We start from the raw sequence: 50,908 nt of genomic DNA on the forward strand, positions 1-50,908 counted from the left end.
GGACGAGATGGAAAGAGAAAATTTAGGGGCGCCTGGGTGGCTCAGTCAGTTAAGCAGCTGCCTTTGGCTCAGATCATTATCTCAGGGTCCTGGGATCGAGCCCCACGTCAGGCTCCCTGCTCAGGGGGAATCTGCTTCTCCCTCTCCCTCTGCCTTCCCTCCAGCTTGTGCTCTTTCACTCAAATAAATAAAATCTTTTTTTTTTTTAAAGAAAATTTAAAGTTTCTTCTAAAAGTTGTATTTATTTTTCTGGGTATCTTGAATGGTGTGGAAACTGCAACCTGACTTTTCACAGGCCCTAGGCCATCTCCTTCTGTGAATTTAATCACTAGATCTTACTTCTCAAAATTAAAACATTGGGTTTGGAGGAAAATATAGATTAGACCCCTTGGCTTTTTTTTTTTAATGTAGCTAAAAGGTTGCTTGTGTATCCAACCTGATTTATAATGCCCAGATTATTCTGTAATGCATTTAAACCCATCTATTGAGCTTTCTTAAAGCAGGGCACACCTGTATTAGTAAAGTTACTGAAAGCACAGAGTCTAGTGATGATGTACCACTAATTCCTCCTTCATTTGTTAAGCATATTGTGTTCCTTTTCGTGCCGGCTGACTTGGAATGATGAATTCAAAGAAGGTCTGAGTGGTTGTGTGAAGAGCATTGTGTTTGTAGAAGTTTAGCTTTTTTTGGCATACAAAGAAATTCAGAAATGTTTGCCAACCCCCCTACAAAGGAGTCCCCCAAAATTTAATTAAAAAATAATAATTCTAGTATCATCGAGAATAAAATATTTAAAGGATAATGGGAAAATTACTTGTTTGGAAAGTATGAAATGATGGTATATATCTGGGGTCTCTACCATAATTTTTTAAAAAAAGAAATCCACCTCTGGGGCTCTGGGCTGGCTCAGTTGGAGAAGTGTGAGACTTGATCTTGGGGTCATGAGTTCGAGCCCCACATTGGGTGTGGAGATTACTTAAATAACGACCCCCACATTGGGTGTGGAGATTACTTAAATACATTTTTAAAAAAAGATAGATCCAACTTTATTCGTATGGCACCTGTATACTATAATATTCCTTGTATAAATTGATTATCTATGAGCTCAACACTAGGCCTGGTATTTTGTGGAAAGCAAAAGGAGCCCAAACTCACATAATTTATACAGGGAGTCAGACAATCACTTCGTGTAAGCTCTGCATGAGCAATAAAACAAGCTATAGTTTATTATTAGAATATGGTGGTCCTTTTGCCTTTAAAGTCCTCAATTTGATAAATGCTACATATTTTAACCCACATAATTCTCATTTCCTTGGTGGTTTTCACTGATTCCATGCAAGAACAGCCACATTTGATTACGCTATTGCTTTGGCAATTTGGCAAAAGCCTTAACAGGAAGAGCAGGACCTAAAAATAAGACTCGGATTTTCATTGGATGCATGGGTGGATGAGAGTGATGGAATAAGGATGTCCTTAATGGAATGGGCTTGCATTTTTTTAAAAATGGAATGTTTTGATCTAGTGAGTGACTAAGAGACATCCACATTAAGTACTCGAAGTGTTGAATAAACGGGGATGTTCTAATAGTCAAAACACCAGCCCCATATGATCTGAGGGGAAAAGGGAAAGGCTGGTCCTAGCTTGATGGAAGAGTGAATACTGGCACTGGGAATCTTCTTTTCCATATTTACCACTCTAAGGCACTCACCACTAGAGGGAAGATCCAGGGACTACTGCCCATTCTCCACTCCAGCGCCATCCAATAGAAATAGGTGAGCCTCATGTGTTATTTTAAATTTTCTAGGAGCCATCTTAAAAAAGTAAAGACACAGATGCAATTACTTTAAGTATTTTATTTTACCCAGTATATCCAAAGTATTGTCAGTTCAACATGTAATCAGCAGAAAAAAATGTGATAGTTTACATTACTTTTTTATTTACGTCTTTGAAATCCAGTATGTGTTTTAGAGTTACAGCACAGGTCTAACCAATTCCAGAAGTGTAAGATGCCCACCCCCCACCCCAAGGCTAATATGTGAAATGGGAGAAAACCTGAAGTTCCTTCTGAAAGTCCTATTTATTATTCTGGTTGTCTTGAATGCTATGTAAATTGCAACCTGACTTTTAGCAGGCCCCAGGCTATCTCCCTGCATGAGTTTCATCACTGGACCTTCCTTCTGAAAATTAAATCACTGGATCTGGAGCAATACATAGATTAGACCCGTCAGCTTTTCTCCTTAGATTATAACTGAACCAAACTGCTCCTGTCATTAATTTTAATATTCACTACTCCTTTCCCCCATTTATCTTTTGGATATATTGACAGTCACAAAGCAGCGGCTAGCCCTGCCCTTGCACATTATACCCCATAATCTCCCCCACTTAACTAACCCTCCCCCCTTATATCCTTTTCTAAATGGCATATTAGCCAAGGCTTCTAAATGGCATAACCTTTAAATGGTCACAAGTCACCTGGCTTGAAGACTAATAGAAAAGTTCAGACCTCTGGACTGAGTCCAATTTCAAAAGATTCTCTCCATGTACCCCACTGATGAAGAGGGAAATGAAAACATTCCCCCAGAAGCACACATACGACCCTGTGCAAGCAGCCCATTCTTACCTCATTCAAATCCTACTCCTATTTTCCCACTGTGGAACAGAGGCCTGGCCAACTTAGACTCCTCTCCAATAACGCATAAATAAAGATGGTGATACGACTGTGGGCTGAGGTTATTTTTTGAAGTATGAAGGGGATACTTTCTGCAAAACAGGGTTTGCAGTCAGGCAGACCTAGGTTCAAATCCCAATTCTGCCATTTATCAGTTAGGTATCTTCAGGAAAGTTACTTAACCCCTCAGGTGCCTTAGTTTCCTCATTTGCAAAAATGAGAATTAAAATTTACCTCATGGAATCATACTAAAGATGAAGCAAGATACTGGAAGCAGAGCTTGTGCATACAGTAGGAGCTCAGGGAATGTTGTTTCCCTTTCCTTCTCAGCCACATGAGCAAGTTTAACTAACACTTTACACAGCTAAAAACGTATCAATCCTTTTTATTAAATACCTAGATGGTAAAATATTAAAATGTTGATGTGAATAACAGCTGGTATTGAATATTCAAATTCATAAGGGAACTCCTTAAGTTTTAAGATAACATCTGTACATTTACTCTGTGCCATGCAATAAAACAGCTCTTCCTCAAACAGCTTTTTTATAAAGTAAATATTTCCTTAGGAGAAGTTCAGAAGTTGCTTTTAAGAACATTAACTTAGAGCAAGTTCCCCTTTCACAGCAAATTAGACACTGTTGAGCCCAAACTGCCCAAATCGGTATGGTTTCTATCTCCTCACACTTTAATCAAGACGTTTCTCTTTACACAGGCAAAAACCACTGCTTAACTGAGCCTCCTGCATCCCCAGTAAAGGTATCTGGGCATTTGGTAGTTCCGAGAGAACTGGGTTTGACAACACCCAGAAACTCATGAGGCCATGTGCCTTCTCTCAGACTTCCACGTTTGGGAGCAAGAAAGGGGAATTACTTTGTAGACTTCTTTCAAAATATTTTATAACATATAAAATTTGTACCTTGTAAATCACAATATAAAATAAGTATAGTATGTGTCCAAGTTTTTACTAGACTTTAGCCCCTACTATTTTTAAAACAGAAGAAAGCATTGCCAGTGAAAAGTATTTTCTAGTCCTGCACTTTTTGAAAACATTTAGGAGACATATTAACTTGATGGGCTAGAGATAGCAGTTATCCCACTAAATGAAACTTTCTACCCTATATTCACATACACTTCAGGTTGAACTTTGTGCAATCTAAAATGCTTACACACGCAACTTTTAGAAATACCTTAGTCAGGCAAAAGCGTACTTCTTCCTAATCCTGGATAAGTCAACTCTCCAAGAAACCTTCCAGAGCCTACAGGGCAGAAAAGGACTCTCCACCCATCCTCCTCATCCTGCCCAATCTCGTCCAGATGTTTAAGTGAACAGTGAATTTTGGCTTTACGAAATGAGTTCACCAGCACTGGACCTGATGAAAACAGAATCCAGACCAAGAAGTGCATACAAAATCTTTCAGATCATGAGAGACGAAAAATTATTGTTAAGACATCTGTATGCAGAAACAGACATTTCAAGCCCTGCTGATAGGGAAGCAAAACTAGAAGAAAGTGCATGGCTCCTTTTAAAAGTTGTCTCAAATTTAAGCTCATTCACGGGCAATATCAATCCAACATGCAGTTTCATCACAAAATCATCTCATTAGTTTGCAAGTTTCCAAGCCTCAGGGTTTCATCATGCATCAGCATAGAAGGACAACCCCAGCATATGATGACAAAGACAGAGAGTGTCCCCTTTTGAATAGAAAGTGGGAAGAATAAAAACAGATTGCCCGACCTCAAAAGTGTCCCCTATACGGCTTTCCCCAAGGCAAAAAGGGAACTGAATTTGATTTGTTTTCAAGGCCTGTGTTTGGAGAAATGGCACTTCCTCCAAGCAAGTGCTTACATGATTTATTGCTTATTAAAACAGTCTTTTGCTCACATGCTTGTGAAAATCAATAGAAATTACTTATTTCGCCACAGAAGATTAAATGAAAGTTCACAGTTATCTTTCACAATCATGTCCTGTGATAAAAAATTAAAATTAGAAGAAAAGAAAACTAATCTTGGCATCTTTTAAATTTAGAGTTATTTCCCCCTACTGTAGAGTTCTGGGAACATTTACAATGAACCTGAAGGGAGTGAATGATTATGCCCCAAAAGTCCCCTCTATTCACATATTGGCTGAAATTAAAGTACTTTATTTTTTTTTTTTAAGATTTTATTTATTCGACAGAGATAGAGACAGCCAGCGAGAGAGGGAACACAAGCAGGGGGAGTGGGAGAGGAAGAAGCAGGCTCATAGCAGAGGAGCCTGATGTGGGGCTCGATCCCGTAACGCCGGGATCACGCCCTGAACCGAAGGCAGACGCTTTAACCGCTGTGCCACCCAGGCGCCCCTGTTTTACTTTTAAAATGAGATTTTAAAATGTGTAAGATAAGCCATTTAATTAGAACTGAACAATAGTGAAGCATGTCATTCTCTGTAACAATTAGGGTTTTAATTAGAAATTATTTCACTAATTGATCTTTTATTTCTCAAAGTGTTCAAGGATAAAATTTGGTGTCCTTTCATTTTTCACTCCAAGATGCAAATATTAATAGTACTAAGTAGTCTGGATCAACAGGATATTACTAGGATAATTCCAGTGAATCATCTCCTGTATGTTTTCCCATACATAAATTATATTATCCAAGAGGCCAGCCTCTTAAGCAAACCAACCAATCAACCAACCAACCTGCCTGCCTAATAGTCTCAACACAGATTAAAAACTGGTTCTCAATCACATTCATTCACTCCTGTTCTGATGGAGCTGTCGTCCTTTACAAGTGCTTAATTAGTTTTAATACAATATTAAACAAATTAGTGTTATAGTTCATTATATGTAGTCGTTCTTTTACCTGTTATAAAAAGTATAATAAAGCATACATATAAAATATAAAAACATATAATACAAAGTATACATTTACATGCATCAGCCTCCATGTTGACAGGCATGATTTCTTTAGGAACTATTGCTGAGAGGCTGGGATATTAAGAACAATTATATTTCATCTAATTTTTACTCCCTTAATACAACTAGTAACATTCTAAATGTAAGTGTTGTGAGGGGCTTTCCAAATATACTTTAATGGCCTAAGTCTTACAGGTTATAACTTGAGTAAGTTTCTGATTGCTTGAGACCTCAGAAGTGATGGTTATATTGACATAAGATGCATACATTTTCATTTTTTTCCTTTCATTATAAATCAGTTCTAGTGGATACTCCTTTAGAAATTGGAACATTTTGAGTTTCGTGAAGAGCCTTGACAGAGATATTCTCAAAATTAAGGAACCTAGATGAACAGAGTTAAAATATTTACCACATTTTGTTTAGGCATACATTCATTTCATATTCCCATTAACATATAACTGCTACATTATTAGTATGCTCATGAACAACAAAAAAGTAAAATATTTATTGTAATGAAATACCTGTGCAAACTGAGTCATTTGCCATTCTTACATTTTTTTAAGTACTATGCTTAGAAATACTGTATCCTCAGTAGCTGATTTGTATCCAAAGGAGGAACTTGGCTGGATATAATCATTATTTGACAAATGCCATATGACCTTCTGTTTGGGGACTATCAAATCCCTTGAATTGGAAATGTTCATGACTACCCCTGGGATAAATCCAGCTGTCTGTTTTGGGTCCAGAACATTAAAAAAAAAGAAAAAGAAAAAAGAAAAGGAAAAATGCAGCTGCCAACAGAACACCACCAAACCACTGTAATAGTCTGCTAGAAGAGGACTGATCAGGCCTTCCTATTACTGCACAATGGGACAACCATCTGAGTTGAAATGCCGAATAATTGCAACTCCAAGACATCTGGATGTTTTTAACCTTCTCACATTGGATACAATCTAAAGAATTTTTTTATATTTAGCTCATGTGTAATTTGCAAATTTTGGTGACCAAAATTGGAAAAGTATTAGTAACTTCCCAGTGGCTTTATAACTCGGTATTGGGCTGTCACCACTACCCACATTTTTAAAAATGTAAATTTACTCACTAGCCTGGAAGCTCCTTAAGGGCAAGGGCCACTTGTGTATTATTCATCTTTGTGCCACATCACCTAGAACCTAGTAGGTATTCAATAAATGTTCACTGAGGGGCGCCTGGGTGGCTCAGTCAGTTAAGCGTCTGCCTTTGGTTTAGGTCGTGATCCCGGGGTCCTGGGATCGAGCCCCACATTGGCTGCTCAGCGGCCTCCCTGCTTCTCCCTCTCCCTCTGCCTGCTGCTCCCCCTGCTTGTGCTCTCTGTCAAATAAATAATATCTTTTAAAAAAATAAATGTTCATTGAGCTGAACTGACCTTGGCTGAGTATGTCCGATACATAGAAATGGCTAGATTGTAGGCTGGCTTGACACAAAGTTAATTTTGAAACTAAAAATGAACTGAAAACACATTGCCTGAGAGAAAACAGACTCTCCCTGTGTTCCTACTCTCAGGAATGTGGGTAGACTAGGTTTCCTTGAAGCATAAGACCTCAGGAGGCTGAGATGCTAGTTTAACCTCTTTGAATTGGCTTTCCTGCATGACCTAATGTTGAGAAACTGACCAGGCTCCCAGTGTAGAGTGACACCCCCGACTAACACCATGACCTGAGGGGAAGGAGGCCTCAGACCCAGAGGAAGGAGAAAACATACATATTTAGTTCACATCACCAAGGCAACAGAGTCACTATACCTCAGCATAGTAGGAAAAACAAGCACAGATGATGATGTTAAATATTTTTAAAGTGTTCCCTACACCCACTGTTAACAGTGGTTAGAAATAAGGATAAATTCTTTCAGAAACCAGGCAATTAAAGATTTTAACTTCTCTAATATATGTGTGCTTTGTTTTTCATTGCTAACACTCCAGAGGCAATCTTGGTCAATTAACATTAACTTAATACCAAAAATAGAGGTTCAGAGTTTGGTTTTGACATCAATGACTCAGATATTCTCTTTTTAAGAATGTAAGGTGCTACAGGCCTCAAATAGGGTGCCTCATCCCTCAAATGGAGAGACATCTGAATTTGAAACCAGTAAGTCTGCATTAAATGAGACTGTTGAAGAAACCTACCCTGAAAGATGATTTATAAATGGGTCACTGATGAGACTATTTATACTTTCATCCATCAGGAATCAATAGTCAAATATAACAATATACTAAGTTATAGGATATGACTGTCACAACAAAGGCAAATATGCTACATAGAACTTAAAAATGATATAGGAAGTAAAATATCAGGGTTCCTCTACAGGCTGGGAAAGAAAGATCGTGGCAGACATAGCATTCTAATTAACAGTGACGTAGGAAAAATTCTCTAAGCCTTATGCCAGCCCAGATGAAATATTCCCCCAAATTTCAACCTTCCTTTACTCTTATCCACGTTCACCAAGAAACTTCCTGTTTACTGTGTACCCTAAGCAGACTTATCACTATAAATTAACACATTTACATTCTAATGTGGGACTCCTCAAGTCTTACAAGTTTCATTAGTGGGAAATAGTTCCTCAGTCTGAGGGTCAGACCCCAGATCAATAACCTTCACCTATGTTATATCTTGGGGGCCCACCTGCAACAGCCAGCCAAATGATCTCTTTTTACCCTCACCTTTCTCACCAACTTCTAACTGTAACACGGGTCACCACAAACTTGTAAATGTCTGTATCCATCTGAAAAATAAAATCACATGTCATATATTTGTAAACAACCAAATGAAAATGACTGAGACACTAGAACAGCAAGGTTATTAAGAAGAAATACCCACTGTCACTATATAAATTCCTGTTTAATTCTCGTTTAATTCCGAAAACAGCTTACTGTTCTTACTGAAATAGGTCCATGGCCTTCATGTGCCACTTATGATAGGAGATACACATTCTTTGGGGAATATAGTGGGGACCCAAATCTGAAAGTTCTGAGCATCTGTGAGTTTACCCAGCTTTGGGACAGGGCACTTAATAAATTCAACCTGAATCTCATCAAGCCTGTCTGTTTATGGGTTACACAGGGGACATAAAAACAAGTTAAATTACTTTACAGTGATACTACTGACAAAATCCAGAATGTGGGAAAAAATTGTATGACAAAACAACCAGATTTCTTCAATCATTAATTTAAAGGGGAAAAGACAAAAGGAGAACTTCTAACTTAACAGACTTAAACAAATAACCACCAAATGCCATATATGGACCTTGTCTGGGACCAATTTCAAGCAAACCAATGGTTAAAAAAAATTAAAAAGAGGGGGTGCCTGGGTGGCTCAGTCGTTAAGCGTCTGCCTTCGGCTCAGGGCGTGATCCTGGCGTTCTGGGATCGAGCCCCGCATCAGGCTCCTCCACTGGGAGCCTGCTTCTTCCTCTCCCACTCCCCCTGCTTGTGTTCCCTCCCACTGGCTGTCTCTCTCTGTCAAATAAATAAATAAAATCTTTAAAAAAAAATTAAAAAGAGGCAATCAAGTTCACTTGTCACATATTTGAACTAGATATTTGATCATATTAAGAAACAGTTAAATTTTTTAGGTGTGATAATGATATTTTAGGTGTGGTGATAGTTTTTTTTTTAAAAAAACACATCTTTTAAAGATACATATTAAAGTATGGATAAAATGATATATCTGGGATTTGCTTCAAAATAATTGGGGAGTGGGGTGAGAAGGAGTAAATGAGGGGCGCCTGAGTGGCACAGCGGTTAAGCATCTGCCTTCGGCTCAGGGCGTGATCCCGGCGTTATGGGATCGAGCCCCACATCAGGCTCCTCCGCTATGAGCCTGCTTCTTCCTCTCCCACTCCCCCTGCTTGTGTTCCCTCTCTCGCTGGCTGTCTCTATCTCTGTCAAATAAATAAATAAAATCTTAAAAAAAAAAAAGAAGGAGTAAATGAAATACAGATGAAGTAAGATTTGCCATGAATTGAAGCTGGGTGATGGACACAGAAAAGGTCCACTATACTATTCCCCACATACTTTCATATGTTTGGAATTTTCCATAATGAAAAGTTTAAAAACAACCTCAAGCAAAGAAACAAAAAACATACACAAAAGAGAAGGGGCATTTCCAGGGGGTAATGGGAGAAAATTCCCAGTCTAGCTTCCAGCCCCATTAACTAGTCAGATTCTCTGGGGGTCAGCCATATACTATCAAGTTCATTTACCAAGTCCTGCCCTTCATTTTACATCATTAGCCTAAGAAAGGACATCAAGTTGTCTGAGTTTGATTACTTACCAGACACCTCTTAATGTCCAAGTTTGCTACCCAATTTTAACTTGACTTAAGAAAAATTAAAATAATTTTTGAAGCTAACAGAATTTTAGCATCTGTTGAATTTATTCAGCATAACCACAGAGGTATTGTCTTCATGCTGTCACACACAGACACAAACACAGATACAGCACAATATCCATATTTAGCCAAATGCATTCCTTCCGAGGCTCATTTATATGTCTTCATATGCCACAGCCCATCATTTAAATAATGGATATTTTCAATGCCAATTCCTTTGTTGACTTTCTCACTGTAGAAGGAAAAAAGCATATAAACATATTGTTATGAATTTTTATAGGCTTACTTATGGTAAATATAATTCAAAGTGCATTGCTATTTTGCAATTATTGAGCCACATGTAGGGAATTTATTTATATTACATTAACATTATTGACTACATTAAACTACATTACTCTGCTGCAGTTCCTGTCTTAAAGTGATTCTAGTGATCTAACTAGTTGGTCTATAGAAACAAAGTAATGATGTCACCATACCAGGAGAACATCAAAGCGTTACACTTAACTGTGAAACAAAATTAACAGGAATAATTTGGTCATCAAAGAGTTCCAAAGTTTTTCAGTATACTGACTATATTTTGGTAATGTATCTTTAATATTTCCTTAATATTCTATACCACCAGGCCAAAACAGAAGATAAACACTGCGTGGTACTGAACTATGTCACTGTTTTAAAAACTAACAGTGGAGTGCCTGGGTGGCTCAGTCGGTTAAGAGGCTGACTCTTTTTTTTTTTTTTTTTAAGATTTTATTTATTTATGTGACAGAGAGACAGCCAGCGAGAGAGGAACACAGCAGGGGGAGTGGGAGAGGAAGAAGCAGGCTCCCAGTGGAGGAGCCCGATGTGGGACTCGATCCCGGAACACCAGGATCACGCCCTGAGCCGAAGGCAGCCGCCTAACAACTGCGCCACCCAGGTGCCCCCAAGAGGCTGACTCTTGATTTTGGCTCAGGTCATGATCCCACGGTCCTGGGACTGAGCCCGGCATATGGCTCCGTGCTCAGTGGGAAGTCTGCTCAAGGATTCTCTCTCTCCCTCTCTCTCTGTCCCTCCCCTTGCTTTCTTTCTCTAAAAAAATAAATAAATCTTTTTAAAAAAATTAAAAAATAAAAACAACTAACAGCAAAACATCTTTCCTCCCACCCAATTTAAATCACACTAAATAAGAAGTTCCCAAAATACCACATACATACATATAAAACAGCTGTGATGGCACACAGTCCTTTTCAGAGTGCTTACGAAAGAATGCAATCCCGGAGACAAAATAGGTTTCAATGGCTTCCCAAGTGTTAGGAAAAAATCAGAAATGAGGCTTCTGTGTTTAAATATTTGTAAGATGTGGTATGAATGAGAGCAAATTTCACCTGTAATTCTGACGCTTCCTGAGTAGGTTACTCATATCTCAAAAGCTAAGGGGGACTAACATGAGACTTACATATCTTCTGCAGACATCTTCATGACTCCAACACACAGAGCATGCTGTTTTCCTTCTGCCATGATTGCCTGAAAACACACAGCTAAGAAAACTATCTATCAAAATGCCTTAGAAAGGGGGTGTCAAACAATGATCACATTAATAGTAAAGCCACTTTGAACACATCTTGTATCCTCACCCAGACCACCAACACTCCTTGAGAACAGGGACCTAGCAGAGTCTGTAGGCACACTGTATATATTCAATAAATGCTAAATGAATGAATCTAATTATTACTCTTGGTTTTTAAGTTAAATACTAGTACTATAACCCAATGCCAACAAAACCAAAATAAGTCATGCAAAAAAGGAGATGAAATTTCTTGCATGTAAGTATTGAAAACTGTGAAATAGGGGCACCTGGGTGGCTCAGTCATTGGATGTCTGCCTTCGGCTCAGGTCGTGATCCCAGGGTCCTGGGATCAAGCCCCGCATCGGGCTCCCTGCTCAGCGAGAAGCCTGCTTCTCCCTCTCTGACTCCCTGCTTGTATTCTGGCAAATAAATAAAATCTTTTAAAAAAACTGTGAAAATAAATAAATATGAATTGTTCTAATGTTTTAGTCACTAAATGGTGGTTTTATGTAATAGACACATTAAAATAATAATTATATCCCCAATCTATCTTTAAGAACCCAGCGTAAGTTTCAACCTTTCTAGAACAACCAAAATGTTCTTGGTTATCATTTGAAGTGTTTAGAATGTTAAACACTGCAGGGCACCTGGGTGGTTCAATCTGTTAAGTGTCTGCCTTCAGCTCAGTTCATGATCCTGGGGTCCTGAGATCAAGCCCTGCATGGGGCTCTCTGCTCAGCATGGAATCTGCTTCTCCCTCTGCCTCTGCCTCTACCCTAGCTTGTGCTCTCTCACGTACACTCTCTCTCTCAAATAAATAAAATCTTTTTAAAAAATAGAATGTTAAACATTGCAGTACATATTTTACAAAGTAAAAGTTCAAGGGTACACAGTATCTCTCTGCACTAGTTTTGCAACTGTTTAAAGGTCTATAATTATTTCAAAATAAAAGTTAGTTAAAAAGCAAAGGCTAGGTACTAGGAAATTTTTCCATTTAAGGGAAACTCCAGAACTATTAACCTACGACACTTAGAAAAATCATAAACATAAAAAAAAAAACCTGTCCTCGCAGAATACTATTCTCCATTTTCTCCATCTCACTTTCACTTCACACATTCATTCGATGTTCCAAAAATATTTGAGCACCTATTATGTGACTAGTATCTATGTCAGTATAAGCTGTTCCTAAGATATAAACATACACTTTATAATACCCTTAAATGTAACTGCCACAACAGACGATACTGTCCTTTTGAGTACAGGACACACTCTTAAACCCACTCCAATGGCCTTCCCACTCCACAGCGATTTCCCTATTCCTATGAAGTATTTTCTCAACCTGAAGCAAATGGCCACTTTATCTATGACAAAAGAGAAGATAACCTCTCATCCAGATTGTTGACAAAAACCTAGTTCATCTAGAATACAGCTAACCACCACTGTAGAAATGAAAATAATGCACAAGTCCAAACACATCATGAGTTTTAAGGACTACCTGAAACTTAAACATTTCTCTTTGAGAAAATATGTTCTGAGGCCCCAACAGCCAACTTAAAAATGAACTTTAAAATGAAAGTTGGGAATTGTCCATATTTCCCACTACCCACTTCTAATAGTCGACCTGGTACCTAAGCTCTTTTTCATTTTGAGCATTTACTCCAGTGTATATGGGTAAGCCAACAGTAAAACTAGCAAGCTGATGTCCAAAGAAGTGATCCAATCATATCATACATATTCTCTCCATTAATAATCAAATTTTATTATTATTTTCTTTAAAGATTTTATTTATTTATTTGAGAGAGTGAGCAAGCAAGACAGAAAGCACAAGCGGGGTTGGGGGGCGCAGAGGGAGAAGCAGACTCCCCACTGAGCAGGGAGCCCGATAAGGGGCTTGATCCCGAGACCATGACCTGAGCCCAAGGCAGACGCTTAACTGACTGAGCCACCCAACGCCCCAATAATCAAGTTTTATACTGTGTCCTGAGTCTGATAACACTGGGCCATAACTAGGCTGAAATGCAGCTGGGACTCTTATTACTTGTTCCCATTTAACTTCTAAGATGGGACATAATTTAGTCTCATTTAGAAATGATGTTCTTTCCCACATCTTGAAATGTAACCAGAAAGGTATGAGGTAACAGTAACTTCCAAAAAAGTACATCTAATCTTCTCTTGGACGACAGATCTTTCAGTAATGACAAAAATACTGTGAATACATTTTCAGCAGTTACAGCCTGGGAAGGATACAACAATCGTATCTACTGCAGCAGGGTAAAGTTTAGCTCCAGGAGAAGTTAAGCCTGGACACATGATATTTGCTCCACTGAGTACAAATTTGATGGCTCCTTTATCAACCTGCTGATGTGGCAGGACAAAAGGATCTAGAAGAAAAGAAATGTTATATAAATTAATGAGACTAATGACTCAACAGAAAAAGGCAAAGGACATGAACAAATATTTCCCCAAATTACAGTATTCTGACAGATGCAAAATAAAACTAAAATGCCATCCTTCACTTATCAAATTGGTAAATATTGTTTTAAAAGATTTTGTTTATTTATTTGTCGGGGGGGGGGCTGAGCACAAGCAGGGGGAGTAGCAGGCAGAGGGAGAAGCAAGCTCCCTTCTGAGCAAGGAGCCCAATGCGGGACTTGAACCCAGGACCCTGGAATCATGACCTGAGCTGAAGGCAGATGCTTAACCAACTGAGCCACCCAGGAGTCCCCACATTTAAATATTTTTAACAAAAGTAATTTCCAGTGCTAGCAAGAGTGTAGAAAAACTGGCATTCTTATATACTGCTAGAAGGCTTATAACTGGGTTCAATCTTTCTTTAGGACTACTTGGCAACATGTATCAATAGCCTTGAAAAGGTTCAAACTCTTTGACTCAGTATTTCTATTTCTAGGACTTTATCTTAAGAAAAATTAGAGATATATATTTAGGTAGAAATATATTCATTGTAGTACTACTCTTTATAATAGAAATAAATTGGAATGAACCTAAATGTCCAACAATAAAGATATAAATGACTTAAGGTATGTATAGTATACATAAAATAGAACCATATTTTTGGAGACAATGTAATACCCTAGTAAATGTTCATAATATAATATTAAGAGAAAAAACAATTTAAAAAACTACCAAAGAGATCAGTGGGTGCTAGGGGTTGAGGGGAAGGAGAGGGGGAGGAGGTAAAGACAAAGAGGTGAAGCAGAGGATTTTTAAGGCAGTGAAACTATTTTATAATACTATGATAGCACATAGTGATACTGTAACAGTGGATATATAACATTATGCATTTGGCAAAACCCACAGAATGTACAATGCAAAGAATGAACCCTAATGTAAACTATGGACTTTGGTTAATAATAATGTATGAATGTTGGTTCATCAATCATAACAAATGCATTACATCAATATAAGATGTTAATAACAAGGGAAGGGGGATAGGCAGTATATGGGAACTCTGTACTTTCTGCTCCATTTTTCTGTAAACCTACAACTGTCCTAAAATAGAAACTCCATTAATTAAAAACTATTTAATGAAGAGACCAATTAAAAAAGGAAAAAATATATACATTTATACACACATACAACATAGAAAATAATTGGATGAAAATATGCCGATAGGGGCACCTGGGTGGCTCAGTCGGTTAAGGTTCTGCCTTCAGCTAGGTCATGATATCCAGGTTCTGGGATCCAGCCCTGCATAGGGTTCCCTGCTCAGCGGGGAGTCTGCTTCTCCCTCTGCCCCTCCCCCACTTGCCTCTCTCTCTCTCTCTCTCTCTAATTAATTTTTTAAAAAAAAGAAATACATTGATATACTAACCATGGTTATCTCTAGGTCATGGAAATACAGGTGATTTCATTTCTGTATTTTCCAGCTTTCTAGAATGAACATGAATTTCTTTTGTAATCTCAAAAAAATTATTTTTGTGTGTATATGTGTGTCTACTAATAGTTCATAATCTAAGAAGTAAAGGATCCCTGAAGGATTCAAAACTTTTTTTTTTAAGATTTTATTTATTTATTTGACAGAGAGACAGCCAGTGAGAGAGGGAACACAGGCAGGGGGAGTGGGAGAGGAAGAAGCAGGCTCCCAGCAGAGGAGCCTGATGTGGGGCTCGATCCCAGGACTCTGGGATCACGCCCTGAGCTGAAGGCAGACGCTTAACGACTGAGCCACCCAGGCACCCCAGGATTCAAAACTTTTTAGACCTCTCAGTACTTTCTAGGAATAATAACTGGTAAAATGTATTCACTTTAATGTCTTACCACTAGCCTTCCCACTAGTCAGAGAACAAGTAAGTCTTCTTCCTACTGAGACTACAAATTAAACATGGCTCCAAATTTAAACACCTTATTGAAAAAGGAACCTGAATGAATCACGATTTGTTTCTTAGTTAATACCTGCCCTTTAGTAATAATGATGGTGATGATGATCCTGATCACGATGATGATAATAATATGTAATAGTAGTGGACATTTTTTGAACAACGACTACATCATTACAATGGCTATCATACACTGAGCCATTACTGTGTTCCGAGCATTGTGTTAGATGCATTATATGCACAGTCTCATTTAATCCTCACAACCCTCGGAGATAATACAATATATCCTTTTTATTAAAATTTTTATTTATTTATTTGAAAGAGAGAGAAAACAGGAGCATGCACGCGGGAGGAGGAGAAGGAGAAGGAAAAGGAGAGGATTCCAAGGAGACTCAGCACTAAGCACAGAGACTGACGCAGGGACAATACATCCATTTTTAAAGATAAGGCAGTAGGGATGCCTGGGTGGCTCAGTCAGTTAGCTGTCTGCCTTCGGCTCAGGTTGTGATTTCACAGTCCTGGAATGTAGTCCCACGTGGGGCTCCTTGCCCAGCAGGGAGGCTGCTTCTCCCTCTGCCTACTGCTCCCCCTGCCTGTGCTCTCTCTCTCTGACAAATAAATAAAATCTTTAAAAAAATAAAGATAAGGCAATAAAGCTTAAACAAGTTAAGTGACTTGACCTGTTTAAGTGGCTTGGCAAAAATGACATGCACTGGGAATTGAATCCAGGAGTACCTAACTCCAAGTATGCTTTTAACCACCATATAACCCTGCTTCTTGCATATCAGTAACTTTAGGATGTCCCCAAAGGTGGGTTCCCAGCAAAATATTATTAAATAGGAACATTTTTCTCTCCCAATTTATTATGCAAAGGCTTAACATACAGGAAAACCATAAGAATAGTTCAATGAACACTTGGACCCCACCCATTTAAATTGAACAATGGTTCATGAACCCTTTGCTCTAGTTGCTTTATCTTTCTATTTATGCACACACATTTTGTCCTCCACCATTTGAATTTTCCGATATAATGCTTCACTATAAATAAGTACATATCACCGAAAAATAAAGTCATTCTCCTACATAACCACAATACTATTATCATACCTAAAAATTTAATAATAGTTCCACAATATTGTCTTATAGCCAAACCATATTCAAATTTCCCCCCAAGAGTCTAAGAAAGTTTTATATCTTTTGAGGCAGTGGAGGAGGGCTTGAATTTTGTTTTTCAAACCAGGATCCAATCTAGATTCATGCAATACATTTGACTATTTTGTCTTTGTCTTCTTTTAGTTAAGTAGGAATTAATGTCATCAAAATGTCCTAAAGTCACCAAAATATTTTCATTTTAAGCTTTTCCCATTGCATCAGGTCTCGGTTTCTCTCCATTGTACTTTTTTAACCTGAGGAAATCAATACTTAAGCAACTGTAAATAACCCTTTCTAAATATTAAAACGCTTCACCCCTTTTAAGACTTGCCTTACTGCTCCAGACCTCCACTCCACCAGGTAGGTAACTCAAAACTGATCTCTTCTTACCAAAAACCAAACTCATCAAGTTACCACTACCATCTACAGAGCCCTGCAGTTGCTCCCTTCCTTTCTGCCTCTTGGCTAGAATGCCAGAAATATACTGGTTTGAAAAGCAGAAATTTTAACTTCACAGTTGAATACCTCTTGTGTGTGAGGATTGTATATTCTTTGGATTTTCTTTTGTAATGTACTCAATCTAACAATATACAAATGTTGAATATGTAATAAACATTTTTTCGTTTTATAACACCTGACCTTGGCACTCAACTAACAATAACTGGGACTCCCACAATTAGCCAGTGCTTTCCCTTATATAGAGTTATCTCTATGAGGCAAATCTAGACACAAATTTAAAAGAAGGAAGTGCTCACAGCACTTATCACAGTTTGCGAATATATATCCGTGTAATTACCTAATTGTTGTCTATTCTTCCAACTGGACTGTTAGCTTCATAGGGACAGGAACAATGTCTGCCTTTGCTTCCCATCATATTCTCAAGTAGCTAGCTCAGTGCCTGACCCATGGTAAGTTCAATAAATATTTGCTGAATGAATCAATGTTCTTTCTTGGCCTTTCTGGAATGCATAATGAGAAAATTTGCATTTTTCAGATTTACCACAAGATGGGGATTCATTTCAGTTTTATATTCCCTATCACCTAGTATTAATAAATAAGTTAACTACCAGAAGTCACTTTCAACTCCTTTTGTATCTTTTCATATCCCCAAATACATATTTTCTAACGAGACTTACATTTGTGAAGTAACCTTAGGGTTGGATAAAAAGGCCCTTCTCTTTGCCTAAAAAATAGTAATTCTCCATTTACTGTAAGGATTTCTATATGTTCATGGCTGTAAGACAAATGTCACAAAGTACCAAGTTAGATATTTTCTTTTAAAAATGAATATGCCAAACATCCTTTAAATAACAAAAAATATGAAACATACATATACAAAGATACAGTAACCTCTTTTTAATTTCATTAAATATCTACGCAAAAAACATTGTTTAAATTGTTTCACCTACCATACCAGTCCAGTAGAGAAAAAAAAGAAAAATATGACCTACTACAATTTTATTTCACATTTTATTATTTTAATTTCATTGTTAGATAATTCAATAAAACAAATATCTACAGTACAAACTGAAATAAATTCATGTCTGAATAAAAACACTTAACACTTTAATAAAACAATCAGTACACAAAGCCACATTTTTCAGGAACATAGAGAAACACTTGAAAATACAAATATTGATGTTTTAGAGTTATTCTATTTATCTACTCCTGTAATTAATCTACCGATGGTTAATGTGAAAATAATTCCGTTTATTATGAGTGCAATCTAATCATACACTATTCAGCTACTCTGAGCTTTATATGGAGAAAAATAAAGACTTACCATCGCACTATTTTGACAGGATCTTTCTTAGGCATGATTTGATTAAGCCATGGTTCAATACCTGGAAATTGTTCTATCAATTGGTTTTTAATACCCTTTATAACTGAGGTTTTCAACTGGATGCAGTTGGACACATTTTCTTTTTCATCAAATCTGTCAAATGATTTTTGCAAGAAAAAAGGCATTTCTAAGCAGACATATCAAAATAGCTAAAGGTATTGTTTTAATTGTCATCTATTCCCAAGTAAGTATTTAGATGGCTAAAATAATTATGAAATAAATTGTTTTTTAAAATACCATTTCCCTTTAATTCTGCCCAGCACAAACCAGTGTCTCTATACAATATTAAACTGTCATGTATACACAATGGGGGGCAGGGGGGAGGATATGAGACGTATTTCACATTATAATCTGTCATCAGCTACACAAATGCCTTTCCTGTAAAACCCTACTCAATTCTACACAGGAAGAAACAGATTCCCACCTATAACAAAACCCGTGTGAAAAAACAAAAGTAAAACAAAACAAAAAACCTCAGGCGCTAAGACACAAAAGAACAACCCAAATATAACACAGAAAACTGGCCCCTGCTAGGCTAAGTAATCTGCTTAGATTTTTTTTTGAGTGATGATGACGATCATTTCTAAGATCCCTATTTATTTTTGTTCAAAATTTCATGCACAAAACCCACCTTCCTCTGCCCATGTTCCCCCTTTGCTTTTTGCGTCTACCAAGTCTGGAAGGTAAACCCACTAGCTAGGTTCCCAAAGAATTTTTGTCTTCCTTACACTTAATAGTCTATGGGGCAATCACGCTATTTTCAAGCCAAGGTTAATCTGGCAGCTAGGCAATAGGCATGACAGGCCGCTTGCTTCCTGTCACCCAGACTCCTTCACTCCCATGACCCAGGAAGTCAAGCCTTCCCTTATTCGGTTCATAACTAATAAACATATGGCAGTGAGTGCAGGGCTCTCCTCTCAGCTAAAAAGGCTTTACCCTTAAATCACAGTGCAAGGATGTGATTGGTAGAACCCTAAGAACAGGGATAGGATTGGGAGAGGGGGCAAAAGAGAAAGAGGGGTAAGGAAAAAGAAAATGAGAGTGGGAGGATCAAAACCCGTTTGAAGATTACGGATGAAAAGGTTACAGTGTTGCAAGTTGCGAGTGAGAACACAGTACTATAGAAGACCTCAGGGAGTAAGGATGGCAGGGGCGGAGGAGAGAGAAAGAGGATCTTTGCTCTCGCCCTCTTCCCCACCCCCACCCCCACCACCTTTGTGAGCAGCCGATGGAGGCCACAGCATGTCCTTACTTCTTGAACATGATCCAAGGTGAAGGGGGCGACGATAGGGAAGGGCCCGGAATGGGAAAAAAATAAATTAGCAAGGGTCCAGCAGACACTCTTAACACGAGGAAGGCCAGCACTGACAGTCGGAACTGTTGTCGTTATCCGGAAAGGGAGACAGCCAGCTGCACTTTACGGTTCTCAATGAAATTTGACTACTTCCGCTCCTCTGAACACGTCGGCGCTTTTGCCGGCCCTTTTTGGGCTACGGATTCCCCTCCAAAGAGGAGAGCTGGAAGGGCGGGACTAGAGAAGGAAGAAGAGATAAAACAATCATTCCAGCTGCAGGAAGAGAAGAATGAAGGGGGTGGGGTAATCAATCAAGGCCGCGTCTATGGCAGTTGCGTCAGTTACGGGTTCCTCAAAGGGTCAAGATTATTCCGTGTGTTTGGTTGCTACCTGCTTATTAACCTAAGCAATTTTTTGGTGGGAATGGTATTTGTTCCCTGAGACAACCGAATGGATCGGTGCTTACCGACCACCGCGAACCCAGGCAAGCCTCATGGCATCTTGTTAATGTTTTCATGGGCTTGCCAGGTTTAGCAAGCCAAAATACAGGATATCCAGTTAACTTTGAATTTCAGATAAACAATGAATATATATATATTATATATATATATATATTTTTTTTTAGTATGACTACACCTCATGCAATATTTCGGACATACTTATATATTTTAAATTTCCTTGTTATCTGAATGTAATTGGGAGTCTGGTATTTTAATCTGACAACCACATTCACCAGCCACAGTGAGGTGCCCCCATAGAATTATTCACTAGGTTGCTGTCCCCTGCCTCAATGTACCTACAAGTTGGGCTATAACTCAAGGAAGCTAATTTCCCTGACAATGGAATGGCCTCTAGGCAAGCTATACAAGACTAATCTGATTGAAGAGATAACAGTTAAGGAAACACTTTTCACTAGTGTAATTTTAAAAAGAGTGAATCCAAAGTTTTGATCAGCAAAGAAACCATAGAAAAATACAAAACCCTAACTAAACAAGCACCATCCAGGCAGTGGAGTGGATGAGCACTCACCTATAACAAATACACCAGTCTCTCCAGGGAGCAAATACTCTATATTGGGGAGATGGGTGTTTGGAGCAATCATAACAAACACTATTATGTATTTGAACTGTACAACTAACTCACCTTGCCTTGATTCTATGGTAGGGACAATCTTCTGATTATAATTTGGTTTCCCATGAAGATCTCCCCGAGAAGAATTTGCCTTTTTTTTTTAAAGATTTTATTTATTTACTTGACGGAGAGAGAGAGAGACAGTGAGAGAGGGAACACGAGCAGGGGGAGTGGGAGAGGGAGAAGCAGGCTCCCTGCTGAGCAGGGAGCCCCACGCGGGGCTCGATTCCAGGACCCTGGGATCATGACCTGAGCCGAAGGCAGATGCTTAACGACTGAGCCACCCAGGCACCCCGAATTTGCCAATTTTTAAAAATTTAATTATTTATTTGAGAGAGAGAGAGAGAAAATGCGTGGGGGGAGGGGCAGAGGGAGAGGGAGAAGCAGGCTCCCCACTGAGCAGGGAGCCTGAGGAGGGGCTCAATCCCAGGACCCTGAGATCATGACATGAGCCAAAGGCAGATGCTTAACTGCTGAGCAACCCAAGTGCCCCAAATTTGCCATTTTCAATTCAAATCCTCATGAACAATTGTTTGTCTTTGTAAATTAATAAATTGTCGTTCTGGTTTATACATCAGTCTCTTGTGAATGTCCTTAGCGTGAATCGGCATTTCCAGCATCAATCAACTCTGTGACATTTAGAATATTGAGTTTATGAACATGCAAAACTGAAGCCCAGACCCCGAGCTGTGGTTGGTGCTACACTGTCAGGCTTCTTGCCAAACAGCTTCCTCTCCTGGCACATCACCCTGGGAGCCTGCCATGTAACAATAAATACATTATAACAACAATAAACAGTTATTAAGTCGCTTGAGATGAGTGAAAAAAAGATCCCATTGAATCTGTACATGTTAACAGCATAGTAGTAACCATATATCCCACTAGTAAATAAAATGTAACCTGATAGAACCCCGAATTAGTAACACCTAGATGGACTTCTACTTTCCTGAAACTGTTTGAGAAACCTACTAATTAAAAAGTCAAATATTTGCAGTGCTATAAATAATAGCTAACTTTTAATTCTATAAAATCATGCATACTCTATCCAAATTATGACAAATCTCATATGCATGGGAATAGATATATAACAACATGTACATACATATTTTAATCCACTTTCATACACTCTGATGATCACAGAAAATGAATCTGAATTATGACAAATGCAAAGTTAGGTCATTAGTATTAATGAGGTACTTAGTTCTGTATGTGTGCATGAATACCTTCATAACCCACCTACACAAATACATAAGCAGGGCCCGATTTTCACTGCAATGTGTTTCTGGTTTTGTGTTGTAAATGGTATCATCATAAAGTGGATTTTGTTTTTCCAAGGTTATAATGGGGGGTTTGCTCCTGACAAAGGACTCATCTTCAAATAAATCATTGCTATAACAAATAATATATCATAAAAGAAGAAATACCCTAAACTAAACCTCTTCAAAAATTAAAATAATGAAAAATATTAAAATAATGGGGCACCTGGGTGGTGCAGTTGGTTAAGCATCTGACTCTTGGTTTCCACTCAGGTCATGATCTCGGGGTCATGGGATTGAGCCCCACATTGGGCACGCAGTCTGCTTGAAGATTCTCTCTCCCTCTGCCTCTCCCACTCCTGTGATCTCTCTCTCTCTCTCTCTCAAATGAGTAAATTAATTAAAATAAATGGGGTGCCTGGGTGGCTCAATCAATTGGGCATCTGCCTTCGGCTCAGGTTGTCCTGGGATCCAGCCCAGTGTGGGCTCCCTGCTCAGCAGGGAGCATGCTTCTCCCTCTCCCACTCCCCTGCTTGTGCTCTCTCTGGCTCTCTCTCTCTCAAATAAATAAATGAAATCTTAAAAAAAATAAAATAATGAACTTCATTTATTCATGCAATAAGCAGTTATGAAGGACCTTTATGTTTTAGACATACATGTTCTCTGTACTCTAATTTACGCATAAATGTTCCATGCAATTTACGAGGTTCTTCAATGTACATGCAGCATAGTACACAGAAAACCCAAGTCTATCATACATTTTACTAAAATAAATAACCTAGCTATAAGAAACATTAAATGTTCAACAATTGTTATTTGCCTCCTTTAAACTTTTGAAAGGATTTTTTTAGGGTCATCTTGACACAAGGCTCTAAAACGCTGCCCAGGGAAAATTGCAATAAGACTGCCTTTTCTTCTTCATAAGCTTCCTTGAGCAATAAGCTGGCACCAAAACCCTTCAGCACCCAGTAAAGAGGTTTCTTTAGGAGCTAGGCCACAGCTTTGAACACCGGAGGAACTGCTTTCACTGCAAGAAAGAACTGGGCCACTGCCAGACCCCTGCTGGGCCTCACATCTCTCAGAATCTACAGCCCGTGACATCTTCCATTAAGGTCACTTCTCCCACAAACTGCCTCTCAGCCCTACACCTCAGAACCCTCTGAAGCCCAGCTTTCTCCCCCTCACAAGGGCAAGGCATATCTAAGAATCACACCGCTACCCCCACCAGCAATCACTCTGTAGAACACAGGTGAGAAAATGCACTGAGCCCCTCCGATGCCTGAATCCTTCCATGCTGAGCAATATAAGGAACACCAACAAAACAGCAGCTCCTGCCTCCAGTGCCAAATACAGGTAAATTTGGAGAGAGCTGAGAGCCTCCTGTGTATCAGAAGATTGTTAGGACTAACCACCTTGCCAAACTTGTGATAAGTCAAACTCACCGTGCTCATTCATATCCTTGTTTTCCTCTGCCACTGCCCAGTACATCAGCACTCAGTTCAACTTATTTGCTATGTGACCTTGGGCAAGTGACTTGAATTCTGTGGCTGTCTTCTCATCTAAACAATAAAGGCTCTACTTTATGAGGTTGCTATAAGGATTAAATGAGATAATCCATGCAAAGCATTGACAGTTATTATATTTTTTAAGTAAGCTGTACCCCCAATGTGTTTCTTGAACTCACAACCCTGAGAGCAAGAGTCGCATGCTCTACCAACTAAGCCAGCCAGGCACCCCTACTATTGTTACTATTAAATTACCATATTGTTATTGTTTTCCCCCATATTCCTCCGTGCTTCTTATCCCCCCACCTGACCTATCCTTTCTACCTTAACTTCTGGTGTTTCTGCTATGGCTTCTAGAACACCATTCCATGATTAACGAACTCTCCTACCATTCTCCAACTCATCTCTGAATATTCATGGCTTTCCTGTGAGGATGGAGCTTCCCTTGCAGACCTTTCAAGTGAAAGTGATTTACACCAACACATGCATGTACTGCAGAGTCAGGAGGTGAGGTGGGCATCCTTCCTCTTCTAGCCACATTACAACTTCCAGATAATTCTTATTTCATGCTCAGGTGACAAACCCCGATTCTTCCTGTAAGTTTCATACTATTTGGTTATGCCTCAATACCTTTACTCGTTCACTGAAGATCCTGGCATCTGGTTCACAGCCTCTCCAGTCCCCACTCCACCCCCATAAAGTATTGTTTACCAAAAAAAAAATTTTTTTAAACCCCTCCAATATATATTTCACCCACAAAGTGAAAAAAGTAAAAGCAAAATAACATGCATTGTATGATCCTAACGATGTTTTTTAAAAGCTCATATGTACAATGTATATGTAAATACACCAAAAAATTTCTGGAAGGATACACGGAAAACTATCACGTTATTAAGGTACTCACAATGGCAGGGAGCTGGGGCCAAATGCCCTGGTCTCAGGCTTTGGGAACTCTTCGAGTATGGTTAGGGGTTCAGGAGGGGACAGGGGTTAGCCAAGACAGAGGAAGCAGCAGCAGGCACGGATTCCCCCTTCCCCTGTGGCTCAGTCTTGCCCCTCAGCCAGGCCCTACCAGGCTAGGGAAGGGGGACAGGTGATCGGGCGGCTTCTCTGGGGCCAGGGCCTGGGTCTGGGTCCCAGGCAGAAGGGCAGGGCTGGTCCTGGAGAACAGGTGAGCTGGCTCCGCATGTCTCAGCAGCCACAGGGCTAAGGGGTCCACGGCCTGGGCGCTCTGAGGCTGCGACAGCTGCGCAGGGGGAAGCGTCCGCATACTGAATGCCTTGAGCCCATCCTCTCCGGTCAGGCTGGCCCGAATCGATCTTGCTGCGGTCGGTGCGGGCACACTGCAGGAAAGCCTCTTCCACGTTCTCACCTGTGAGGACGCTAGTGTCCAGGAACATTAGCTCATTCTCCAGGGCAAAGCGAGAGGCCTCCAGGAAAGTGACCTCGCGCTCGGGGTCCGGGTCTTTCTTGTAGCCACAGAAGCTGACCGCGATGTGGGGACGAGCCAACGCGCGGGCATCTGTGGGCCAGACGGCCAGCGAGTTGTACAAGGCGTACACGCAGGGTTCCAGCCGCCCCTCGGTAGTAACTCCGTGTCACTGACCGAAAAGGCTCCTGGCCGGCTGTGTCCTGAATCGGGAGCTTCACGGTCTTCCCACCCACGTGGACCACCCGAGATCCCAACTACTCGCCGACTGTGTGCTTGGAGTCATGTTCGAACTTAACTTATTCTCAATGAACCGATGAAGGAGACATGATTTGCCAGTTCCTGCACTGCCAATCACCAGGAATTTGAAGGGGAGGTCGGAGGTCGCCACTATGAGGCGGTCGCGGCCGCAATATGGCGCCGCAGTCCCGCGCGCTCCTCGGCGGGCAGCCGCTCCACTCCCGCTGCAGCCCTGGCTCCTTCCTACTCCCCGGGCCAGCGCTGCCACTTCATCTTGGAGATTTTTCTATGTCAGAGCATAGTTGAGAGACAGATAGATAGATAGATGTACTTCATTGCTTTTGATGGCTGTAGAGCATTCCATAGTATGTGTGTACGATAACTTACTTAACTAGTCTCCTTCTGATCGTCACCTACAACAGGACTGAAGAGTAGGATGGAGCCATAGAACTCCAATGCTCCTCAGACCTTCCACCGGCCTCCCATCATCAGGGGTCAGGGCCCTGTGCTCTAACACTTAATCTTTTTTTTTTTTTTTAAAGATTTTATTTATTTATTCGACAGAGATAGAGACAGCCAGCGAGAGAGGGAACACAAGCAGGGGGAGTGGGAGAGGAAGAAGCAGGCTCATAGCAGAAGGGCCTGATGTGGGGCTCGATCCCAGATCGCCGGGATCACGCCCTGAGCCGAAGGCAGACGCTTAACCACTGTGCCACCCAGGCGCCCCTCTAACACTTAATCTTAACCTCAAAAGTCCTCAACAGTATCAGTAGGTCACTGGGAACCCTATACACAGCCCTGCCCCTGGCAGAAGTCAAGAACAAACTCATACACTGGGACTAACTCCTTCTGAAGGTTTTCATCCACTGTCAACAGTAGTCAACAGGGGGTCCCGAATGGGGGCAAATTTCAAGCCTCCCCAAACTTCCTCACCTCTATCTACAAGAGTCCAGACATGCAGTGCTCCTTACCACCTCATCGTCACTATCTACCTTGAGTCCACCAGTGACTGCTTTCATCAGCATATCTATCTCCATTTATGTTAGTCCCATAAGAAGCCCCAGACTCTCTAGTCACCACCCCTCATCTCACCCACTCTCATCTCTATGTCTCTGTACATCCCCTATTCTGTCCCCATCTCCCAACCTGCTGTCTTCCCATCTCAGTAAATGGCAATTCCATCCACTCATTTTCTTGGGTCAAAAATAGTCTATGTCATCTCTCTCACATCTTACATCTAGTCCATCAGCAAATATTAACACCTTTACTTTCAAAATATATCCAAACTCTGGGGAGCCTGGCTGGGTCCAGTCAGTACAGCATGCAACTCTTGATCTCGGGGTCATAAGTTCAAGCCAAGGTCATGTTGCACCTAGAACTTATTATATATATATATACATATATATATACATATATATATAGTCTCCAAAATCTGATCACTTTTCACATACCTCCACCACTGTGACCTAGTCAAATCTGCTATCATCTTTCACCTTGACTACCAATCTAGCCTCTTAATTTGCCTTCTGGCTTCCAGTCATGTGCCTGCCCCCATCTTACAGTCTACTTTTTACAGCAGATAGGGTGAACCTTTTAAAACATAAGTCAGGTAGGGGCACCTGAGTGGCTCAGTCAGTTAAGCGTCTGATGCTTGGTTTCAGCTCAGGTCTTGATCTCAGGGTCATGAGTTCCAGCCCTGCCTTGGGCCCCACGCTGGGTGTGGAGCCTGCTTAAAAAATAAATAAATAAAGCATAAATCAGATCATGTAACTCTCCTGCTCAAAACTCCCAGCAGCTTCCCACCTGAGTGATAATAAAATCCAAGGTTATCACCGTGACCTAAAGACCCTACACCATCTGGCTCTCATCCACCCCTCCACTTCATCTTGCTATTCCATAAGAATGCCAAGCATGGTCCCTAGCTTCTCAGAGCATTTTTTCATTGGTCCTCAGATAAACAGAATTAAATTAATCATAGTCCTTGATTAATGACACATTCTCATTATTAATCCAAGTATAGCTCATTTTTAGTTAGTAAGTATCCATGAACCCAATTACCAAATCTAACTACCTGGCCTGCAATCTCATTCCCCTGTCTCTCCCCCACCGCTGGCCCTGGCAAAGACTCCTCATCCTGAATCTGGTGTTCATCATTCTATGGCAATCTATTTAATACAATTCTATTATACATATATATGTGTTTGTGTATATACATACATATATAGATATATCTTTCTTAAAAGTATATATTTTTATTATAATTTGCTTTAACTTTATAAAAAGGTTATTAGGTTCAGAACATAACTTTTCCCCTCAATATTTAATTTTCTAAGATTTATCCATGTATATTTGCATGTTGCTGCAGTTTATTCATTTTGATTATTGTATAATATTTTATCGTGTATATGAATAACACTTCAGGGCCTTTGTACTTTGTTCCCTCTAGAGTGTGCTTCTCTCAAATATCCACATGACTCCCTCCCTCACTTTATCCATGCTATTACTCAAATGCCACCTCCTCAAATGCCATCCTAATACTATCTAAAATAGTTCCCCATTTTACTGCCTCTTTTACCCTTCTTTTGACCATAGCACTTATCACTACTGTGTTGAATATTCTCACTTGGCCTGTCCAGATCCACTCTATCCCTTTCCACCCTGCTCTGAGCCCTGCAACAATAGGCTTCCTTGCCTTCTGGCTTCCCCTTTGGGTTTTGCCTAGGAGAGATACCCTCAAGAGATAGAAGGGTGGGAGAGACTGAAGTTGTGGTATTTATTCCCCAGCTCCCTCCCTACCATGATTTTTTCAGGACCTGCCACATTCCTATCTGGTGAGTCTCTGCTATTGCTGTATTTCTCCAGATTCCAGTTAACTTCTCCCTCCCCTTGCCTCTTAATGCCAAGCTATGGTAATGTCTCCCTATCCCTCTCCCATCCTGGTTGCTTAGTTGTTCCTTGTTACCTCGCTTAATATTGTTCACAATTTCGTAAATACTCTTTCATTAAACTCATCAGCTCTTTTTTTTTTTTAAGATTTTATTTATTTATTTGACAGAGAGAGACAGCCAGCGAGAGAAGGAACACAAGCAGGGGGAGTGGGAGAGGAAGAAGCAGGCTCCTAGTGGAGGAGCCTGATGTGGGGCTCGATCCCAGAATGCCAGGATCACGCCCTGAGCCGAAGGCAGACGCCCAACGACTGTGCCACCCAGGCGCCCCAACTCTTTTTTTTAAAGAGGGCGTGGAGCCCAACATCAGGCTCTAACTCATGACCCTGAAGATCAAGACCTGAGCTGAGATCAAAGAGTCGGATGCTTAACCGACTGAGCCACCCAGGCACCCCTAAACTCATCAATTCTTGTGTTCGAATGTACCATCTATCTTTTGCCAGTATCCTGATTGACAGGACTGCCTTATATTAATATTATTTATCCATATTTGTTTTGTTGATTGTTTCTCACACTAAATTGTAAGCTCCAAGAGGGAGGGACTTCGTCTAATTCCCTGCTGTGTTCCCAAAGCCTAGAATAGTGCTGAATTCATGATAGGCAGGCAAAAAGTATTTGTTAAATGAATTATGAACACATACAATAATACATTTAAAATACTTACACACAAAAAATTGCTGGTGCATACCGCTTTCAAAACAATGCTATTATTTCTTTAAGCTACATACCTAATACAATTACAAGGTTGAAGTTTAAGTGGATTTTTAATTTAATAGATATTACCAAATTTCCTCCATTCTCCAGGGAGAAATGGTTGCCTCTAGGACTGGAGTGGGGGAAAATATAAGATGAGCCTGGGGTGTCTGAAATTTTTCAAATTTTCAAAAACTGAACAAACACGCAGACAAAAACAAAACAAAACAACCCTGCAATGACAGGGGTATGTCAAAGGGATGTGGGAACTAACTGAAAGCTCCCAATAGCCAAAGTAGGCTGCCCTCATCTTCCCATTATCAAACTGAACTTACAACCATCTACCCCATCCCACTCTGTTTAACTTTTCACATTCTTACAGCAATGGAAGAGCTATCCCTCCTTCTGAGAGTGATCTCTCCACGTGTCTTTTGAATTATGCACCTTTCTGCTTTCTCAGAAATCTTACCTTATCAATTATCCCTTTTCTCTCTCGACTTTTCAGCCTCCCTCCCTCCTATTCTCTCTCCCCCTCCTCCCTCGCTCTCTTGTCTAATTCCCCTCTCCCTGAATCTGGAGTGATCTTAGTGACTTGCTCAACCAAAAGAATGCAGCAGAAGTGATGTTCCGGGATTTATAAGGCTAGGTCATAAGAAGTCTTGCAGCTTCTACCGCCACCTCTTAAAACACTCACCCTTGTACTCTTGAGGCATCAGGGAAACAAGTCTGCCTACTCAGAGTCTGCCATTCTGTGAGAAAGCTCAAGCTAACCGTGTGGAGGCTGTCTAGAGAGAAAGATGCCAATCTGTCCCCAAATATTCTAGTTCCTAGCTATTGAAGTCACCCCAGCTGAGGCCCCAGACATCAGTAAGCGGAAATGAACTGTCCCTGATGTCCCTTGTCTGAATTCTCGATGCAAATAATCATGGGATATAATAATAACTAAATTTTTGTTTTAAGCCACTAAATTTTGGGATTGTGTGTTATGCAGAAATGAATAATGGGAGCAGTCAAAAATGACCTTCATGTCGCTTAATGTAATGGATACGTTTTCATCCTCATTTATTTGTCCTGTGGGCAGCTCTTGTCACAGGTAACCATTCTCTCTCTTTTTTTTTAATTGAAGTATAATTGACACCCCAAAGCCTGTTGGTTTCAGGTGTATGTCATAGTGATTCTATATTTGTATACATTATGAAACAATCCCCACAATAAGTCTAGTTACTATCTGTCACCATACAAAGTTCTTTTAATATTATTGGCTTGTAACAAACTATAGAAATGATCTCTGAAAGTATAGTCTTTATTTTTGACTATATTCTCTATGCTATACTTTACATCCCCGTGACTTATTTATTTTATAATTGGAAGTTTATACCTCTTAATCCCCTTCCCTAATTTTGCCCATCCCCCAGCCCCTCCCCTCTTTGGTAACAACAGTTTGTTTCTGATATCTATGAGTCTGTTTCTGTTTTGTTTTGTAGAACCCATATAGAAGTGATATCATATGGTATTGTCTTTCTCTGTCCGACTTATTTCACTCAGCATAATACCTTCTAGGTCCATCCATGTTGTCACAAACGGCAAGATCTCATTCTTTTTTATGGCTGAGTATTATCCAGTGTGTGTGTGTGTGTGTGTGTGTGTGTGTGTGTGTGTCACATCTTCTTTATCCTTTCATCTATCAGTGGACACTTAGGTTGTTTCCACATCTTGGCTGTTGTAAATAATGCCACAACAGGGGCACCTGGCTGGCTCAGTCAGTGGAGCATGCGATCCTTGATCTCGGGGTTGTGGATTTGAGCCCCACATTGGGTGTAGAGATTACTTAATAAAATCTTTTAAAAAAATAACACCACAATGAACATGGAGTGCATATATCTCTTCAAATTGGTGTTTTTGTTTTTCTTTGGGTAAATACTCAGAAATGGAATTGGCTGGATCTTATGGTAGTTCTATTTTTAATTTTTTGAGGGACCTCCACACTGCCATTCCCCTTTTTTGAAATATTCCCTTTCCTTGGTTTCTCTGACACATCACTCTCCCCGCTTTTCTCATCCCTTTTTGGTTCCTCCTTATCCTCCTTTTTTCAACCACTAAATGCTAGCATTCAACTCAGTTTAGCCCCTCTTCTCACTTTAAAATCTCATCCAGGGTAAGATTTAAAATCTTCAAATTTAAAAACCTTAAAATTTAAAAACTTTAAAATCATACCTGGGTGGCTCAGTTGGTTGGGCATCTGACTCTTGATTTTGGCTCAGGTCATGATCTCAGGGTTGTGGGATCAAGCCCCACAGCCAGCTCTGTGCTGAGTATGCAGCCCGCTTAAGATTCTCTTTCTCTCCCTTTCCCTCTGCCCCCCACTAAAAAATAATTAAGGGCGTCTAAGTGGCTCAGTTGGTTAAACTGCCTTGGGCTCAGGTCATAATCTCGGGGTCCTGGGATCGAGTCCCAAATCGTGCTCCCTGCTAAGCGGGGAGGCTGCTTTTCCCTCTCCCTCTGCCGCTCCCCTTGCTTGTACTCTCTCTCTGTGGCAAACAAATAAATAAATAAAATAATTTTAAAAATAAAAATAAAATCTCATCCCGATCTGGGGCGTCGATTACCAGCTGTTCACATATCTCATAAATTTGTATCTCCAGCTTTTCTCTGAGCTCCAAACATTTTTCATCCAAGTGCTTACTGTACTACGTCTCCTCTTGGATGTCTCAAAAGCACCTTAAATTCAACATATTCAAAACCAAACTCTTCTCTTCCTCCTCCGCCTAAAAACCAAGAGCAATAACCTGGTCCTCTTGCAGTGTTCCCTATCTCAGGGAATGGCACCGTCATCCATCCATTTGCAAAAGCCAGAAACCAGGGAGTCATCCTTGCCATGTTCCCCCCTCTCTGATTTTCATGCACAACCCATTCTGAAGCCCTATCAATTGGGCCTACTTAAGCATCTCTTAAAGCTCTCTTCTCTCTCGATGTCTACCACTCTCCCTGCCACTAAGATATCTTCTTTTCTCACCAGACACGTGGTTGTAGCTAGCCTTCTAATTGAGCTCCCTGCTTTGATGTTTGCCCCTCATCCAATACCTTTTACAGCCAAAATAGTCTTTTTCACTTTTAATCTTTTCAATAATCACTACTGTGCTTAGGATAAAGGCACATATCACTACCATAGTCTCTGAGGCCCTGCACAGCCTGGCCCATATCTAGCTCATCGGTGCCATTTTTTAAAAAGATTCTATTTATTTGAGAAGAGAGAGAGAGATTGAGAGCACAAGCAGGCAGAGCAGCAGGCAGAGGGAGAGGGAGAAGCAGGCTTCCTGATAAGCCCCCGACATGGGGCTCGATCCCAGAACCCTGGGATCATGACCTGAGCCGAAGGCAGACGCTTCACCAACTGAGCCACCCGGGTGCCTCTCATCAGCGTCATTTTATAAAATTCTCCACTTGCTGACTGAGTTACAGCTGTACCAGCTCTCTTTTGTCCCTCATATGCATTAAGCTTCCTCCTGCCATAGGGCCTTTGCACGTGCCTTTCCCTCTGCTTGGAATGCCTTTTTCTCCCCCCTCATCCAGTTAATACCCATGCACTTTACAGATCTCTGGGGAGGTTTCGCTTGCTCAGGGACGCTTCCCTGACCTCACATACCTCTGTGTGCCTCTCCTACAGAGCACTCATCACAGTTGTAATTTTACATGTATTTGAATGAATATTTGAGTTCTGTTTGACTAGACTGTAAGCTTCACTGGCAGACACCAAGGTCGTTCTGCTTGCTGCTGTGCTGACACATGATAGCTGCTAAATATATATTTTTCGAGGAAAGTAGGGGAAAAGGTAGGAAAGGGATAAGGATAGAAGAAGGGAGGGAGGAAAGGGAGAGCAAGAGAGGGGACTCTCCCCCATGATCGGTTATTTGTAAATTTTCATTCTCCTTGTATTTCTAACACACTTTGCTTTGTATATCTTTAATTCATTTGTTATATGCATTAAGGTCCATAATTGTCACATGTTCTTGGTGGAGTGTACATATGTTTTTAAAGATTTTATTTTTAAGGAATCTTTACACCCAACGTGGGGCTTGAACTTACAACCCTGAGATCAAGAGTCGCATGCTGCACTGACTGAACCAGCCAGGCGCCCTGTGTGTACTTTTTATCAATATTACATATCCCTTCGTCTCTTTTAATACTCTTAGCTCTGAATTATATTTTCCTCTGATTCAAATGGGGCTCTTTTTATGCTAGCCTTTGGACAACTCAAAGTTTTACTATTTCTTTGCTTACTACTATTTCTTATATTCCACAGTATTCCTCTCTTGGGATTCATTTTCCAGTTTTCTGTAATACCTACCTGAGTAATTCACAGAGGTTCTGGATATGTCTGCAACGTGTTCAGAATATGTCTAAAAATTAGAATTTGAAAATTGGAGTTGCATTCCATATATTATTTCTTTTGCTGTTGTTGTGCCATGTATTATTTCACTCCCCCTACCCCTTCACCACTTAGGGTCAATTGTACTATCTATTCATTTTGGTTCTTCTTTCATGTTGTAGATTTTCTCTAAATATTGTTGGTAATCCTTTGTTGGCCATATATGTTAGTGAGTAAGGGACACATCGTTAGCAAAGATAGCTTGCCTGGGTTTCCTGTGCATTTTTGTGTCTCCCAACTGGCCTGTCTTCTGAGCAGGAGGGTTGTATGTGTTGCTTTAAAGTGGGTGGGTATGCAATGTTTATAGCAGCAATGTCCACAATAGCTAAATTGTGGAAGGAGCTGAGATGCCCTTCAACAGATGACTGGATTAAGAAGTTGTGGTCCATATATACAATGGAATATTACTCAGCTATCAGAAAGAACGAGTTCTCAACATTTGCTACAACATGGACAGCACTGGAGGAGATAATGCTAAGTGAAATAAGTCAAGCAGAGAAAGACAACTATCATATGATTTCTCTCATCTATGGAACATAAGAACTAGGATGATCGGTAGGGGAAGAAAGGGATAAAGAAAGGGGGGGTAATCAGAAGGGGGAATGAAACATGAGAGACTATGGACTATGAGAAACAAACTGAGGACTTCAGAGGGGAGGGGGGTGGGGGAATGGGATAGACCAGTGATGGGTGGTAAGGAGGGCACGTATTGCATGGTGCACTGGGTGTTATACACAACTAATGAATCATCGAGCCTTGCATCGGAAACCGGGGATGTACTGTATGGTGACTAACATAATATAATAAAAAATCATTAAAAAAAAAAAATAAATAAAAAATAAATAAATAAATAAAACGTAAAAAAAAATAAATAAAATAAAATAAAGTGGGTGGGTATGGAGACTTCACTTAGTTTTATTTGTAAAATTTATTTATTTTAGTGAGAGAGAGTGCACGTGTGTGCAGGTGGGGGGAGGGGCAGAGGGTGAGGGAGAGAGAGAATCCTCAAGCAGACTTCCCAGTAAGCCCGGAGCCCCACGTGGGGCTGGAAACCAGACGCTGAGATCATGACCTGAGCCAAAATCAAGAGTCAGATGCTTAACTGGCTGAGCCACCCAGGCTCCCTTGGAGGCTTCACTTGAAAGTGGGTGGGTACGGAGGTGATAGAAAAGTTGTTTCCCTTCTTAATCCAGTCATCCGTTGAAGGGCATCTCGGCTCCTTCCACAATTTAGCTATTGTGAACAATGCTGCTGTGAACATTGGGGTGCATATGGCCCTTCTCTTCACTACGTCTGTACCTTTGGGGTAAACACCCAGTAGTGCAATGGCTGGGTCATAGAGTAGCTCAAGAAGCTGTGGTCCATGTATACAATGGAATATTACTCAGCCATCAAAAAGAACGAGTTCTCAACATTTGCAGCAACATGGACAGGACTGGAGAAGATAATGCTAAGTGAAATAAGTCAAGCAGAGAAAGACAATTATCATATGGTTTCTCTCATTTATGGAACATAAGAAGTAGGAAGATCGGTAGGAGAAGAAAGGGAAGAAGGAAGGGGGGGTAAGCAGAAGAGGGAATGAACCATGAGAGACTATGGACCCTGGGAAACAAACTGAGGGCTTCAGAGGGGAGGGGGGTGGGGGATTGGGATAGGCCGGTGATGGGTTGTAAGGAGGGCACATATTGCATGGTGCACTGGGTGTTATACGCAACTAATGAATCATCGAACTTTACATCGGAAACCGGGGATGTACTGTACGGTGACTAACATAATATAATAAAAAAAATTAAAATAAAAAAATAAATAAATAAATTATGTAGGTTGTCAGAAAAGACAAGATAGGCCTTCAACAGAAAAAGTGACATTTAATTTCTCAAGTGTCATTTCTTGAAGTACTATAATCCAATGCTTCTGACCCGATTTCAAATCATTCTCAATTCACTCCCCCACTCTTGTCAATCTCATCACCCTTCATCTACTCTATGCTCTCCTAAGAAGTTTTAAAAATAAAATAAACTATTTCATAATACTCTACAAAAAGTTGAGGACTCTTGAATCTGTAATCATTATAGTATGACTCTTTTTCTGTGGGGTAGGTCTGCATTTGAAACCACTGAACTGCATCAAACTTGGGCCATGTAGTCCCCTTTCTTTGAAAATTGAGTTATACAAACTGAGGGCTTCAGAGGGGAGGGGGTTGGGGGATCGGGATAGGCTGGTGATGGGTATTAAGGAGGGCACGTATTGAATGGTGCACTGGGTGTTATATGCGAGTAATGAATCATGGAACTTTACATCAAAAACTAGGGATGTACTGTCTGGTGACTAACATAATAAAAAATTATTATGAAAAAAAAAAAAGGAAAAGAAAGGCTGCTTCCCTGAATCCCTACAAATTGCCGAAGCAATTTTACTTTGACAGCACAGGACTTGAGTGTATTTCTCTCCTGGCCAGAGGAGCTTCTCTTTTTTTGTTTTTCTATGTATTTTGTGGAAGTCTAGATTATACATACCAAGTTCTGCTCTGGTTTTTTCTAGAATCCTACACTCACACAAGCCAACTTTGGGAAGCAAATAGGTCACTTCAGTGTGAAAGTTTAGGCTCCAACTCTGGAATGAGTAGAGGGATGGAGGGACAGGGCTGGTCACAGAGAGGCTGAGCTGACCCTCCTTTTCTGAATGCAATTCCTTAATTGACTCGAGGGACCCCCCCCACCACTTTTTCTATTCATTCTGAGATTTGATTTTCTCTGGATTTGCTCCAATAGTTTTCTCTTACATGTTTTAGACGGACTCCTCCTCCTCTCTTATCAATATGATTATATCTGATTTCTATCCTCAAGGGATTCGCCACAATTTCTGAACTGCCGATGGTACACTTTCCTTTAATTATACCACTCTTGGTCCTTTTAAAAGATTTGGGGAGGAGAAGATAGGGACGAAGTTACAAGTGCTTAAGGCTGTCCTCTTGATGTAATCCGACCAAAGTAATTTTCTTATGTCAATTTGCCTGAGGCAAGGAGAGTGGCTAGGACTCGCTCTGAGAGGCAAGGGGAAAGGGCCTCTTGAAGCCCTGGTTTCTGATTACTCAGGACTACTAATTAAGGCCTATTAGGGTTTAGAAACCTAGTATCTGCATATCAGTGCTTCTGAGAGAGTCAAGCAGGCTGCTAGCAGTCAGAACCCTCAGAATAGAAAAACTGCAAAAAAAAAAAAGTGCCCCCTCAGGGTAAATTAATTAGAAAATGGCACCCCTTTGGATAGGCCAATTGTAAAAAAGCTTGCCTTTCTCTGCTGTTAGTGGCATTCCTGCATGAGGGCACAAGGCTGGCAGACTACAGGCTCCTCTCACCCTCCTCTCACATACACCTTCAAATGGGCCCCCTTGTGCAGGACATATCCTGCAGAGCCATATACAGCAAATGGTAGCCTCAGCTAATATCAATTACAACACCCAGAGACAAAGCCTCCACCCTCTGGGGCTTCTCCCAATTCTACCTGCCTGCACAGGGCAGAGAGGTCAAGTTCAAGCTCAGAGAGACTTTGCTCAAGTAGGCCTCCTGTGACAGCAACCTCTGCTCCCCACCACCCTCTGCCCCAAGAGACAGGCCTCTGACTTCCCTAAGCCCTTGCAAAGCCAATGTTGTAGAGTAGCCAGAGATCATGCCTCCAACCATCCGGGAACTCTGGTTTTAAAGACTAGGCCCTCTTCCCTGCAGATAGGTCCACCCTCAGTATCAAGAGGAGACGTCTTTAATAAAGATGCAAATGCCACCAACAGCCCTCAGAGACCATCAACCACCACTAGGCCTCTCCAGGAGTTGTCCTCAGGAACCAGGGACAAGGCTTCTACTGACCACGCTAGAGTGCCCCCCCTCTCGCCTGCCGCCACAACCTACCCACTTACTCAACCTGGGTAACTTTCACAAGCAGAACTGGCCATATCGTGAGCATCCAGATCTCTCTCTGGTTCACTTTCAACAAATAATAAACCTCTTTGCTGGGGTAACACATGTGAAGCACTTAGAACAGTGCATGCTGTCCTGTGAGTGCTTCTGCGAGGGCTAGCTAGCTTCATTCAGTTACCTGTCAGCCTGCTTCCCACTTTCACAAGTTATGCTTTCATGTAACATTTACCTCTTAGTTTCACGGAAGGTGGAGTCTATATTCTGGGGTTTTTTTTTTTTTTCCTTACTGTTTTAAGGTGATTTCTGTACTTTGCTCCTTACAAAATTTTTATTTTTTATGTAGTCTTGTCTGTCAATGGATGGCCAAAAGGTACTAGATAAAAGTCAGCAGCTATTCCTTATAAAAATTCTAAGTATAGGGGCGCCTATGTGGCTCAGTCAGTGAAGCGCCTGCCTTTAGCTCAGGTCATGATCCTGGGGTCCCGGGATTGAGCCCCGCGTCAGCAGAGAGCCTGCTTCTCCCTCTCGCTCTGCCCCTCCTCCCGTCTTGTGCTGCCTCTCTCTGTCAAATAAATAAATAAAATCTCGTTAAAAATTCTAAGTAGGGGCGCCTGGGTGGCACAGCGGTTAAGCCTCTGCCTTCGGCTCAGGGCGTGATCCCGGAGTTCTGGGATCGAGCCCCACGTCAGGCTCTTCTGCTATGAGCCTGCTTCTTCCTCTCCCACTCCCCCTGCTTGTATTCCCTCTCTCGCTGGCTGTCTCTCTCTCTGTCGAATAAATAAATAAAATCTTTAAAAAAAAAAATTCTAAGTAAAATAGAATAGACAAGAACTTCCTAAACATAGAAAAGAGTATAAAAAAGTAAGCATCATGACCACGTTATCTCCCATCAAATTCAGGAATAAGGTACAGATGCCCTCTATGGTGTTTTGAAGATTCTAAAATGTAATAAACCAAGAAAATGAAAAAAGTTGTATAGGGGCGCCTGGGTGGCACAGTGGTTAAGCGTCTGCCTTCGGCTCAGGGCGTGATCCCGGCGTTGTGGGATCGAGCCCCACATCAGGCTCCTCTGCTGGGAGCCTGCTTCTTCCTCTCCCACTCCCCCTGCTTGTATTCCCTCTCTCGCTGGCTGTCTCTCTCTCTGTCGAATAAATAAATAAAATCTTTAAAAAAAAAAATTCTAAGTAAAATAGAATAGACAAGAACTTCCTAAACATAGAAAAGAGTATAAAAAAGTAAGCATCATGACCACGTTATCTCCCATCAAATTCAGGAATAAGGTACAGATGCCCTCTATGGTGTTTTGAAGATTCTAAAATGTAATAAACCAAGAAAATGAAAAAAGTTGTATAGGGGCGCCTGGGTGGCACAGTGGTTAAGCGTCTGCCTTCGGCTCAGGGCGTGATCCCGGCGTTGTGGGATCGAGCCCCACATCAGGCTCCTCTGCTGGGAGCCTGCTTCTTCCTCTCCCACTCCCCCTGCTTGTGTTCCCTCTCTCGCTGGCTGTCTCTATCTCTGTCAAATAAATAAATAAAATCTTTAAAAAAAAAAGAAAAAAGTTGTATAAATCTAAAAGGAATAAAGAGAAAAAAGAATAATTATTTATAGATGATAGGATTATATGCATCAAGAATCCACAAAATGCAATTTAAAAACTATTAAAACCAAGAAGTCTGTATAGTGGACATCTGCTGTTTTGGTTTGCCCAGCATTCCTTCTTTTTTTTTCCTTTTTTTTCTTTTTTAAGATTTTATTTATTTATTTGACAGAGAGAGACAGCAAGAGAGGGAACACAAGCAAGGGGAGTGGGAGAGGGGGAAGCAGGCCTCCCGCCGAGCATGGAGCCCGATGTGGGGCTCAATCCTAGGACCCTGGGATCACGACCCGAGTCGAAGGCAGACACCCAACGGCTGAGCCACCCAGGTGCCCCTGCCCAGCATTCTTTCTTCCCTGCTTCTAGTAATAGCACTCCTCTTCCTTTGAGAGCTGTTCCTCCTTCACTGTCCTTTCAATATAGTCCTGGTAATGATAGTACCTTGCCCCATTCACCCTCCACACACATGGCTGTGCACCGAACCCCAGATGGGCTATAATCATAATATCAAACTCTGCTGGACACAGTGATAGCTCCAAGGGGTAGGCATGTGTCCCAGGCCAGAGATATAAGACCTGCCCTGGAATAATCCAGATCAAAGGTAAAGAAGTAGCTTTCTCTTTTCTTTGGATATTAAACTGTAAGGATGTGACCCCAAAGCAGTTGGTATCCATGTCTCTACCAAAAAGTCTTAGAGAATGAGGCAAGACAGAGAAGAGAGAAGCAGAGCAGATGGAGAGATGACTGAGAATCTGGTCATTTAAGTCTCTGGATCCTGATGTGTCTGAGATCTGTCCTGTCCTTCCCAGTTATAGCGGTCAATAAACTCCATTTTCCTTAAGCTTATTCAGCTTGGGTTTCTGTCACTTGCAAACAAGAGTCCTAACTAAATACAAGCAGTATGTAAGATAAATATACTGAATCCCATAGCTTTTGGTTTTTTTCTTTTTTAAGTATTATAAAATAACTAACTCCCTTTTGTTTTATTTTCCAACATTATTATTAAATTTTTCAAACGTACAGAAAAGTTTAAAGAATTTTATAGTGAATACCAATATACCCACCATCTAGATTTTATAATTAGCATTCTATTATTATATTCCAATAGCTTTCTTTGATTTTAACAGTAACAGAAATAGAGACAGGGAAAAAAAAAAACACCTATCCCATTCACAAGAGTAGAAAAAAGTATGTGTGAAACACCAACCGGCACAGAAAAATAAAGCCCCCACAAAATTCTGCTTTGTCTTTTCTTATTCTTTTTTTTAACTTTATTTTTAAGTAATCTCCACACCCAACCTGGGGCTCCAACCCACAACCCCAAGATCAAGAGTTTGGGGCTCCACCGACTGTGCCTGGCCTTGCTCTTTCTAGACAAAGGACCAGGAAAGGAGTGACCGGGCAAGACAGAAAATTTTAGATAGATCTACTCTAGCCAAATGTCATGGAAAAAAACTATGGCTTCACCCTCACCCACATCAGCAATGGGCAGAGTGGGGAGTCTAGACTTCCATCCTTGGCAGGTTATAATGAGGCTCCCATCCCTACCCCATCACCCACTTGCACCACCCCTCGCGCCTCAGGGGAGACCACCTGGGGAGCTTGACGCCCCTTTCCCCCCCCCCCCCACTGGGGTGGTGTTAGAAGAGACCCAGTGGAGAGTCAGGATTTCAGTCACAGTAGGTTTTGCACGGAACCACCTTGGCTGACCTGCAGATGTTCCATAGGTGGTATTATTAAAGACAGAGAAACTTGGGACTTTAAGAATGTAGCAATATCAGAGGGCCGCCTGGGTGGCTCGGTGGCTTAAGAAATTTATCAGTATCAGATACATCGTGAGTTTTCTGTTTTTGCTTTTGGCGCCAACCAGGCCCCTGTTAGCTGAGTGGGGTTTCCCCTGAAGGGATTGGTAAGATCCGCTGTCAATCAATCATCCTTGAAAGCCGTTAAATGAACCGGAAGTTCAGGTTGGGTGGGCAGGACTTAGCTAGAAGAAAGCCCACTCGTTGCTAGCCTGACTAACGGTCATTGGTGGTCAGTTGTCATTCGTATTCGGAGCTGTCCGTTCCAATCATAATAGTTGGAACGCCAGTAACCACAACAAATCCTGTTGGTCCTGAGACGGTGAGTTAAACAGGCCCTTAGAGATCGTGGAAAGCAGAGAAGGTATCCTTTAGGAGCTTACTGGCTGTGGGCCTGCCTTAGAGCCAAGAGGCTCTAAGCCAAGGCTCATCTCTGGCAATTTTCGTTATTCCCAAAGGTTTAAAAGAGGTATGCTGCTATAGAAGTTATAGCCTTTACTCACCAGGCGATATGGAGAAGTTAAGGAAAAGCATGTTAGAGTCGTAGTTACCTGGAGAGAAACTTCTCAGCCGGGTGGTGACCGCGATGGGGCGGGTACTCCCAACAACCTTGGCTCTGTAGCCTGAGGAGAGGCCAATATAGAAGATAGAGACCTGCTTCCGATCACAGTGAGATCAATGAGAACCTCCGAAATAGCTGGAGGACACCTTGATGGGAGTCTGTTGGCCTTGAAGTCCCCTGGGGGGCGGTGAGTGGGGGGCACAAGCCATAGTAATTTAAGAGGGCATGGCAGATTTCCAATTTAAGATGTTCGTCTGAAAAATTGTGCTTTTTCTCCCCAAGTTAGCCTTAAATGAAAGAAAAAAACTAAATATTAGAGCTGTAACCATAAGGGATGAAGGGTAAGGGTATGATTAGCTCGACAAAACTGTGAGGATTTTCTTGAAGATATGAAACAAATAGGATGCAATTGACTGAGAACGAGTCAATGAATCCAGAACACTATACACATGTGGGAGAGGACTGCTGTAAACATGAATTCTCTTTTCTAATGTAGCCTTTCAAAGACAGACTATGTCACAGTCGTCTGAATCAGGGGATGGGAGTGATGATGCAGCCATCTCAGAAGATACTGGTGAGTAAATAAACTAGGAAAAGTGAAATATGGAGTTAAATACACATGCGAAGAGTACGTCTAGGAAGGGGCACCTCGATGACTCAGTCTGTAGAGCATGCAACTCTTCATCTCAGCTCAGGTCTTGATCTCAAGCACCTGAGTTAGTGCCCTGCCTTGGGCTCCATATGGAGCCCACTTAAATTAAAAAAAAAAAAAGAAGAAGAAAGAAAGAAAAAAAATCAAGCATAATGAAACCATTCATATGAAAAATTAATAGCAAGATGGAAATAAATTTCTGGAGAGAGGATGGTGGTAAAGAGGGCATTTCTGCTTTGTTGTGGTTGTTTTACAGTGAGAATGAAGTCATGTTTATTTTGGCAAGAAATTAAAAGTTTGATAATATTTAGTGTTCCTAATGGTGTGGGCAATCTGCAGTCATTCTGAAGGTGAGAGTGTATGTACTGCATTTCTGAAGAGTAAGATGGCAATCTATCAAAATTTCCCGATTCTACTTCAAATATATGCTCAGAAATACTTTTCCACGTGCATAAAGATTTATATTACAGGATGTTCATTGCTGCATATTTGTAGTAGAAAAAAAATGGAAATAACCAAATACCCAAAAATAAGAGAATGGTTAAATAAACATGGTATGTCTTTACTATGAAATAGTTTGCAGCCCTTAAAAAGAGTGAGATTTCTATGCACTGTCATGGAAAGATCTCCGAAGTATATTAAGTTTAAAAAGCAACTTGTAGAGCCAAATGTACAGTAATGATACCATTAAAAAATACCAAAGCTTCCTATTTATATATATACAAATATATGTACAGAAATGCTGAGGAAGGCTATGCACCAAACTTAACAGCGGAGGGACTTTTTATTTTATATACTGCTATATATTTTTTTTTTACAGGAATATGGTTGTAAGTCATTTGTATAAGTCAACAAAACTGAAAGATAACCATTCATAGAATTTAGTGTGTAGAAGTTCCCAACCACTAATAGTTGAAAAAAAGGTAAGAAGAAAATTCAGTCAGTCCAGTAAGGAAATGGGAAAAAGAAATGATAAAGTGATAATTAGATTTTTTAAGTGATAGGAATATGTGTATTCATATACAGTATACTATGCTGCCCTAAAAAGTGGTAAGGCAGATTCATGTATACTGACAAGGAAAGATGTCCATGGTATCATAGGAGCAAAATAAAGTCACAGAACAATTCATGTAAGTATGATCTGCTTTAATAACTATATGTTGCTAAATGTATAGAAAAAGACTTTAGGGACAGCTAGGTGGCTCAGTCGGTTAAGCGTCTGCCTTCAACTCAGGTCATGATCCCGGGGTCCTGGGGTTGAGCCCCAGGTCAGGCTCCCTGCTCAGTGGAGAGTCTGTTTCTCCCTCACCCTCTGCCCCTACACCTGTTTGTGCGCTCTCTCTCTCAAATAAATAAATACAACTTTTAAAAAAGAAAAAGACTTTAATTAGCAAACCGTTAACTGAGCTTACTTTTAGGGAATGGGTTTAGTTGGAGAGCAGAGAGTTATGGGAGGTATCACCTTATTTTGTGGTCAAAGGTTGTTGAGACCTGGACATCTCACAAGCAGGGAGAGAAGCAGAAGGAGAGGGAGAAGCAGACTCCCCACCAAGCTGGATGCCCAATGTGGGGCTTGATCCCAGGACGTGGAGATCATGACCTGAGCCGAAGGCAGATGCTTAACCATCTGAGCCACCCAGGTGCCCTGAGACCTGGACATCTCTAAATATACAGCTGATCATATTGCTCCCTTCCCTGCTTGAAGCCCTTCAATGGTTACCCATGACCTATTGGATCAAATCCAAACTCTGGAGCATGGCATATAATGTTCTCCATGATCTGAACCCTGCCTGCCTCTTTGTCTTCACCTCCCACCATCCCTCCATCAAGCCTACTGCACATCAGTCACACAGCATGGTAATACTTGCATTTGCTTAAATGGGCCATGATTTTTCTCGTACTTCCATGTATTTGTACACACTGTTCCCTTTTTCAAGTAACCCCTAGGTTTCCAGATCTTGCCATCCTGATACTACAAATTAAGTTCAGATTTGTATAATTAATAAACAATTACAACAACTCGGAGTCCCCATCTTGTGGACCATGGAAAGTCTATTCTTCCACCAGATTGGAGGAAGATTCCCCCAGGTCCCAAAGGAATCCGTGAGAAATGCCTGAATGTTCCAAAAATCAGTCCTAGTTGTCATTTGCCATCTCTGCCAGCTATTCTTTCTCCAAACTGCTAAGTTCTGGCGTTCAACAAGTCACCACTTGGTCTTTATTATTTTTTTTAAACCCCTTTTCTTCCTTTTTTTGTATTATGTTATGTCAGTCACCATACAGTACTTCATTAGTTTTTGATGTAGTGTTCCATGATTCATTGTTTGCGTATAACACTTTTCCCCCCCCATTTTTTAAAAGGATTTCTCTATGCTCAGGGGCATCTGGGCAGCTCAATCAGTTAATCATCTGACTCTTGGTTTCCGCTCAGGTCATGATCTCCTGGGTAGTGAGCTCGAGCCCCATGTCAGGCTCTGTGCTCAGCAGGAAGTCTGCTTGAAGATTCTCTCCCTCTACCCCTCTCCTATTTTCTCTCTCAAATAAATAAAAAAAAAATCTTAAAAAAAAAAAGAAATCTCTATGCCCAACATGGGGCTTGAACTCAGAGTCACATGCTCTACCAACTGAGCCAGCCAGGCACCCTGGTCCCTATACTTTAAAGAAACTTATTATGGGGCACCTGGGTGGCTGAGTCAGTTAGGTGTCTGACTCTTGATCTCAGCTCAGGTCTTGATCTCACAGTCATGAGTTCAGGCCCCATGTGGAGCCTACTTAAAAAATAATAACAATAAAAATAAAAATTTTTATTATATAATTTTAATACATACAGAAGAATATGTGTGACATGTAATTTATGGAGCATAATAAGAAAACAAACACCCATGAACCCATCATCAACCTAAGAACTAGAACATTACCAATGCTTTTGAATCTACCTAAATTCACCCCCTTGCTTCCCCCAAAGCAATCCCCTATCCTGGATTTTGTGTTTATTTTTTCCCTTCTATATTTTAATGGTTTTACCATATTTTCTACCCATTTAAGTTTTCCTTATTTTTGAGCTTTACAAAAAAGTTATCAACTGCATATATTCTGTAATTACTGCTTTTTTCATGTAACATTATTTTTGCGATTTATGCATGTAGCTGTAACTAATTTTTCAGTGTCGTGTAGTATTTCATTGTGTTACCCCAATTTATTTAGTCATTCTATCAAAGAATATTCTCTTGCTGTTTTTTGAGGCCTGTATCAAAGGTGATGCAGACTAGGAACAGAAAATCCTTAGCATGTTTTGAATCACTTCCCCCCTGTGCCACCACTATGCAGTCTCCACATATCCATTATTGGAACTTTGTATATTCAAGGGAAAAGGTCAGCAATTTCTTTTTTCTGTAAAGGACTAGATAGGAAATATTTTAGGCTCTTGCTGGCCATATGGTCTGTCCCAACTACTGAACTCTGTTGTTCTAGCACGAAAGCAACCACGAAAAATATGTAGATGGATGAGTATGGCAGTATTCCAATAAAACTTTCTTATTAAAAAAATTTTTTGTTATTTCAATGAGAGAGTGAAGGGAGAGGAGCAGAGGGAGAGAGAAACTCAAGCAGACTTTGCACTGAGCGTGGAGCCCAATGTGGGGCTCGATCTCACTACCCTGAGATCAGACCTGAGCTGAAACCAAGAGTCAGATGCCGAACCGACTATGCCACTCAGGCGCCCCTCCAATAAAACTTTCTTTATAAAATAGGCAGCTGGCTGGGTTCATTCCACTGACTGTCCTTTCTCAAACTCTGCTCTACTTCATCTGAATTCCTGTAGCATTGTCCAGTATTGTGGTCACATGTGCATCTGTAGTATCTCATTTCTTTCTCATTACCTTATTTCCCGTGCTTATCTCTCCCTATGCCCACGTCCCCCCCGCCCCCCCAGTTCCTGAACCAGTGTGGCTCAAAGCAAGAATTATTATCAGTAGCCACAGCTCCAACAGCAAGTACGGGATAGGAGTAAGGGAGTAAGGCCTGGTGCTAAGAAACCTAAATATTACTGATGAAGTTGGGGAATATAAGTGAGGTTCAGTGGGGTTGGGTCCGGAGCCAACGACCGAGAAAGAATTCTTGAGACATCTTTGGTGCAAAATGGTGGTTTATTAAAGCATGGGGACAGGACCCATGGGCAGAAAGAGCTGCTGCCCCGGGGTTGTGAGGAATGGCCTATTTTATACCCTCAAGTGGGGAGGGGGCTAGGGATAGCCTAAGTCTCTAAGGAATTTTGGAAGCAAGGTCTCCAGGACCTTGAGGGGCTAGCTACTGTTGGGAAAGGGTCATTTATTACCGTCTAATAAAACCTCAGTCATGAGACCCTTCAGATGTATATCGGTGGGCCATATGCTTGGGGGATGATTGCCAACACATATCTTGGGGGGGGGCGGTTAGAGATAAAGGAAGTTTCCAAAGGAATTTTTATACGTTAAAGTAGACTTACAGTATCTTGGTGGAGGGGAGGGGATCAGGCCAGGACTGCCTTTTGCCCTTAGCAAAGTATTAACATCGAGGCAGCTGAGTTCCTAGAGGAATGTCACCATACCTGTTTCAAGGACTTGTCAATGGGCTGTAGGTAGTAAGGACTGTTTCTTTGTCCTTTAGGGCAGCCAGGAGTACCTGAGGAATGTTGCATACATCCCATGGTGGTGGGGGGCCGGGGGTTGCAGGGTGTCAGCTTCTGCTTTGTCTTCAGCTTGCCTTCCGTTCCCTCATAATTTCCCCCCTGAACAATTTTGACCCTTAAATCTTTAAGGTTGTTGAAGGTGGAAGGTCTCATCTTCTGTAACTTCTTCCTGCTGAATAGGGGCGTAGAGATGTCCCTACCTATGGGTCAACATTGGTCAGTTGGGAAACATACAGGGGAGTTATGAAAGGGGAGGCAGCTGAATCCAACGTGGACAACATCTCTTTGAGTAGAAGGGATTATCTGTTAGCTGGAAGTTATGGCAGTGAAGGAGTCTTTGCACTAGGCAGGGAGACATCAGATATGACAAAACAAGGTTAATATTATAAGGAGAAAGAGAGGTCTGAATAAAAGATATTTGATAGTTGACCTTTGATAATTTTACTCCAGTCCAGGAGTTTAAAACAATCACTAAAGGAAAGAGATCATTTAAAGTGCCAATATAAGTATTTATGTCAGTTAGAAACCCAGAAGTATTTTGTGGTAATCTGGACTGTATACACAGCATTGTTTTTATGCTACTACATATTTCACCTTGTATAGCAGTTAAAAACATCTAACATCACTCTATTCTATAGAGTATCACTTAGGGCTTTGACCATGTATTCAAGAGTTACCATGTGCCAAACAACGTGCTCCAGTCTCAAAGAGGTAAAAAAGATAGATGCTAGGTGGTCATACTAGTGAGACACAGAACATGTCCACCATGGTTTTAAATTTGGAAGGTTGGCTGGGTTGGTAACGGTTTTAATAATGCATCCATGCATCCAGGCAAAACCCAGAGTATTGTGACTTATCCAGCAAGGAGGAAGCTATGGACACAGGTTAAGTTGCAGAGCCACTGGGTCCCAGCCAGGAGCCAGTCATATAATACTGGGCCTCCTTGAACTGCAGTCAGGATTTCAAGGGCTACTTGGTTTTGGAGGGCCATACATGCAATGATTTCAGGCCCCTATTTGATTGGGGAGTTATGGCTTGATAATAATCCCCTTTTCTTCCCCAAATTGCACCATGAGCATGGAGGATCAGGGAAATATATTTGAAGCCAGTATAAATATTTTTAAAGCTTTTGCCAATTGCAAAGCACAGGTGGGCGCTATTAATTCTGCTTTGAGGGCAGACGTGTTTGCTGACAGGGCTTTGACCTCAACAGTCTTGAGTTAGACTTGACTATAACATACCCAGTTTTTCTTACTCCTCTTTTCCATGAAACTGTTACCATTGGTGTACCAATTGTCCTCTGTATTTTCGATAGGGACATCTTAAATCTGGTCGACTAGAATAGACAAGATCAATAACCTCTGAACAGTTATGCTCTACAGAAGTACAATGGTCAGGTCCAGGCTTAAGGGTAGCTGGGTTTAAAGTCTGACAGGTTTTAAGTATTATTTCAGGTGTACCTATAAGCATAGCCTGGTATTTAATAAGTCGGCTTCCCATCACCCATTGGTGGCTTTTGGTCTCTAAAACATTCTGGACCTGATATGAAGTCATTACAGTCAGAGACTGTCCCATGGTGAGTTTTGAGGCTCCTTTTTACCAGGAGGGCTGTTGTATGCTCAGCTAAAGCCTCTCCTTGTAATTGTATATCCGTAGAGGTGGCTTCTAGGATTAAATGTAACTATGCAGGATGAAAGCATTAAGAAGCCTTCTTTGTTTGAGGTCTAGCCTTAATATCTTAACAAGGAATCACTGGCAAGTGGGGGGAAGACTTGTCAAGAGATAAAGGCATCCCCAAGTCATCATCCAGTCCAGTCACAAGGAAAGTGGGGTCATCCATTATCTCCACAAGCCCGTAGTTAACCCTATGGAGTGGGGTATGCTCTGGCTTTTAGGGAATGATTTCATCATCCCAGCCACATTGGTTAAGGTGATAGCCGAGTTACACAATCATTGGGGAATCTATCTTATTTCCCAGTTGTTCAAATAATTAATTATATGCCCATGGGGTCCTGTTATTAGCCCCATAGAATAAAAAGCATGAAGATTATCTACACATGAGCTATTGTATAGGAATAGAAAAAAGCTATTTCTCTTAAGTTTACCTCAAGTTGTCCAGCTTAAGCAAACATTTAAGGAGACAATCAGATCTAGAATTTAACATCCACAAAGGTGGGTTATTTAAACATAATTTTTCTCTCTAAAATAACCCTCATTTCCAGAGATAGCCAAATCAGGACTAATTTGTTTGCAAAACAAGTCCAGTTTTAACAAACTTGGCCTAATTATTTACATAAATTCAGCAAGAATAGTGACTGATCGCATAGATCTTTTAGAATCTGCTTTGCTGGAACTTTTGTAAGGAATCTCCAGGTTGAACTTTTAGTAGCTTCTCCAGGCCAGAAGCCAAGGCAAGTACTTGCCGTCAGACGTGCCTGCGATACCTGTAGATTTGGGTGGATTCCTCTCCACGAGGTCCCCAAAGTATCCTGAGGTTCCTGCACCTGCCAGGAAGTGACATTCTTTACTCACCTGGTGAGGCCCCCGGGGAACTCTGTAAGCAAGGTATCAGACCATTTCCAGGGGCTTTATGGCTCCAGGTTTCATAAAGTCAACCTTAGTTCCTGAAAGCTGTTTGGTCATATCTGAGTCTACGCATGTCTCTCAAATATGACATTCCAGTCAAAGGCTTATGGTAAAATAACCAGTGTTTCTAGTGGTGTCCTGTTACAAGGAGAACAATACTTACTGAACTTATGCAAATGATTATGATTACCATGGAAGAAAGAATACTTACTGATACCTTTTTAATCTCAGAGGGTTCAGGTAGAGAGAAAAGTTAAATAATTTGCTTTATTATTATTTCTGTATATCACTGATGTCTTAAGAGAAAGTTTCCTCAATCTGGAAGAGCAAACATTAGAGAACCAGTAATGTTTTAAGCAAGAGTCACAACACTATAATCTTTTAGTTAATTTAGTCCTATGTTACTAATTCTTGTTTAGTTTGAATGTGGCTTTAGTTAGTTCTGGAAATTTTTTACCCATTTCAGTTTTAGGATTCTATAAAGATATCAAAAACCTGTATCTGTCCTTGAAGTCCTTTATATGAACTTCCTTGAAGATGAAACTCATTTTGCAAGACAATAAGAACAATTATAAATAACAAAAACACAGAATGGACATGGTTAGTAACTGATGAGTTTACAGCATAGCTGGCAAGGAAGTCAGGTTCCTTCTGTGACACACAACACTTCTATAGCCAGAAAAGAGTGATGACGACCTTATATTAAAACATTAAAACTTTAGGAATTGTATATTATCTCTAGAATAGTTACAGCATTTACCCAAATGTAACCTAAGGCTTATCATTTGTTTAACAGTGCTTCCAGAGTAACTCAGCATACCAATGAAAAAGGCCTAATGAGTTAAACAGACTTCATTTATAATTTAAATCTTGGTAAAGTTTGTTAAAACCTTAAAATTATAGCACAAACCTGAATAGGATTATAGATTACAAAACTCTTTATTTAACCAAGGTGACAATACGAGATTTGAAGGCAAATATGTAGGGTTCTATAGTTGTCAGCAAAACTTAGCTTAATATGGAGAAGTTTTAACTAAGTGATTGAAGACCTGTTAATGACAAAACATAGAAACTTTGTTTTCTGGGCAAAGAGAAAACTGTTTACATTTTCTTATCCAGAGCAGATGAACAATTCAAGAAACTTTTGTCTTTCTGAACAGAGAGAAAGCAGTCATAGATCTTATACCACTGTATCTTAAAAATCCATTCATTTCACTCTTAGTCGTTTCTGACCACACCTAAAATTCCTTCTACAACTTTCTTTTGCATTCATATTTTATCCCATGCCATCTTTCCAAGCGACCATCTTATTTAGGACAAAATTGCCTTCTTTTACCTTCAACAAAAATGCATTCCCATTCCTTATCCTTCTTACGTATCTCCTACTTTTCTACATACAGAGTTGCTTCCCT

General features: G+C 40.7%; 1 protein-coding gene and 2 pseudogenes across 3 annotated transcripts; all 3 read right to left on the reverse strand.

The window, feature by feature from the left end:
- Positions 1–9,949: 9,949 nt before the first annotated feature.
- On the reverse strand, positions 9,950–20,318 carry MCTS1 (MCTS1 re-initiation and release factor). 2 transcript variants are annotated; one of them, XM_045804049.2, is made up of 6 exons: positions 20,057–20,318; positions 18,745–18,897; positions 18,098–18,195; positions 13,720–13,853; positions 11,362–11,429; positions 9,950–10,158 (listed from the first exon to the last, which is right to left on the reverse strand). In XM_045804049.2, the coding sequence occupies exons 1-6, from the start codon at positions 20,065–20,067 to the stop codon at positions 10,077–10,079; spliced, it is 546 nt and encodes a 181-aa protein (XP_045660005.1). In that variant the 5' UTR covers positions 20,068–20,318; the 3' UTR covers positions 9,950–10,076. The 2 variants fall into 2 exon arrangements, with proteins under 2 accessions (XP_045660005.1, XP_045660004.1); XM_045804048.2 differs by lacking the exon at positions 20,057–20,318 and adding an exon at positions 19,436–19,955.
- Positions 20,242–26,696, reverse strand: LOC123796540 (ras-related protein Rab-4B pseudogene; annotated as a pseudogene). Its single transcript, XR_015723428.1, has 3 exons — positions 26,631–26,696; positions 24,895–25,945; positions 20,242–20,335 (listed from the first exon to the last, which is right to left on the reverse strand). The product of XR_015723428.1 is annotated as a ras-related protein Rab-4B pseudogene (transcript).
- A 3,829-nt stretch (positions 26,697–30,525) lies between these two features.
- LOC148106851 (small nucleolar RNA U3) lies at positions 30,526–30,601 on the reverse strand (annotated as a pseudogene).
- Between the last annotated feature and the right edge of the window lie 20,307 nt (positions 30,602–50,908).

Source organism: Ursus americanus, chromosome X, assembly GCF_024610735.1.
Source record: "Ursus americanus isolate L20-20 chromosome X, mUrsAme1.1.p, whole genome shotgun sequence".
NCBI classification, from domain to species: Eukaryota; Metazoa; Chordata; class Mammalia; order Carnivora; family Ursidae; genus Ursus; species Ursus americanus.

Excerpts from the sequence above, each read along its gene's own strand:
- MCTS1 (XM_045804048.2), bottom strand. Across the intron at positions 13,854-18,097 it reads CCTAAGGTTACTTCACAAAT|ATCCTTTTGTCCTGCCACAT; the intron begins GTAAGTCTCGTT and ends CTTTTCTTCTAG. Across the intron at positions 11,430-13,719 it reads CTGCAGTAGATACGATTGTT|GCAATCATGGCAGAAGGAAA; the intron begins GTATCCTTCCCA and ends GTGTGTTTTCAG.